At 51.2% G+C, this 51206-nt stretch overlaps 3 protein-coding genes across 6 annotated transcripts; 2 read left to right on the top strand and 1 right to left on the bottom strand.

Moving 5' to 3' along the window:
* The first annotated feature begins 10705 nt into the window (after positions 1 to 10705).
* RAB7A (RAB7A, member RAS oncogene family) lies at positions 10706 to 31077 on the top strand. Of its 4 annotated transcripts, XM_075053581.1 has the most exons (7): positions 10753 to 10853; positions 22657 to 22700; positions 26560 to 26620; positions 27724 to 27850; positions 28664 to 28882; positions 29420 to 29548; positions 29722 to 31077. In XM_075053581.1, the coding sequence occupies exons 3-7, from the start codon at positions 26568 to 26570 to the stop codon at positions 29815 to 29817; spliced, it is 624 nt and encodes a 207-aa protein (XP_074909682.1). In that variant the 5' UTR covers positions 10753 to 10853; positions 22657 to 22700; positions 26560 to 26567; the 3' UTR covers positions 29818 to 31077. The 4 variants fall into 4 exon arrangements, with proteins under 4 accessions (XP_074909681.1, XP_074909682.1, XP_074909683.1 ...); XM_075053580.1 differs by lacking the exon at positions 22657 to 22700 and having other exon boundaries at positions 10706 to 10853; XM_075053582.1 differs by lacking the exons at positions 10753 to 10853; positions 22657 to 22700 and adding an exon at positions 14427 to 14573.
* A 10564-nt stretch (positions 31078 to 41641) lies between these two features.
* H1-10 (H1.10 linker histone) lies at positions 41642 to 43353 on the top strand. The gene has a single exon (XM_075052939.1). The coding sequence runs from the start codon at positions 41917 to 41919 to the stop codon at positions 42580 to 42582; it is 666 nt and encodes a 221-aa protein (XP_074909040.1). The 5' UTR covers positions 41642 to 41916; the 3' UTR covers positions 42583 to 43353.
* A 3626-nt stretch (positions 43354 to 46979) lies between these two features.
* LOC142042680 (histone H2A type 2-B) lies at positions 46980 to 49444 on the bottom strand. Its single transcript, XM_075052850.1, has 2 exons — positions 49394 to 49444; positions 46980 to 49318 (listed from the first exon to the last, which is right to left on the bottom strand). The coding sequence occupies exon 2, from the start codon at positions 49241 to 49243 to the stop codon at positions 48863 to 48865; it is 381 nt and encodes a 126-aa protein (XP_074908951.1). The 5' UTR covers positions 49244 to 49318; positions 49394 to 49444; the 3' UTR covers positions 46980 to 48862.
* Between the last annotated feature and the right edge of the window lie 1762 nt (positions 49445 to 51206).

The following is a 51206-nucleotide window of genomic DNA, read 5'->3' on the forward strand; positions in this document are numbered from 1 at the left end:
CCTTGTGAGGAATGCCCCCCTCTGGCAGTAATGCCCCACAGAGCTGCGGGTCAGGAAGTGTCATGGAAGAGGTTACCAGACCCCTCTGCTATCCAGGCACTGGCATAACGCCCCAGCTCCTGGTGACAGTGCTGTGGAGAGAGCGTGTCACCCTCAGGGACACCGAGCAGTGGGAGGGGAACAGCCGCCGTGGAGCCGGTGCCAGCCCAGCCGTCTGCCAGGGCTGAGGGACCAGAGCGGTCTAATAGATGCCTCTGGCAGGATAAGCCATGGACAGAACTGCACCCCAGGAAAAACCCTACACTCTTCTGTTTTTACGGGGCTGATGCCAAACTCAGAGCTGTGTCATCTGTCAGAGCAATTTGTTCTCAAGGAGGAAAGGAGAAGAAGTTGTTTTCCTGAAGGAGCGAGTTGGCTGTGACCACAGGAGCACACTGAAGCCTGTAGCAGCAGGGAACAGGATTTATCCTGGTGTGATCATCATACCAGCGGGAAGCTTGCACCAGGAACATGCAGGGACCATGATATAATGTGTTGCTCTCTGAGGAGCCCAGGTCAGGGGCAGGAGATACTAAACAGGGCTGTGCATGTGTAGCAGAAGTCATCCTGGCAACACCTTAGCCTATGGATTTTAATACAAATCTAACAGTGATCCTGAAAAAAACACAGGCATGTGGTTGTCCTGATGACCAAGGAAAAACTCCATGCTTCAGATTTTATTGGTGTTTCGGTGTTTAATCCTGTCCATGTAAAATCAAGGCAGCCTTCTGGCTGCCAGTGGGAGGCAGAGGGCACTTCTCTCTGTATTCGATCCAGAGTGAGGTTTTGCAGTTCCCAGCCACGAGAGTGCAGGTACAACCTGGCTGAGTGATGGCAGTTTACTCAGCCTTGCTAAGGCCCTTGAAAAGCAGCTGGCAAAAAAAAGGTCTTCCAGTTCATTATTTTTACAACTTCATTTTTCAACTAGTCAGCACAACTCACGCCGAGCCTCTGCCAAGCAAAACACACCGTGACTCTTGCTTGGGGTTCGCCTGTGATTTCCATGGGAGTGGTGGGCCTGGAGGGGGGCTGGTTGAGGCTCGGCTCCTGCGCTTTGTTCGGCTGCCCTGGAAACGTGTCCGGCTTTTGCACAAAGACAGTGCTGACGGGGCACTGCGTGCTCAGGGGCTGCTCCTCTGGGGTTTCTTCAAGTTATTTCAGGAATCTGCAGTAGAACCCCTTACAATAGTCACCCTTCGTTAAAATAGTTTCTTCCTGGGTTTAAAAAAAAAATATCTGTTTTCATGGCCACGTTAGACCATGAGACTCAGAAAAACTAATGGAGAAAACTGTCTGTGCACAGCAATTGTGCAAAGCATTGGGAAGCACACAGGAAAACCTGCTGGAAGAAAATGGGAGAGCATCTGTGAGTCTTGCAAGGGGGCGAGACCACTGTGTGACAGGTATTGTTGAACAGGGAGGAAAAAATTGCAGCAAGGAGGACACTTCATCAGTATAAAAAGTACTTTTAACTCTGTTTTTAAAGCTTACTAGAAACATAACTGAAATAGCCGTAGACAGGCACTGGTGGGCTGCTAATGGCAGAAATCTGCTACGTGTGTGTGGTTAAAATGTAGAGCCTGAGCAAGGAATGGGTACCTTGCCCACTCAAGGTGACCTGCTTCACCTTGGGTGGGTCTGGATTTTGTTACGGGATCAGAGCACGTTTTGGGTAGAGGGAACAGTGCTGGTTTAATTGTATCAGATAATTAGGCTGTTATCGGGGCCGCCACTCAAGTACTTCCCAGTGCAGACAGGACCGGGGTCCGACACCCTAAAGTGGCCTGCCCACATCGCACCGCAGCTTGGAAATGCCTTTGGCAGATTGGTGTCTGCAAACCAGAGGAGGCGTAAGGAGGACACCGTGCAAATCTTGGTTTGAAAAGACAAATGCTGCCTTTCACAGAGAACCAGGGGGGCAGGGAAGCTGCTCTCCTTCCACGCTCCAGAGGAGGAGGGTGAGGGTCCTAGCCATGAGGCCAGGGTGATGCTGGCTCCTGGGGCAGCAGCTGAATCGCACCCTTGTGCTGCAGACGGGCTGCGTTCGGCTCCTCCTGCCAGGGCCTGCCACAGGATCACACCTCTGCAAACTGCTCATTTACCCCAGGGCCAGCGGTGGAGGCAACAGCACCCGCGTTTGGCAGGAAAATGGGGGGACAAATCCCACGAAAGAGCATCCAAGTGGAAACCCGCACGCTCCGCGGTAGGAGCACCCATGCTGCGGGCAAGGTGTGCGGGGGTCCTGGCTGGGATCTGCAGGCACTTCTGCCCCGCCTGGGCTGAGAGATGGAGCTAGTTCTTAGCTCTGGGGGGGGTGGCGAAGAGCCTTGCCTCGCCCCACCTTGCCGTGCCCCCCCCGGCCCGCAGTGTCCCCGCCTGTCCGCACGCCGCCGCCAGGGGGCGCCCAGGCGCCCCCCGAGTCGGGGGGAGCGCCGAGGGGGCGGTGCCGGCGCTGGCGCGGTAGCGTAGCCCCGCCCCTTGGAGAATAGCGTTGGCTACGCCGGGGGCGCAGGGGCTGCCCGCCGGTCGGGGGGCAATGGCCGGGCGCGGGGGGAAAGCCCTGCCCGGGGGCGGCCGGGCTGCTGCCGCCTCCCGCCTGCCGCTGCCGGCTTAACCGCCCCGTTCGCTGCAGCTCTCACCTTAGTAATGGCAGTTAATGAAAGGCAGGGCCCGGTTCCCTTCCCGCAGGGCCGTGGCAGGAGCCCCCGATGAGGTGCATCCCCTGGCTGTTCGTGATGGGCAAAGGTCACTCAGATTTGTAGGGGTAATGGAACACCTTACAGGGATCCGCTGCAGGGATCAGCAGGTTTCCCTGCATCGCCCTGGTGTCATCGCCAATCCGCCAGGCTCTGGGGTGTTCCGCGCATCTCCTGGGGTTGCTGCAGGAGGTGGCGTTTGTCCCTGGTGTCATCGCCAATCCGCCAGGCTCTGGGGTGTTCCGTGCATCTCCTGGGGTTGCTGCAGGAGGTGGCGTTTGTCCCTGGGGTGAAGGACGGGGAGTGGTGGCACACATCTCCCCCCGGTGAAAGAAAGGCTGTGCAGTAATGCAGTGCCCAGGTGCCACAGGATCACGGTGTGATGTAGTGCCCGATCTCTCGGATAAGCAGTATTGCATTTTTTCTTCTGACTGTTCAAGGTCCTGCCAATGTGGTGCCAGGACCCACCTCAGAGCAGTACCGTCCCAGGACCACGATCCTGTCCTCAGTGTCAGTGAAGCCCGGTGAGGAGTTGTGATTGGCCCCTCTCAGTACGATCACTGAGTTTCCATCTGTCCATGGAGCAACTCTTCTTTCTCAGCTTGTTTTTGGAGAGGAAAGCACTTGCTGGTGTATTTATTTTGGAAGCCCGTTGTTCACGTAGAGTTTAAACCTGGATTTTAAAGCCTCAGTTTTGCAGGATCTGCCACAGACAGTGGGAAGTTGAGGATCCTGCTAACAGCAGCAAGAGGGGGTCATTTGCAGATTGGCAGCTCTTGCTGTGCCTTCTGCTTCCTCCAGGAGCTCTGTGTTTGAGCACTGCTTGCTGTGAGATAATGCAGATTTCTCACCAGGTTACTAAATTTTGGAATCCGCTGGCAGGGACTTCCCTGGATGATGCTCTGTGAAGTGCCAGCTGGGATTTACATTTCTCCTGCAAAGGCAGCTCCTGTGCCACTGCCAGGCTGAATCAAAACCCCTGACCCAAGTCTGACTGTTCATGGACCTCGGGGGGGGGGGTGTTATGTGGTGGTTGGCAGTGGCCCCTTCCCCAGAGACGATCCCATCGTGCCCTGCCAGATGGCTGATGGTGATTCCTTCCCACCCAGGCTGTTTGATGTGTGACCCAAAAAGAGGGAGCATTAACCCTCTGTGAACAGCATTGGTCTGCAGCAGTGAATGCAATCAGTCTTTCCTGACAAGAAAAACACTGATGATTGAGGAAAAAAAGAAACTTGAGGATAAAAGATCGTTCTTTCTTATTCCTTTCTTTGCTGGCAGATCTCAGGCTCCTCACACACAGCTTTCCTACCTGCCTGCTAAGAAATGCCTGATACAGTGTTTGCATTGTTTTTCCCCAAGTCGTAGGTATTGCTCTGCAAACTGATCCACTGCAGCAGAAAGGATGGCAGGCAGTGGAGCACGTAGCCCCACACAGGTCACCCAGAAAGCAGCTAAAAGACAGCCTTAGCCTCTGCCCTGTACTCCAGCAGGCCAGCCCCAGCTCTGATGTTGGGGTGGCCCTGGTGTCTGAAGCAATTTGGTAGAGGGCAGGAGTGCAGATTGGGCAGAGCAGGTGTTCCTCAGGCTGGCGTTGTGCTGCTGTAGATGGGATAACGCATTTTTTGTAACCTGATTGCTCTCAGGACTTCACTGAAGAAGACAAACCCAGAGAGATCCTATTAATCTAAACAGTATAAAAGGCGCTGTTTTCTATTTGCCAGAAATTCAGGCAGGGATATGGAGCCAGCCCTGAGCACTAGAACAGAGTAATTGAAGCTTTAACACCCACCTATAACCATTTCAGTTTTAGGCAATTGTGCTTTGCGGGGCATACCTTCAATTTGGTGGCTCAGGGATTTGCAAACAGTGAGTCATAACTCCCTGGGGTCAAAAATGTAGCTGCTGAGGCACCAGGCATTGAAAAGTGTTGTCCAAGATAAAAGCAAAGCAAACCTCACTGCCCACACACCCTTATCCTTCAAGGCTGAGTATCTTTGTCACCCTCTTCGAAAACATGCACTCAAAATTATACAGGCTTCTCGTGGTTGCCATTGATACGGAATTTACTTCTTTTAGAGCAGACAAGAGGGGATTGCAAAAATCTGTGACTTGAAAGAATTGAGGCAGATAGATCTGAAGCTAATATGCAGCACCCTGTGCTTGCAGAGAGGTGGCTGCCGTTTGAGGAGGGAATCGTGCTGTGGGACATGTCCGTGTCCTTTCCAGGGAGGGTCCCAGAAGAGCTCCCTGGGTCTCTGCAGACAAGCCCTGGCCCTGCACATCCAGGATGGACCTGCAGATCCTGGAGAGCATGCATGCAGCAAATTTGGTTCCTACCCATGGAGCGCCGTCTTTGGGACACCTTTTGGCACTGACTCACTGCTAAGGAAGGAGCAACGTGCGAGTCACTTGTCCTATAAAGTGTCCTGCTCGCAGTGGTCACGTGGCACCAGGCTCCTGCCCCATGACACATTCTGGGTACAACAACAGCATGACATGGCCACCTTTGCCACAAAACGCCTGGCTGCAGAGCTCACGTGGCTGGTCCACCCCATCGCACAATGCCCTGTGCAGAGAGGAGCGGTGGCACGCAACCTGTGGGTCCTGCAGAGCATTCCAGGCACTGCCAGCCATTGGCCTGTCCTGCCTGTCCCCATGGCTTCAAAGCCACTAGTGTCATGAGCTGAGGGGTCTCAGGCACTCCAGACCTTCACTGTGAAGGCTTCAGAGCTTGGTAAGTAACAGCTTGTAGAACCTGCTGCTTTGATAACACGCTGCTCTAACAAAACCTTGATTCCTGAAGAAAGGCCAGTTCTCTAAAGGCCTGTGCAGTTCTGTGCTGGCTGCGTGCACCTCTCTCTGTACCTATTTTTATACCATTCCTATGGTTTAAAAAACCTTTCAGAAATGTCCATGTTTAGAAGGACCCAGATCTGACAAAGTAACTGACTCACTCTGGCCTCAGGGAAGTTACCTCACTCCCTGGATCATCTTCTCCACTTGAGTACTGAGAACAATCATATGAAATTACCCGGCATACCTCCAACGCAGCTGTAAAAAATTAATTAGCTGGTATTTAGCACCGGCTGTAAAAGTGGGAAGGTATTGGTGTTGTTGGAGAACCTCTGTAGCTGGAGAGACCAGCTGGGAGTCCTGCAGGGGACTCAGGTGATTGTCACTATTTGTGTGACAGCTCTTGGGATTACGGTCATAAATAGGATGTAGGCGTCTCTCTGCCCCCAAGCCCAAAGTCTGGACCATCAAAACACCCCTTTGCTTTGTGACACTTGAACTTTCCATGGGCTTTGGCGTCCACCAGTCCAGGCTCCAGGTAGCTACGGTGGTGCCAAATGGGTAAGCGCAAAGCTGCGTGGTGCCCATCTTACACCATGGCCAGCAGCATGTGGTTGTTTCTCCCTGCCGTTCTTGCCAGGGCCAGCATAGGCACTTGTCTAAGGGGATGTCCCCTGTGCTCAGCATGTTGTCTGTAGTCTCTGTAGGAGGCTGACTCAAAGGCAGAGCAAGGGGGAGATTTGGACCTTCACACCTCAGGGAGTGAGCTGGCATCTAAGAGAAGGTGCCAGCATTGCCACCTCCCAGTATCAAAGAGATCGCAGCTCTGCAGTAGTTTTGTGGCTCTTGCTACTGAGCAGGGGGAAGCTGTCAAATGAGTCCAAAGCCATTTCTTTTATGTGCTCATGTCTGCCGTGTCTGGTGTGAGGGTAGGTGGCAGAATCAGGCGCTGCAGCACTGCAGCTCGGCCCCCACCCACTGTGTGGGGCTCAGGCTTCAATGGCTGCATTTAGACCCTTTATCAGTGCTTTGTTTTTTTAAGATGTTCAACCTCCAGCAGCTGCATTTTATCAGTGAGTACAGACACTGGTAATCCCTTGCACTATATGCAATGTCCTCTGCACCTCAGCAGAAGCTCGGATTGGAGATCTGCCATGAGATAACATGACTGCAGTTGCTTCCTATGGTTGGTATCTGGTGATCAAGCCTTGTCCAGAGCTAGCTTTTTGCTTTCATGTGTTGCTGCTGTATGACTTAGAAATCAGCTGAGGATTGCAAAGGTGAAAGCATTAGTAGATTACCGGAGTGGTATTTGTACTGCAGGCAGGGATTAGAGAAGAGGGCAGGCAAAAGACTACCACTGTACCCTTGCCAGTGGAAACGCATACATGGTCATGCAATAGCATAAGATTTCTAATGAACAAAATGCCAGCAGAAGCAGGGTGAATCTCCTTTAGACAGGATAAATCAAAGGATGACAAAGCTCGGAGTACAAAAGGAAGATATTGTGCATTTGCTGCATTGTAGTTCCCCTTTTTTTATTTTAGTAAGTTAGATCATTATAATGATAATTTGAGGAAGCTGGTCTGGAAAGCTAAAGGTGACAAGAGGAAAGTGTTGCATAGCTAGTTGAGAGAGGACATCTTTGTGTAGGGATCTCTGGACAGTCAATTTTCACTGAGCAGTAAAGCCAGTGTGGGCTTGTGCTACATCTTTCTGGGCACAGAGGCAAAGAAAGGTCCCAGGGCTGTGGCCAGTGATGAGGAGGAGGGACTGCAGGACTCTGAAGAGCTGAAATATGCTGGACACATATCAGAGGAATGAGCAGGCTCTCCCCAAGCTTTTAATGTCACAGAAGGCCAGAGGTGGGGTAGCTGTGTGTCCACAGAAGAGGGTGAATGCACTAGGCACTGTGGGGAATATCAAGACATTCACAGCTAATGTCAAGGATTTGTAGGTACTACAGCTAAGGTGATGTCCTCCCTGGACCTCTCTGCAGGCCATTCCAAAATCAGGAACCAGCAGGTGTTTTTGTATCCCTGTTCACTCTGCCATCTTAGGGACTAAGAAGAAAAAGGGAGGCTCCCTTTTTGTCCAGGGACAAAAGCAAAGAGATGGTGTAAGACTTATCATGTTTTATTGTCTCTAATTGGATCAGGAAGATTAATAAATAGAGATTAGATGTCACAAAGGGAAGAAAATCAAAGCTGGAGACATTCTTACTCCTGGTTTAGAGGGATGAGTGCATGAAATAGGTTGAGGCTTCTGCACTGGTAAATGTCTGTCACTACAACCTTAGACATCCACTCACCTGTGTGAAGGTCCCTCAAGGATAGAGAATGGATTTCTTCAAAGCAATGTGATTGGGAACGATTGGCATTGGGTTTCAAATTGATCCATTTTAATGGGTTTTAATTGGGCTTTGATATTGTGAAAGTATCAAAGGAGGAATACAGCTTTCTTCACAGGCTACTGAAACTAAGTGTGCTGGACTGCTCGCTGCACCACGCTCTGGTTTCTCCTGGGTCACATGTTTATTCTGGTGCGGAGGTGTGCGTGTATGTGTGTGTCCCCAGGGCCAGGCAAAATGCAAGAGCCACAGCTCAATACTTCCACTGGCCACTTTCTTACCACTGTGTTTCTATTTTCATTCTGCCACTGTGAATGTAGCTCTCATCTGTGCCAAAAGACAGGTGTCCAGCCTGGATAGCAAGGACCTCTCTGCTGACATTGGTCCCGCCCAGTGACAGGATTCGTATGTTCTTCAAGGCAGGCAGGATCTTGCCTTGTCAGTCTGAGAAAATGCTGCATTCCCACAGAGGATCAGAAACTCATCACAAACAACTATTGCATGACACAGCTGTTGGTCATGCCAAGAAAGCTAGCAAGTGACACAGGAACTTGGTGTGAGGTTATCTTCTGTGTAACAAAGGTATGCAACAGATGGTGCCAGGATCGCTCTGTGGTAAAGAAGGAAGGAGGAAATTCCATCCACAGTTTTTGATTGCTTTTCATATTGCATAAAAAGAAAGAAAAAAGGAAAGTTTTAGGAAAAGAGAGCTGAGGAACATTCTGTAACTCACCATTAATGTCTGCCCATAACAGCTCAGCATGTGGGTCTCCTGTTAAAAGGAAATAGACTGGGGCAAGCCAGAGCTCTACCCCACCAGCTGCTGATGAGCCCAGGGCCCACAGTCCTGGGGCTGAGCTGAAAGGATACTTCCTTCCCCATCCAAAGAAACCATGTCTGTTTGGGAGGGTTTTCTCCATCATTTCACTAATCAGAGCTCTTCCTCTTTTGTCCAGTCGGTGTTTTAACTGGTGTCAGGTTCTTCTACAGCTCTTTGCATCTAATGTGTCACCTTAAAAGCACTAATAAACTAGATGTCACAGGCTCCCGTCTCTTGTAAGATGGATTAGTAACAGTGATACACTCCTGTAGGTGGAAGAATAAAGGTACAAAACTGGTAATGAATTGGCTGGCATCATATGAGAAGAGCCCAGCAGTCCTGGCTCCCGTTCACCTTCTCTTAGTCTGCATTTCCACAACTTAAACCAGCCCAAGGACTGGCAGCTGTGTCCTGCCTCACCCCTCCTTCCCTTGCATGAAGCCAGTTCAGTGCCCTAAGCTGGCAGAAAATATATCCGTGCTGCTTTTATTGCTAGTTATCAGCAGATTCAGTGCTAAAGCGACTCAGGGCAGGCTCAGTTGAGAGCTGGCACTGGCGTACAGGAGGGAGAGTGTGACCGTGAGTACCTGAAGCGGGCTTGGGCTCGGCTGCCCTTTGGAGCAGATGTGGTTCCTGCTGCAGGCAGCACAGGAGTTTCTCTGGGCAACAGAGATGCCAAATCAGGCTCAGGCCCCTACGCCACTGTTGTCTGATTTTTCTAAAGTAGGACACTGTAAGGACACCCCGTGTGCTCTGCGATAGATATTCCTCAGAAGGGATTCAGGCCAGGCCTGACAGGTAACTGACTTTAACAACACACTTGCTATGCTGTGCAACCACGACAGCTACCTTTACACTATTGATCTCAAACTGCTTTGTGAGCATTAATGAATCAAACCTTGCAGCATCTTTCCAAGGTGAGCATTCCTGTTTCCAGGTGACATGCAGGGAAACTGAGGAGGACAGAGGAGTCAAGCCTTTGCCTAATGATATGTGGCAGATTCACCTCAGGACAGACGGAAGAGCAAAGGTCTTCTGGCTTCCAGTTCTGAGATCTCTCTCCAAATCAGTCCCCGTCTCTTAGAGTTAAAAGCGGTCTGCTGTATACTGCTCAGAAGCTATTTTCTCTTTAATGTAGCTATAAGTAGCTTAATTCCTTTTATCTCTTTTATTAACTCTAAAAATACGTTTTTTCCTTGGTTGCTTCATTTTTGCTTTCCCGAGTTCACAGCTTAACGAAACCCACAATACTCACAGATGAACCAATACACAGAGTAGAAAACACGGATTTCTCTTGTATCACCAGGACAGCTATCCTCCCATGTATTAAGGTGCCGGAGAGTTTATATTGTCCCGTTTCACTTGCCTGCATTATTGATCTTGGAACTGGTTACTGCCTGATTAATCAACCTGAATGTATCTTCCATTGTCATATTTTACTTTCTGTTTTCCTTACAAATGCTGTTGCTACTATCTCACTCTAGATCACAGCTGCAAATAAAAAGACCCCAAAGAACAGGTTTGTGCTCTTGTGTTCCCATCCTTTACTTTTGAAAGCATAAAGCGGGAAAATTTCTCCAGCCCTCTCCTTCTCTCCTCAGACCTCCGAGGGCGGGCCGGCTGCTGTCGGCAGCGCTGCCGCGCAGACAGCAGCCGCACAGGCCCGGTGTGGTCAGTGTCTGCCGCTCTGGCGCGGTGACAGGCCGCAGAACGGGCAGGTCCCTTCCCACCCGCGCCCTCTGCGCCCGGGCGGGCGTGGCGGCCCGCGTGGTACCACGAGCAGCATCTTGGGCTCCCGATGGGCGCGCTCGGCCGGGCCCGTCTCCCCGCGTAAACTCCCGGTTCCCGGGGGAGGCCGCTGGGCCCCGAAGCCGGTGCGGGGCGCGGCTCGGCCGCGGCCTCGGCGACCCAAGATGGCGGCCGGGAGCCGGCGGTCACGTGACGCGCGCCCACCGCTCCCCTTCCCCCCTTACTCCGCCGGCTGCCGGGCGGCGTGCTGACGTCAGGGGCAGCGGGCGGGCCCCGTGACCGGAAGTTGTCGGGGGGGAGGCGGAAGTGAAAGCGGGGAGGCTGTTGGGCCCATTAAAGCCGACCGAGGCGAGCGGGGGGGGTGGCAGCGAGTCTCGGGCGGGCGCCGCGGCACACGCACCAGGTGAGGCCTTGCGGGGAGCCGGGGCCGTGCCGCTGGGGTGGGGGTCCCTGGCCTAGGGCGGGGGTGGCGGCTCCGCCCCGGCCGCAGGAGTCGCCGGGCGGGGGGCGCCGCCGCTCGGGGCCCCTCCCCGGCGTCGGGTTGGGTTGGGGTGGGGGGGCGCCGGGGCCCTCCCCGCAAGGCAGGGGCGGCGGCGGGGGTGGCGCTGCCTTCGTGCTCCCCGGGCGGGCTCCGCCACCGGGGCCTGTCTCCCTGGGGAGGGCTGGCGTTCGCCCGCCCCCGTGGCGGGGTCAGGCGGCCGGCGCTGCCGGGTGCCGAGCTCCCCGGAGCCGTGCCGGGCCCGGCCTGTGGTTTCTGCGGGAACAATAGAGCTAGGCCACGGGAGGTCTCGCCGGGAAAGGGCTCCTCCGCGCAGCGCCGCGGGAGTGGGGACCCGCAGGCCTTCCCCGAGACGCGCGTTTCTCGAGGCCTTTGTGGGAGCCTGCTCTCCTGAGAGGTTTGAAGAGGCCCGACGTGGTACCTGCCGGGGAGGAGAGCGTATTGTCTGTGACATGTGGCGGTGCTGCCGTAGCTTCCTCTCAAAGCGTGAAGAGGCTTTGGGGCAGCTGGTGGCCGAAAGTGGTCCGAGCGCTGGTGTTTGGGGAAGCGCTGGGTTGGGGTGGTGAAATGCTGCTCTGGGTGGTCGGTGGATATCGCTTTTATGATGAGCAGGCTGCCCTGGGAGCAATTAATGTGACAAAACAGGCGGCTGAACAGACTGGCAGTTATTGCGAAAGTAGCTCGCAGTGTGTGTAAAGCCTGAGTCAGTTCTAAGAAGTATTAGAGTGGATGTTGGAAGTGCTTTTGGCTGTGAGTGTATAATAAGGTAAATTAAATGATAGATACGTTATTAGTCTCTAGGTGTATATATAGACTAATAAATATGGAAATCCCTAATCATTGTGCTTAACACAACTGCACTGTCTTCCCTGTAAATAGAGGAACTGTTTTAGTAGTAAAACAGCTGTAAAAAGGCTGTCTTAATCTGAAGTATGATAGGTAACCGCAGCACTGAAATGAGTCTGTCTTAGTAACTCCAAACCCTTTGAGTCAAAGCTGGAATTCTCAGTATTATCTCCCTGAAAACTGAAAATACTTGCTGATAAGCAGAGCTGTTGTTATATGTGTGTATGAGGGGTTTTGTATGTAAACTGAGAATACATGACAGAACAAAGTCCTCCCAACTGTAAGCAAGCTGTTCTTTGACAATTGCCAATATGGAAGCTTTAAAGCTTCCAGTACTTGCTGCTGACCAGCCAGCTCTGGCCTGTGCCTAACACTCTGTGTATCCATGTGGGAATTGGGGCTGGGGGAAGTGGAGAACTCTCATTTTAGGGGAGTGGTGCGTTACCAGCTATGCCCCAGTGTTTGGTTGGCTATGACTTACATGCTTACTTGCAGCTGTACCATGTTCATGGGCTGCAGTGGTACTAGTAGTGTATGATAGAAGTTGCAGCCTTGCTCTGCTTCCAATAGAGCCGGGCTGCTGGAGTCAATGTACCCTGTTCTCTCAGGAGCTGTATTTGAGGTTAAAGTGGGTGGAGTCATTTGAATATTCCTTGTTAAATAATTGGGACTTCGTTGCTGTACTTATTCAGGAAGAACAAGTATACTTGTCTCTTTTTTTTTTTCCCCCTATCCCTCTTGTGACTTCCAACAGCTGACTGAACACATGACTTGCCCTCCATGAACTAATGAGTAGACCCACCATGCCTGGCCTGAGTCCTCAGAATCCAAAGCAGCTCTAATACTGTTACTTTCAAGTACTGCCCCCCCCTTTTTTTTTTTGTGCTATTATGTTAATACTCTACTTCTGGTGTAGAAAAGCTGTAAGATGGGGTTAATCTGATCCCTCAATAAGGAAAACTTTTAAAATCCAATAGCAGTTTCTTGCTCTTCTAACCTGCAGTGAGAAGTATAACTGATAAGATGCAAGGCAGTAGCTACTTTAAACTTTATTCTTCCCTGTGGTGTCATGCAGTGGTCCATGTCCTCAAATACCCTACTAATAGTTCAATGTGGCACACTGAGTTGTAGCTTAAAAGGCAAAAGTGCCAAGTTAAGAATTTAACTGTGTTGCAGAGGCTACATTACAGGCACCCCTGCACTCCTACCAAAGCCAGTGAATCAAACTCTACACTGAATAGCACAAACATATTACAACATTGATGAATCCTTAACTGAAAGTGGAAAATGTACAAGCTCTGCCATAGGCTCTCCTCTGAAATCATCTGGGGAAGATACCACTTTGCTTGGTTTACTACCCAAAATGAATGCCTGTGGGCAAGAGGGCTACTGGATTCAATTTCTGCAGCACCTTCTTGAAGCTCCTGTTTTAAGACCTTGTGTTGGAAGGTTATGTGAATTACCTGTTGGACCAAATCTCTGGCAAAGCTTGTCCTTGAGGAAACATGACAATTACAATCAAACCATCTGTGCAAAACTATAAATAGCTTTGTCTCTAACATGTATGGGATTTTGGTCTGACTTCTCTGTGAAAATGAGACTAGTTTATGCAGAACTTAACATTTGGCTGTAAACAAAATTGCTTGTGCTTGATTAGGGTGCATTTTTAAATGCTGCATCGTGAGATAGGTGTCTGGCAAGCCCTGGTTTGGGAATAAGTGCTGTGGAATAGGGTGCTTAGCTGTTTGCATTCTCTAAAACTGGTGGATGTGTGGGCTTGCAGATACTTACTGATAGTTGTCCCTGCTGTTATAATATAGCAATTTCTTCAGTAACTGAAGTAAATTACCATTTGATAAACAAGTACAGAACCCTCACCTTGCATGCTGCCAGTGTTCCCTAACGTCTTCTGGGCTTCTCCTTGGCTGTGACCTGAACTGCTCTTAAGCCCTTGTTACTAGGGCCTGACGGACCTAAGATTCCCATGCAGAACTGTAGAGTAATTTAAAGCTTGTTGCCATGATTAAGACCTTACCACATAAAACCTTACCTAAATGCTGAACTTGGCTGGGCACTAGCATGCTTGCATGCTGCTTGTCTGACAGCAATCCTGCATCCTTCGGAGGCTGAAGTACTTCATCCTTGCGCAGCATTGTTTTGATAATTGCAGTTTAATTGCCTGATGAGTTGGAGTTCAGTTGGCTTCCCCCTGCAGCTTCCTAAAATGATCTCTTGTAGTTGCTGTATAACAGTCTGCCTTCAGACATAGTTAAGTTGTGACAGTAGATTGTGAGGATAAAAGGGTCACTTTCTGCACTGACAATCCAAACATGAGCTGTGCCTATCAAAACTGAATTAGGTATGGATAATTAATTGAATGACAATAGTTAATGTACCATTTTCAGGTCTGCAGTTAGCTGCTCTGTTGAAGATCGTATTTCCCTTTCAGTGCGCCTTGAATAAAACTTCCAAATGAGTGCCCAAGGTCAGTGACTCCACATGTGCTGTTCAGAAATAGCAGACAGTGAAGGGATACCCCTCTATCACATGGTTGCTCTCTGGCTTCCAGCGTGCTTGTTGCTTTTGTGCGCTGTTCGCGGGGATGCAGCGCTCAAACCCGGTGTGCTGCTGCATTTTCTGCTCGGTGGAGATCTGCCGTGGTGATGTCATTGTTGCTGTTAGCGCTGTTCCTGTGAGACTGCTCCTCCTCTCTAGTGCCAGCAATGAGCGCTCTGTCCATGGGGGAAGCTGTGTCAACACTGCTGTTGCTAACTCACGGTCAGTGACTGGGAGGGAAGCAAACTTGTCAAGGCCACTGGAGTGTGTTGATTTACAGCTGATTTCAAATAGCCTTGACTTCTCTTGCTAGGGAACCTGTTCTTGAGGCCGTGGCTGTTTTCACAGGGCAGTGAAACTTCAGGAGGGAGTGCACTGCCTTTGAGATGGGATTGAAGTGTAAACTTGTGGCACAGATTCCTATTTATATAATTTAAAGGCACTTGATGTAGTGAGTGATTTGCTCTTGTCTCTCCATAACTACTTGAAATGCCAACTTAAGGTGACTAATTGTATCTAATGGTACTTGCATGAGTTTCAAGCAGAAATGCCTAAATGAAATTGAGTAGATCTTTATATTGTCAGTTAAGAAAACAGTATTTTTCTGGAGTCTGTCTTGTATCACTGCATACTGTAATTTTGGTCACTTGGCAGACAACTAGACTAGCGAAGTGGTGGACAGAAGTGAAGGCAGGCAGCTGGAGCTGCCTTCAGATGCTACCTGGCTGGAGTACCTGGATCTTGGTTGCTGGGGCTACCAGTTTATCTAATGAGTCTGTCCTGAACCCTTGATCTCTCTCCAGCTGGGAAGCAGCATCCTCTTGAAAGTAACCTGCTTGGTGCTTGTCTCCCTCAAGAGGGCTGAGTCACTTGGCTCTGTAGCTCGCTCTTCCTCTCCACTCCCAGACACAGATAATGATATCTGAAGTCCAAACTGGCACAGTGGTAACAGTGTCTCAAGCATGAGCAGTGAGATGGCTGTAACTGCGGCATGCCTAGGCTTGATTTCTGCCTCCCCCCCTCCCCCTGCCCCAAGAATATGCAGTTTACCAGCACCATGCTCTTAATTTCACCGTGCATGTCACTTCAGTGAGGCTTTTTTGGTCCTTTGTGGAGCTTCATCAAGAGGATAGCTGAGCTGGTGGAGTATTGATGCAGGATCTGTGTTAGAGGTATGAGGGTATGAAATGTCAGTCTGAAACAGAGTCTCCACAGTAGGAATTCCTTGTTAGGGACCGACTCAGCTGTCATGGCAAGCGACCTATTACACTCCCATCCTGGGACTGGTACTGAAATACTTGTCCTTCCTGCTCTGCAAACTGCATTAGCATAGTAAGAGGTACTGAGTGTGTGGGATCTGGAGTTCTGCTTGCAGATCAAGGTTTAGTTCTTAGATTGCAACCTGTCCCTAGAGGAAGCCTCCTCTCTAGAACACTCATTACTGAGAACAGGACCTCCTGGAACAGATGTACAGGAGTAAGGTTTTTGCCATTAGTGTTGGTCTTGTACTTCTCCACATCTACGTGTCTGGTGGTAGGATCTCCCATTGGTATTTGTCCTATCTCTTCTATCGAGCTCCTGTTGCTGAAGGAGAGACAATATTCAGTCTTGCATCTGAATCTCAGATGTAAGCTACAGGGTCTGTCAGGCTTCCTGAGGGCCATCATTTGACTTGAAGGCCTGAACCCTGGTCAAAGTCTCCCTTCAGTTGCTTTTTTCCTGCCCAGCCTCTAGGAACTGATGGGAAGCTAGCAGCCAGGAGTGGATAAACAAGGCTTGTTTACCACTCACAAGGTCTAAGATCTGTGCTTTGCTTACCACTGCAAAGGTTATCTAACTCCTCCAATCTGTGTTTCTAAAACTGAAAGCATGATGGGAATGTGTGAAACCTTAGGAAGCTGTAGACAAAACTAGAAATTAATCTTGAGTACTTGAAAGATCTTTACCATATCTGACAGGATTTAACAACTTTAATGTTTCTTAGTGGCCTGGCTGACTTGCAATATTTTTAATTGGTCAGCCTTATCTTTTGGACACAAAGATTAAAACACAGCTGCTCCTGGCACTGTGCTTGGTTTATAGAAAGTAATGGGGGAATTGTGTTCAGTGGGATGGCCTAATGTGAGAACTGTGCTGGGCTATTGGTATTCATATAGGGGTTACTGAAACTGTTGGTTGGCTCTGCTGGTTGGGTGGCTGTGTGCCAAAAGGCTGACAGACGTGACTGTATAAACCAGGCTGTATGCTATAGCTATGTTCCAGTTAGTATAAGATTTGTCTTGCTTGATTTGAAAGCTCTCCACCAAGGAGGCCATTCTGGTAGAGGCATGGCAACATGAAGCTATACTGGTATAGCTGAAATGCTTTGCGTAGGCAAGGCCCTTAGTCAAGACACATGGCTTGTTGCCTAGTGTCTCCCAGCAGCCAGCAATGTGCTCAACTCTCCTCCCACATCCTGAGATTGTCTCCCCCAGGGCAGAATAGGGGAAGTTGAGCTTGCTCTGATAAAGGGGGAGGGGTGTTAAAGCAAGCATGCCTGTTCTTGTAACAGCTTGATCCTTGGGGAAAATCAGCTGGGAACTACCTGAAATCCTGTAGGATTTACAGGGGATCTGCTTCCTCCTGGAAGGTAGGGGCACAGCAATACTTGTTCTTGAATGACAATGTAACTTGAGCCGCCAAAAGAAGGCTAGCTGAAGATCTTCAGACACTTGCTATCAGCCTGTTAAGGCTCTGTATATGTCTGCCCATTCCTGGGAGAAAGATATCCTGTGGTATAAGGGCTCTTCAGCTGCTGAAGGAACTGGTGGACTAAAACTTAATGACTGGAAACATCCATACCCACAAGCTTCACTGAAAGCTAGGTTTCTCACGGAGCTGTCTTCCTATAACCTGAAGACTACCACTTCAGCAGCACTGGCTTTCTGTCTGGGAATCCTGATCTTGTTACTGTGTGGCATTAGCTCTAAAAGGGCCTTCCTGCTCACAGCTGCTGTTTTCCAAATACCTGCTGTGGAGATGATGGTGATCATCCTTGGGTTCCTGAGGAGCAAAGTGATCCACCCAGGATGGCCGTCCATTGCTAGGGACACTTCCTGCACTCCCCTCCCTCCCTTTGGCTCAGGGTGTTTATCGCCTGGAAGAGTTTACATGTGCTGCTGTAATCTTGGGCTAAGCAGCAGTCTAGGCAAAGCAGTGTTCCTGTAGACATCAAGAAATGACCTCCATACCTGTCCCACTGCTCCTATGCACACTGGTGGTCTGACTAAACATGCAGAGACACATCTGCCTTGGTACTACTGTAAGCAAATGCATTTCCGTGCTTGTTTTGCTCCCACTCAAACCATGTAGTCAGATCAGCATGATATCTCCTCGAGAGAAGGTGGCTGCCGTGATATCTAAACTGGTAAAGATCAGTTTCTAAGCTTTATACCTTCCTGGATGTGGGGTTGCAGGCTAGCCCTACGTAGTCTGGACTTTCCTAGGGTGGAGTCACAATTCATGATGGCAGCTTTAGAACAAGAAACTTGTTGAGTTCCACATCTAGTATTTAACCATTGTGCAGGCATAAAACAACTCTGATCTGGAGGAATGCCAGGAGGTGTAACAAGGCTGTGAATCAGTGAGGCTTGGACTGGAGAACTTGGCTTTGAGAACTTAGGCTTTGAGCCTGACTGATCATATGCATCAGTGCCTCTCAGGAATGCAGTGCTCTCCAAATCCCAGTACTCTCAGCCCTAACTGAGCTGTAGCTGAGCTGAGACCTCAGGCAGGGCAGACCCCTTCTCATGTGCAAGTCCTGTGATTCCACTGCAGACATGGCTCCTACTAGTGGCATTGCTTCTGCCTTCCCTGTGTCATCTGGACTCTGGCAAACTGGCCATTGGTGCATCTTCTTCCAAGGAGCTCTTTGAGCCCCTGCCCATAGCAGGGATGTGTCCTAGAGCCTCCAGTTGGGGATTGAGGGTATGTCTGAGGCAAGCTAAAACCTTGTTGCCACTCCAAGAAGTGTCTTCCCCAGCACCAGCTCTGGAGCTTCCTTGATCACACCAAGAGCCTATTCTGCTCACAACTGTTTCAAAGCTTTTGCTTTCCAGCTGGGTTTCCTACATGTTTCCCCAAGCTGTATGTTGCCCCATCATTCTCTCCCTTTAGCACTGAGCTGTCTTAAGAGCATGTTACCAGGAACAGATGCAGTAGGGTATGTGTGTGGGCCTGGTGTCTATATCCATCTGGTAGCTAGCTTGCAGACCAGGTCAGTTAGCTATTAGCACCATGCCACATCAGTTTGGTTCTCACATTGAAGCAGCCAATGAACTGAACTTGAAGCCATGTTGCTGAGCTGTAGCTGGCTGCTGCTGCCTGGTTCCTGAGCTTCACTTGGTCCTAGAGCAGCTCCTCCAGCACTGGAGGCTGCAACTCCACCCTCAAAATGAGGTGGAAACTTACTGCAGGCAGCTGTAGTCTAAAAAGGCAGTTCCTCTGGGATACTGAAACATGTTTTAAGATTTTAGTTTGATCTAAGCCATGTCAGTGTGCTAGCAAGCGTCTAAAGCTCTAGGCTGTTCTTTAAGAAGGTGAAGCTTTTGGCTTAGGACTCACAGGTGGGGGTGGGAGACACTGGACAGCATACCTACACCTGATAACTTGCAATATAATGTTTTACACAAGCTATCAAAAATTAATTTGTAGCTGAGGCTCCCAGCTCCCTGAACAGAGGTAATTCCTGCCTCACAGGGCTGGCTGGGAAAGGCACCAACTGGACAGAAGCCTGCTCTTGGTGAAACTGCAGTAAGTAGCAGGCAGCCTAGCTGCTCCTCCTGAGGAGGGAACGATGAGCTGTACTTGAGCTCTTGGCTGTGTACCAGCAGGAGGGAATATGTTGGTTAGAACAGCAACATAAATGTGTGAGGAGGAAGGAGGTGGAAAGCAGTTTTGAAATGCTACTGATACAGCAGCATCTAGAGTGTACCCTTCTGTGAAACTGTCACAAGAATATCTTGCCAGCTGCTTTTGATGTGGGCTTTGCTTTAACTGACTGCTGCTCTGTGGTGCATCAGTGAGGCCTGAAAGCACCTCTAAAGCACCTCTGACTGTATGGACTGTAGGAGCCTGTTGCCCTAAAAAGCAACCTATTTACAGAGAGCAGTTCTTGCAAGTTGTCAACCCAAATGGCAAGATGTTCCTAATTTACTTTTTAGGCACAAAGCCAGCACATGTCCCCACTAGAAGTGAGGCTTTCCTAGATGAGATCTTCCAGCCAGCTGGGGAAGCTGAGCTCCTAGTAGACCTATCATGGGAGTGGAAGAGGGTACTGTCCTGCTTGTGCAGCCCTTGTCAATGCAAGACTCAACTTGCTGTTAGAACTTCATGTGCTTCTGTAGCAGTCCTCAGTGCAAGGACACTAGGTACTTGTCCACTTGTAGAGCACTCAGGTTTGGTAAGGAGAATATGCAGGCTCTGTAGCAGTCAAAAAAAAAAAAAACAACAAAAAAACCAAAGGCAGACTTATTTCTAGTTTATTCCTTAAAGGCAACTTGGCACCTCTTAAGCCGTGTTCATATGAAGGTAACAGCCCCTGATGATTGTCCTTTGGCTGGTGCTCAGCTTTTTCCCAGATGAAAGGATGCGGCTTTTGCTCTGTTCCTGGGCTGTTGTCACTTGCAGGAGAATGGAAGTGAGAGATGTTAAAGGTTGGTATCTGCAGGTCCTAGGTAGGCACACATGTTGAATTGCTCAGGCTGTCACTTGTAGCTCTGCATTAGCAGACACCTGGTTAGCAATGTCTGTGTGACCAGGTGGTTGGAACTAAGCTGTTGTTACTAAATGGTATTGGTAAAATTTGTTCAGCTCCACCTTGAGCTCCTGCTGCAACTGGAGATTGAGGCTTCATTACAAAGGGTGTCTGGACCACTTGGGTGCTCTGCAAGTGGAAACTGTGATCCTGGTCAACTAATGACAATTGCAGACTATCTGCCTTTCCTCAGGATGAGGCCTTGCATTTTCAGGGTAGCTAAACTGGAACAAATTCATGTGTCTACTACTAAACTTGGCTTGATAAATCATGGCAGGGTACAGCGTGACCATGGGGCAAGTGATATGTGCCAGTCCGGTGTGCTTGATACTGTAAGAACAGGACAAACATCCAGTGAGCATCTTATTTCAGTGGTTGAAGGTCTAAGCAGACATAACCCCCTGAGGTGCTAAACATGCTAGGGAGCTTGCTACTTCTGGGAAGAAACTGGTTCAGTCTGACTGAGCTGGTCCTGAATCATTCTTCCAGTTTGAGTTTCCTTGAAGAAATGCAGAACCATTGAAGGGGGAGAATAAAAATAACTCTTTAGTGCAGTACAGAGACTTAATGCTTTGCAGCCTCCTCCATGTGAGAGAACAGTGAGCAGAGGTGGTGTTTCTGTGTCGGAAATGCACTTATCTGCATTTTAGGACACTTTTCCTGCATTTCAGGGCAGAAAGTTCTTCCAGTGTTCAGGTGTGGCTGTCTTCTGCTCAGTCTGGTCAGTGTGGTGAGCCCACTGCAGTGTGTGGTATCCCCTAATGGAGTACAGCTCTATCCATATTGGGTTTCTCAAGGTTAGGTGTTTTTCCTAAAGGTCCTGTGATATAGTGGGGAAGTGAATGCTCTGCTTATCAGCCACAGCGCCCAGAACAGACCTACAGTGCTTCAGGTTCAAATGTGCCCTTTTGTGGAACGCCTACTTTACTCATGTGCTGCCTGCTGGGAGAGGGGAGCAGAACTAGGTATTCATAAGTCCAGCAGTGAGTTTAGCTCTGCTTGATGCTTGCTTACCTACTGCTTTGTGCCCTGTTGGCATAGTGTTAAATATCCCTGGCAAAGGACACAAGGTGAGAGGTGTAATCTGACAATTTTGCTTCAGTGTTCAGCTTATTTCTAGCAGAAGGTGCAGATGGCAGACTGGCAGATGCAAAAGCAGAGAGCTCCTGGTCAAATGTACCAGTTTTTCTAGCCTCTGCATAAACATGCTTTGGTTCTTGGTTAGGATTGTGACTTGAACTTTTTAATAGCAAAGCTCCAACAGTAAGGACTGTTCCAGCAGCTTGTCAACAGGTTCAAAACTGGTATGTGTATGCCACTGCTTAAGGAGCAGTTGTCTTCCATGGAGGTGAGATTCCCCCCCAAGGCTAGCTACCATACTAAAACTGTGCATGAGCAACTTAACAGGGTGTTCCTATCGCAAGGCCTACTTCTGTTAAAGGATAGCTAATCCAAGAGATCTGGTGGGCCAGCAATGCAAGCTCCTACTGTTCTTTGCTTTTACCAACCTAATTAATACTAAAATGCCTGCATTGTGACTTGACACGTGAACATCTCTAAGGAATCCTTAACCATCCCTTTCTGCTTTGAGTTAAAGCTGCTGTCTTAATATAGCAAGTGAAAGGACAGTTGTAATGTACTCTGAAGCAAGAAGGGAAGCCTAATTAGATTTGGCATAGGCTTTATTTGCTTTTGCATCTGAGGAGCTGTAGCACTATGGAGTGTCATAGGACAGTTTTTGACTCTTCATTTCAGATCAGCTAAGCCAGAAACACTTGCAGGTCAGATGTTAGGGGTTCTCCCTTGCTACTCCAGCAGGCCAGTGTTAGAAAGGTAATACTATGGGAGAGAGCATGCTATACCAGGCTTAATCTCATGAGGGTCAACATACTGTTAATGGCTTGTTTGCTTAAATGGATAGGCATTAAAAATTGAGTGGAAGGACTCCTCTCCAGTATTAAAGGCAGCTGTGTCATTCCTTTGGCACCAGTTAAGCCAGGAGGAGGAATGATTCTGACTGGTGTCCTGATTGACAGAAAATTCCTGATGGCTGCTGAGCAGGGCTAGCTGGGTGTGCTGGTAGGCTGTGTTCTGAGCAGTCATGCAGGTGACCTCGCTCCAAGAGACTTCACACAGTGTAAAAGAGAACTGATGTCTTGGATCAAATCTTAACAAACAGGTTTTTCTTCATGATATCTCTAAAAAAGGAAGTGTTTGTTCAGAAATGCTCCTGGGACTGGATCTGAGCCCTGTGTGAGCTCGCACACTGCCATCTTAAGGGCTTATGTGACTCTTACAGGATGCTGCTTTAGAGTAATTATACCAAATATCATAAAGCAAGACAAGCTGCATGTATAGGTGCAAAATAGTCTTAGACTTGGATACCACTGACTCACCACTATCACAGTTTTGATCTCAACTCAAGCTGAGCTTGGTCTTTGCAAGAGCATTGGGGAAACCCTTGTGCAGCCTGTATCTCAGCTTAGCTCAGTAATTTAATGTTTCTTGCAGGTGTGACTGGAGAAACTCCTCATGTGAGAGAACTGTGCCTTCAGGTATTCAAACTTGCTTTGTCTGTGAGCTAAAGCTATATTCTTTGTCTCCCTTAGATTTTTTTTTTTACTAGCAAGGTTTACCAGAAATGAGATCTATGTAGCTTAGAGCATGTATGTGGGCTCCGTTTCTGGGACAGGAGGCAGTAATCAACCTACTCGATGCCATATAATGTGAGAAACAGCCTGTGTTAACAAGGGAATAATCATAAACTGCCTCTGACTTCAGGCAAGCAAATCTTTGAGTACTGAACCTGGCCCAGGGTTGGTTAGTTGCGCCTTGTTCTACTGACACAGCAAATGGCATGCTGTAACCAGGATCAACTGAGGTATTTCTGAGCTTACTTGAACTGCAGTGTGTGGAAGCATCCTCTGCCATGAACATGTTGTATTTGCTGTTGGCTTAGTATGAACTGAAGTCACCAAAATCCTTTGCATGGTGTTAAGGAGACTGTAGTAAGGCTTTGCTTACAGGACCTTCAGAGAGCACTAGTGTCTTTCACTGCTAGTGTCTCAGCTTGTTAAAAGCACTGTGGCTGGAAGCAAACATTGAAAGAGGCATGGTGTCCTGTCCTTGGAGTAGTTTGACCCTTTGGGCTGCTTCATAAGAAAACCCCAGTTAAGATAATGGGGATGTCTTCAATCCATCTAGATTGAAGATCTTGCTAGGACCAGTCAGACCTCTGTCTAGCACAAATAGCTGCCTTAAAGCTGGAGCTGCTGTTGGAGACCTGCTTGGCCACACAGAACATGGTAAAAATAAAGGAAATAGTAAAGGTGGTGCTTCCTCTAAGACCTGGAGATGTGCCTCTCCAAAGGCAAGGTCTCCTTCTTGTACTGGGCAAAGAATAACGCTGAAGTGTTAGTCTGTTTATACCTGTAATGAGAAGATTAGTAAGAGGGCTTGGTGCATCAACTGACTGGGCTTCAGAGCAGCATTGATCAAGCCTAGTAGAACAGGGATGGGAAACTCTGGGCACTGTCCACTGCTGGCCCTTGGCAGGACTGGAGTTCCTCACTGTCTCATGGCCCAAACCAAATACCAAGCTGAGGCAGCTTTTTCTGTGCTATGGCTCATATCCGTTGCATAACCTGGGATGGAAGCTGAGTGTCTCACCTGACCGGTGTTCATGGGGCAGTAATAGCCCTTCACACTGATGGGGTAGCCTGTCAGCTATGACAAGAAGACAGTGTCAGGTCTGACTCAGACTTCCTTCCCATGTCTGCAGGTGGCTGCTCAGCTGAGCTACTTCCAAGGTAATGAGACTTGACGGAGCAGTTTCCCCTCCCTTCATAGTGGGACTTCAGGCTGTGTTGAAATTGGGTGCTAAGCACCCAGTGTGATTTAGTGTTGTAATTTAGGGCTCTGCAAATCCCTCCCTGAGCATGAGAACTAATGCCAGCTTGTCCAAAGCTGCTTCGAATACCAGGAAGCAGTAAGCTGCAGCAGCCAGTGGCAAGCAATACTGAAAACACTCAGAGGAAAATAGAAGCAGTACATGCTGGGTTCTGGCACAGTTGCTTCAGGGTGAGTTGTTTTCCTCTGTCTTGAGGAAAACAGGTGACTCTCACGATGAACCTGAACCTATAAAGATGTTTTCCATGACAGTTCAGTGTACACAGCTGTCTTTAAGCTGTTTCAAAGCTCTGCTCACTTGCTTCTTGCTCCATCTGGGCTGATTGTGCTGCAAGAGTCTCTGGCTTGGCTAGCATGTGTCACTTGTGCTATGTGCTTTGAAAACACAGGAGGTGCCGTCTGCTTGAAGGAGCTTACATGGACTGTTCTCCCCATGGCTGTAGAGGAGACAAGCTATAGAGTGTGGATCTTGGCAAGAGCAGAAGCAGTACTAAATGGTGGGGTTGTTGACAACTTTCAGCTGGCTATATCTTTGGTAGTATAGCTGGGCTGCCATTTGGATCATTGAGCAATGCAGTCCAGCATAGACAGCCTTGGAAAAGAGAGGTGCTTACACTTGGAGAAACTGTCCTGTGCAGGCTCTCTGGCATCTGTTAACACCCGACTAAGGATAGCATGAGCTCTGTGGGTGGCCTGTCGCTGCTGCTGCTCACTCAACAGCCTCTGGCTGTTATCTTCTCAACAGTGTTTCCCATCTAGATGTATCACTAGATGCATGAGGTGGGTGCAGTCCAACAAGGTGTGGCTGAAAGTGCACCACTACCTATGTCAGCCTCAGGAGGGCTTTTTCAGTGTCTGCAGCATTCACTGATGGCAAAGTCTAAAAGACTGCATGTCTTTTAACACTCAAAGCTTGAGATGATTAAGACCTTTTGCAACTGGACTCTGCATCTAGTAAGAGGCTTCTACAGCTTGGAGCATGTTACCTCCTGTAGTAGTGGGATGAAGTGGGTTGCAGTTATCTAGCAGCTGAGACTGTTGTGTATCCCAGGAAATGCATAGGACCAAGCTGCTCAGAAGATGTATATATCCATGTTGTTGTAGAAGTGAAGGCCTCCTTAGCTGTGAAAGTCAGGAATAGCTCCTGAAGAGTAGGAGTTGTGTGGCGCAATGAATGCAGTGTAGCAGGATGGGAATTTTAGGGTAACCAAGTCCCTATATAAGGGCTTAATACATGAAGCCTGTTGTCAAAGGGTCTTTGAACTCAAGTAGCACAGCTATAACTGTCTTCCGGCTCTTCTTGCTATACAGAACTTGCAGGGCTCTTCAGGGAAAGCCAAGGAGTCTCCTTGTGTTGTGGACGAGGTCAGTTCCAAACCAGGGTCTGTTATCTGATCAAGCCTGAGCACCTAAGAATGGTTTGTCCCATCCATTCCCCAGAGGTGGGGAGAAGGGCCTCATGGTAAGAAGGGCATGCTCAGCCACTAATAGCAAGACTTTGTACTTGCTCTCACTGTGCTAAAGCACATCCAGAAGTGTATTCAGGGCTGCTGCAGCTGATGTACTTCTAGCTTCTTCACCAATCTGAAGGAGACCTGGGAGCAAGTAAGAGTGTGGATCTCTGGAGTTCAAATCTCTCTCTTGCTAATTGGATGGACCATTAGTGGCCCATTCAGAGCCACCTGCCTATAAAGTGGACTGGAGTCATGGCAGGATGCAATGGAGCAAACAACTCGTCATCTGACAGAGCAATAGACTGAATGTTGTGAGATTTATTGCTGTAGTCTACTTGTCCTTCCACCAAAGGTGAGGTGGCAGTAGTTAGCTTCATAGCTCTCAGCAAAGCTGTGGAGTCTGGTAGCAGTTTGCCTTGTAATTCAGCTGTTCAGCTGGCCTGTGTTGTTGTGTTGTGACTGCTTCAACTACAGTGTATCCTTGGGACTCAACACTTTCACAAAGCACAGCTGCTAGAGAAAGCTATTGCTGAACCTGAAAGGTTCATTTTTTGTTTTATTTTTTTTCCACTGGGAAACTACTGAACAGCATACAAAAAGCTTGAGTGTGGTATTAGACACATCTTGGCTTACATCTCACTTAGTAGCATGTATAAGAATTGGTCTGTGTTGGGAGCTGATATGCTTTACTGCACTGCCTCCAGTGAGGCTAGGGGAGATGGCCTAGGTGAGTAGGCCGCAAAATGGCCTGGAAATAGGGTCCAAAATGGACTTGGTACTGTAAAGGACAAGTGCTTGGCTCATCTACCTGTTGGTATTAAGTTGCTGCTACTGGTCTGACATGGCCCTGCCTATGAAATGGACAAACACCTGGTTAGTGCTCAGGTGTAGCCTTGAATTGAAGGAGTCTGGTTTCAGGAGTGCTGGGCCCTGCCCTTTGCTGGTTCCTTTTGCTGGGAGTCAGGTTTCTCAGACTCCAAACTTGCTGCTTTCTGCCTTGAGGAATAACATGCTAATGGTGTCTGATGGGATTGTTGCTCTTCCTTTCTAGTGTAAAAGATGACTTCTAGGAAGAAAGTGTTACTGAAAGTCATCATCCTTGGAGACTCTGGGTAAGTGAAGGAGCCTTTAAGTTGCCAATCTGCACCTACCTGGAGTGGTGTTCTTGGCTAGTAGAAGCCTGGATGCACTGTAAGAAACAGCAGTGCTGGGAGGAGATATTTTACAGCCCCAAATAGTTGTGTTACCTTATAGCTTTAATAACTCTTCACTACCCTCTGTCCTGAACGTGTCCCCACAGTTTAGTATCTTGAAGTCCTGCCACAATATTAAACAGGGGAAATCTGGTGGGCAGGCCACTCCAGTAGCAGAACTGAATAGCCGAATTTCTGCAAGGAGGACATGTGGTGTTGAAATGTGCATTTCACTTAAAAAAAAAAAAAAGAAAAAAAAGAAAAAACCTGCTAGTAAGCAATCTTAGGTGACTTCTTAAAACTCTGTCTCTGTCAGACATAGTTTATACTGAGCCATCTGCTTAGCTTCTGTCTGATCTGGCTAGAGCCTGCCCCTTAGAGTGAAAGGCTTTGCTCTGTGCTGTTTAGCAAGGAGTCTGCTCAGCTGTTACAGGTTACTTGTGGTGCAGGCTGTAACCTGATTCCCATGACATAAGGCTTATTTATACCACTGTGCCCAGCAAGCTGTTGATCAGGGAGTGTTTCTCAGCCACAGAGAGGGCATGTGAGCCTCTAAGCTGGCTCTCTGGGGAAGATCTCCACTTCTGGGTGCCTAGCAGATGTGTATGTGAGCTGTTGCTAGCTGAGACTGTCTGTTCTTCCACCTCCTCCTCCTGCAGAGGCTGAAGATGACTGTTTCTGGTGGGTTTCTTTGGGGCACTTCATGTTATTCCAAAACTGCCCTCATGATCATAATGTGATACATACTCCTTACTGAGGATCAGATTACTGGTGGGGAAACAAGGTTTCTAAAGATTGTAATCCTTTGTATCCTTAGGTAGCTAATGCTCTTACTCAGCATGTTGCCTCAGCATCTGTTTCTATAAAAGCCCCTTCTTGCAGAGGTGGGTGCATTTTCCCTGGTTGAAAGGCCAGGAAGCTATGGTGGAAGGCAAAGGGCACTGGGATGTTCTGTTCAGGGTGGTTAATTCAAACACTGTTATAGAAACAGCCTACCTAGTCTTTTTTGTCTTTCTGTACAGGGTGGGAAAGACATCGCTTATGAACCAGTATGTGAACAAGAAATTCAGTAACCAGTACAAGGCCACGATAGGCGCAGACTTCCTGACAAAAGAGGTCATGGTGGATGACAGGCTAGTGACAATGCAGGTAAGGAGTGACTGCTCTCTGCTGCAAGGGGTGCCTGGCTGCCTAGGCCACACTTAAGTGGAAGTATCTGCTCCAGTGTAGTCCAGAGTGGTGCAGGGGTCAGTGTACTGGGTGTGAATCTTGTTTGCACTGAACAGGTCTTGGCCATAGGTGCTGCTGGGCTTCTCTACAAATCTGTGCATGGCCTGAACAAGGGAAGGCAAAGATCAGTTTGGGCTCAGCTAAGAGCAGCTTTGTCAGGCCCAGTTTAAAAACCAGCATTTGGTACTGTCAGTAAACTAGATCTTGTTAGAAAGATGCACTTCCCTAGTGTTCAGTAACTGGAAAGGGCTGGGAAAGGACTCCTTAGGTCAACTATTCGTGCTGCTGTGAGTCCTGTGGGTACAATGTTAACCTGCCAGTCTGCTTAAGTGTCTTGTATCTGAAGCTTCCATCTCTGTATGGTGAAACTGACTGCAAGGCAGCAAAAGCCCTGTTGCAGCCATCAGAGGAGTGTTTGGACTGTGCTGGTACCCAAGTGCACCCAAGCACTGCAGGCAGGTCACCTGCTGACCCTAATACCAAAGTCCTGCTTGCCCAGAAGAAGGATATCTCCCTTGCTGAGGCTGCACACAAAAAGAGTTAGCTATCTTTAGAAGGGTGTTTCTAGCTCTTGATACTTAGTGCCTACAGAAATTCCCAAGCCTTTAGGTGCTCCTCTCTGTCTAGCTGGGGGCTGTAGATGCCTGCTGGGGAGTTTTGAAATGAATGCCCTAATTGTGGACTGACTGTGTCAGAGTAGAGCTGGCTTATCTGCCTTGTCTTTTGCTCCAGATATGGGATACAGCAGGACAAGAACGATTTCAGTCTCTGGGAGTTGCCTTCTACAGGGGAGCAGACTGCTGTGTGCTGGTGTTTGATGTCACGGCCCCCAACACATTCAAAACCCTAGACAGCTGGAGGGACGAATTCCTCATTCAGGCCAGTCCAAGGGATCCTGAGAACTTTCCTTTTGTTGTGCTGGGAAACAAGATTGACCTAGAAAACAGACAAGTGAGTACTGGGACTTGCTAGCCTCCTCTTAAGAAATTGCTGGAGTGGGAGACCTTGAAGGAATACAGGAGGGTTATCTGAGAAACGGGAGTGGGAGGTGCCTGAGTGTGGCTCAGCTGTTGTGTGCCACTGGGGAAGAGTTTCTCCTGCCTGGAGACATCAAACCCCTGTGCACAGCATGCTCCTGCCCACTGGTGGAAGGATTGCAGCAGCTTCCTGGGTAGGTGCAAGGAGAGGAGCTGATTCTCCTCCTTCAGAATTGCTGAGAAACTCCTATGGGAGCAAGTTCCTGCTCTGCGGATGCCTGAGCAGTCTGTGCCCTCATCTTCCTCAGGCATGGTGCTCCCTGCACTGGGGCTGAGTGTAGTTGGTGGTGGGCACCAGTCTCCTGTGCTCTCTATCAAGGCTGTAGTTTTGATGAGGTCAGATCTGCTGTCTTAGCTGAGGTTGGATATGAGCAGTCTCTGGCCTTGCCCTGGAAATAAAACCCCCTTCCTGTGTAGCTGAAGGTGGTGATGCTGCTCTTTGTCTACCCAGGTCACCACAAAACGGGCGCAAGCCTGGTGCTACAGTAAAAACAACATCCCCTACTTTGAAACCAGTGCCAAGGAGGCCATTAATGTGGAACAAGCTTTCCAGACGATTGCACGAAATGCACTTAAACAGGTAGGGAGAGGGCTAGTGGTTGCCCTCTGTCAGTGCTGGTCCTGCCTGCCAAGCTCAGCTGTTGTGGGCAGCTGTGGGCTCTCCAACGGTTTTCCCCAGCCAAGAATGGCTCCTTGCATGCTAGGAGCTGTCCATAGAGCCATGGCACTAACTCCTCCCTTCTCTCCCACTAGGAAACCGAAGTGGAGCTTTACAATGAATTCCCCGAACCCATCAAACTAGACAAGAATGACCGAGTGAAGGCTTCTGCGGAGAGCTGCAGCTGCTGAGGGGAGAGGGAGGGGTTGAGCACAGTCCTTCACAAATGAATATCACACTTAGGCCTTCAAACACACAGCCCCTCTTCTGTGTTTAAAACGAAATTTAAAAAAATTTCCATCTCCAGCTGCCAAAATCCACCCATCTTCCATGAGCATCTGTGAGTCCCGTACTTCAGAGCTCGTGTCCCCACACCATCCACATCACACTTCATGGTAACAGACCTTTCTCTTAGTTTAAAATGGAAACTCTTATGTATGTTTGGAACTGAATCTAATTCCAGGTGTCCAATGGAGAGAAACTGTTTACAGGTAATCTGTGTAACAAGTTACATACATTTTTAACTGTCTCGTGTTTTCCCCTGTGAAGGCTGCAACTGGAAAGGCTGATTACCCATAGTTCATTGCAAGCTCAGCACTCAGTCCAACTAGGTTGAGTTTTGTATGTATCTCTGTTAATGCTTGTTACTTTTAACTAATCAAATCTTTTTACAGTATCCATGTATTATGTAATGCTTCTTTAGGAAAAATCTTATAGTACATGTTAATATATGCAACCAATTAAAAATGTATAAATTAGTGTAAAATTCCTGAATTACATGTTCAAGTACTGAAACACAGATTGTGTAGAAAGTGAGGAGGACACTTGTGAACTGCAGCGTGCTAGCAACACAAAGTCCAGATAGAGGCAGTATTCTGTACAGTGGAGATGAACTATGTAAGCCTTCTTGTTTTGAGGCCAAAAAGGCTTCATCTTCTGGAAAATCTGTCTGGCTTCCTTGTATCTAAATTCTCAGATTTGCATAACAGCATTGATATGCACACTGGATTATTGGATTTAAAATTAAATACAGCTATGAAATGACCTCATTTGTTCACCTCCCCTACTGCTTAACTCCTAACATCCTGGAGCGAGTGTGAGAAGAAGCCAGAGCTGAGGTGTCCCAGTGGCTCTTTGTACTGTGGAAGGAGCTCCTCTCCCATCTGGGTTGTGGTAGCTGTTTCTTGATGAATGACCTGGACTATGATCTTCCCTTTCTTCTTACTGACTGCTAATCTGGATTTTTGGTATGGAAAAACTTGGCAATCTAGTCCCTTTCCTCTCTTCCTTTCTTCCTGGTATTTGTTCTTGCGTTTGTAGCTTGCTTAAATGGAGCCCTTCTACCTGTTTTCCAGAGGTCTACATTCTAGTACGTAGGCTGAGCTCTTATGTAAAGAGACAAACATGATGCCAATAAACTTAACAAGAACAAACCTTCTTGTTTACTCCTGTTTCTGACTCTCTTTTTTTTTCCTTCACTAACATGCTTTCTTTCCTCTGTCTAGTTGCCATTTTAGCAAGCCAGTGCCTGCTAATTGAAGGATGTTTGTGCTTCCTCCTTACTATGAAGTCTGTGCCCTCCAGATGGCTTTCAGGAGTGGGTTGAGCAGGCCCTGCTTGCTTGGCTGACCCAAAACTGTAGTAGGGCAGCTATCCCTCTGCTTTTCTTGAAGCTGCTTGCAGTGGCAGGAATGCTGCTGGATCTGATCACTCTCCAATGAGCGTAGTCCTTCAGCCCTGTCCTGGGCATGTGAAAACCTTTGTGGAAGGGTGGAGGGGAGGGCAGTGCGTTAAAGCTCTTGCTACTCTCCTGTGGGAGGGGTTGGTGAGAAGAGCAGGCTGAGCCCTTCCCAGCTCACCAGTTAGGTGCTTCAGCTGGAGGGGAAGCAAGGCTGGCATAGGGTACCTTAGAGTGAGTTAAGGTGAAGCCTTTAATTTCCAGATGCTGGGCATGACCCTCTACTTGCACTCAGCAAGGCTGAGCTCACTACTCATGCCCACAGGAAGATGGAAAACAATGTGTAGAGAAATGAGGCCAGTTATTTCAAGAGCCTTCTAACAGTCTTTGTGCTCTATATCCTATTTTATGGCTCTGTCCTATCATGCTTTTCTCTCACTTGACTGGGCTTTTGCTGTCTACATCAGTTTCAAATAACTACTCTGCAATAGCAATGTGTCCTGGTGGGACCACTTTCCTGTCTGCATCTTTTTGAAAGACTCAGACCTTCTGCTCATCTCCATTTAAAGCATCACTTGGCATTTGTTTTCTGTAGACACAGTTCTAGTGTGGAAGAAGCCAAGCTGGGGGAGGGGGGAGCAGTAACTATAAAGTGATGTTTTGGGGAAAGAGGATGGTCTTAACTCTGCACCTGCCTCCTGCTGTTTTGACCTTGGGTGGTAGAGCTGAGGCTGAAAGGGCTGCTGCACGGAGCAGCTGTGGATGAGCCCTGAAGAGATCCTGTGTTTAATCTCTCTCCCATTGAATAAACTGGCAGTGACAAGGCAAAGGGAGGGTGATCCACAGGGCGTAGGACAGCTGTGGAGCTCCTTGCCACAGGATGTTATGGGTGCTAAAGGGGAGGGGAGGATTCCATTTACAACCTACAAACCAATCTTTTCACAGGTAGGAATATGATATATATGCACACAAGTGTACAAAAAACAGTGTAGGAGGCAAGCAGCTTGGGAATTAGTGCCCTGCCGTTACACTTGGGGCTGATGCTGTCACAGATGGGGACTGGTGCTCCTGCAAGAATCACTTGTCATCACTGTGGTCTGAAGAAGCCTTGGACTGGAGAAGCTGACTGGACTGATTGTGCCTGCAGGGTACAAGTGTGCTTGAAACCACTGTTCAAAACCACTCCTAGCATCAATGAGGCCTCCTGGCTTTTACTTCTTTACTGACCTTTTTGCCTGAGGAGTTGCAGGTGCAATGATGATGTGTGCAAGGGTGACTTGCTGCTGGGCAAATTGCAGATGAAACCTTGCCCTGGAAGAGGCTGAGGGGTTCAGCTGATGCACCGAGGCAGCTGAGCTCGAGGGCTGATTTTGCTCTTTGCCCAGGTCCTGGCTGGGCAGGAGGGAGAGACCCAAAGAAGGAAGCTGGCTGGTACAAGGGGAGGGGGACTGTTCCCCAGTCCACACCAAGTATAATACGCAATAGCTACAACCAGTGCCCTGAATTTGCAAAGTGGTGTGATCCTGGCCCCTGCCAGTGGGTAAAACTGTGAGGTTGTGGCAGGGCAGCCAGGTGTGGGGCTTGGCGGCTTCTCCCTGCCGAGGGCTTGGAGCCATTTGTGAAGGCAGCTGTGTTTTGTGAGACGCTGGTGCAAATATGAAAGCCGGGGAATCGCGCAACCGCATCTGTGCTGCAGGGGCTGTGTGGGGGGAGTAGCCTCAAAGAAATTAAAGACCGACCGCCGTCGCATGGAAAGCAGCCCAGAGATGCCAAGCTGCGAAGCCTGGGGCGGCAAAGCTCGGCGCGTGCCTTGGCAGCGGCACTCGGGTGGGCTTTGCGGCTGGACGTGTCCTGCATCGCTACCTGCCCTGCCCCTGCGGTGGGAGCCCTCCTGCCTGCCCAGCGCCCGCTGCCGCAGCCACCGCGGGCGGGCAGGGTGCCAGCCGTGTCCCCGCACACCTGGAGCCCCCAACGGCCGCCGCCACCAGCCCCCAGGTGTGCACAGAACCCCCGTGTGCTTGTAGGGAAATGCGTGATACAAGCACAAAGACGTGTTCAGGATCCTATAGGTACACAGAAACATGTTTAGCTAAACGTCTGTGTGTGTGTGGTTTACCATTCAAACACATTTACACAAGCGGTAATGGGTATATGTATATATTTATCAAGACGCATCTTTTGTGGGCTACAGAGCAAATGAGCAAGGAAGCACAAGAGCACAAACAAGACAGCATGGACACAGAGAGAGTGTGTGTGTGCATGTGTGTGTGTTGCGATATTCTACTTACACAGACATATCCCAAGGCTCGGAGACAGAGAGCACAAGTGAGTTTAGTTATAGGTTTCCATTTATGAGACATACGTGGTTGCAGGCCTACCAATTTACACACATGCAACATAAAGTGTTTCTTCATATACATATATATTCAGAGAAAGAAAAAATTATCGCACACACAGATATGGCTACCCTCATTTTATTTATATATTTACATCAAAACATTTCAATATGAATGTATAGATGTAGATATAGATATACACACTTACAAATATGTGTATGTCTATGTATTATCTCACCCCCATATATGGAGAGACAGGGATGATCATACACACTCAGACACATTTGAAATTATTTTATACTTATATGCTTATATTTGTATGTGTGCATGTGTGTTTTTTCTCTTTCTCTCTGTCTACACACACAGATACCGCCCCATATTTTATTTTTTTTATATTTATACACTTATGTATGGTTTATATCTATTTTTATACATATTATTTACATATATTTATATATTATTTCTATATTTCAGTGTTACATATATAAATGGGTCATATACATGCAGGTGCGTGTGTGTGTGTAGGTTAGCTATTTTTATATTTCTCTGAGAAAGGGTATGTAAACAGCGCTTTCTCTAATTATATATGTATACATGCATATATAAAGAGAATTATGTATGTGAACAATCTCTCTATAGGCATCTGTACAGGCATATCTGTAACAAGAGAGAGTATTGTGTGAGCACAGCTATCGCTTGCTCTCTACATATGTATATGCATAGAGAATATATATCAAGATATAAACATATATCTGTATATATTTATGACCCCAGAGAGCATACATGGGGGGAGGGGGGAGAGAGATAGAATGAAAGAAAATGTGTGTGCATGTGTTTGAAAAGCTCTCACTCTTTTTCTCAAGTATATAGACATATCTGAATACATACACACATGCATCAGGAGAGAATAATGTGTGTGAATGGCTCTTGCTCACTCTGTATATGTTTTTACATGAATAGCTTGCTAAGTATAGATGTATGTATTGGGGGGGCGGGTAGACAGTGTGTGTGAAAAGCCCTCTCCCTCTATATATGTTTATGTATGCACATATAGATGGAGATTAAGGGGGGGTGGGGTGTGAACAAGGCGCTCAAAGTATATATGCCTCTGTGTGTATATATATAAAGATAATTAAGTTTGTATGCATGTGAACAGTCTGTGTGTGTGTGTGTATATATATATGTATGCATATATATGTGATACACATAGCCTGAAAAGTATTGTGTGTGTGAGAAGAGTTCTCTGAACAGCTCTCAGTATATATGTAGGGAGGAGAGAGGGGAAAAGAGAGAGTGAGAGACCTGTTACCTCTCCCCCTGCCAATATCTAAGTATATATGTGTATATGTGTGTGTGTGTATAGCAAGAGAGAATTGTGTAATTGTGTGAGTGAACAGCTGTCTCTCTGTGTATATATATAAAATTATATGCATGTGTGTATATATGGGAAGAGAATTGTGAGTGATAACAGCTTTCTAAGTATATATCTATATATATATGTAGTGAGAAAAGTATGTGAGAACAGCAGTCTATATATAGAGCACATATATGTTTATATGCATATATATGTATACATATAGCAAGAGAGGAGTATTGTGTGTGAACAGCTCACTAAGTATATACATATGTATGCATACATATGGGGAGAGAATAGTGTGGTTTTGTGTAAATGGCATGTACACTAATTATATATGTATATATGGAGAGACAGTGCTATGTGTATGAACAAGCTGTGTATATATGTATCTATATATTCCTATATATAGCAAGAGAAAGTAGTGTGTGTGAGACTGGCACTTGCTCTCTCTACTTATGCATATACATACAGAGAGAGAATATATGCATATGCATACATTTATGCACCCCAGAGACGGGGGGGGGCGGAGCAGGTGGAAAGAGTGATGGAAAATGTGGTTGTGTGTATGAATCGCTCTTGCTCATTTGGTTATGTATATATGTCTAAAAATATAGATAGAGCAAGAGAGAGAATGTGTGTGAACAGCTCTCTGCATGTATGTGTCGGGGGGGGCAGAGAGAGTGCTGTGCATGCATTTGTGTGTGAACGGCCCTCTCTCCAAGTAGAGCTGTAGGTATGCAATTTCCTATAGAGGGGGTAATGTGTGGCTGTGTGTGAAAAGTGCATGCTCACTCGCTCTCTGTGTGTATATATATATGTGTGTGTGTGCATATTGAGAGATAGAAGTGTGTGTGTCTACCAGAGAGCAGAGCTCTCTTCCCCGATACCAGTGTGTATGTGTATATGCATATGTGTTTATGGACGTGTAGTAGGAGACGAGTGTTTGAACAGCTCTCTCCCCCTTTCTCTAGATAAGTATTTATGTGTTTGTATGTACATACAGGGACAGAGAACTCTGTGTGTGAACATCTCTCCCTCCCTGTATATATCCGTGCCCATGTGTATCTTGCTCAAGAGAGGTGTGTGTGTGAGAGAGAGAGAACAGGTCTGTCTTTCATTATGTACGTGTATATATGCATATTTTTTACACAGTGAGAGACTTAGGTGTGTGCTCATGTGGATGTCCGTGTGTATGTTCCCTGTTTAAAAGGGAAAAACGGAAGGCCTGGGTAACTACAGGCCAGTCAGTCTCACCTCTGTGCCCAGCAGGATCATGGAGCGGATCCTTATGGAAACCTATGCTAGGGCACATGGAGAATAAGGAGGTGACTGGTGCCAGCCAACATGGCTTCACCAAGGGCAAATTGTGCCTGACAAATTTGGTGGCCTTCTACGACAGGGTTACAGCATTGGTGGACAAGGGAAGAGCAACAGATATCATCTACCTGGATGTGTGCAAAGCATTTGACACTGTCCCGCATGACATCCTTGTCTCTAAATTGGAGACATGGATTTGACAGATGGACCACTTGGTGGATAAGGAACTGGCTGGATGGTCACACTAGAAGAGCTGTGGTCAACGGCTCGACGTCAGAGTGGAGACCAGTGATGAGTGGAGTTCCTCAGGGGTCGTTATTGGGACCGGTGCTGTTGAACATCTTTGTCAGCGACATGGACAGTGGGACTGAGCGCACCCTCAGCAAGATTGGCAACGACACCAGGCCGTGTGGTGTGGTCGATGCGCTGGAGGGAAGGGATGTCATCCAGAGGGACCTTGACAGACTTGAGAGGTGGGCCTGTGTGAACCTCATGAAGGTCAACAAGGCCAAGTGCAAGATCCTGCACGTGGGTCAGGGCAATCCCAAGCACAAATACAGGATGGGCGGAGAATGGATTGAGAGCAGCCCAGAGGAGAAGGACTCGGGGGTGCTGGCTGATGAGAAGCTCAACATGACCAGGCAATCTGTGTTTGCAGCCCAGAAAGCCAACCGTATCCTGGGCTGCATCAAAAGAAGCGTGACCAGCAGGATAAGGGAGGTGATTCTCCCTCTACTCCACTCTCATGAGACCCCACCTGGAGTGCTGCATCCAGCTCTGGGGCCCCCAGCATAAGAAGGACATGGACCTGTTGGAGCGAGTCCAGAAGAGGGCCATGAAGATGATCAGGGGGCTGGAGCACCTCCCCTGTGAAGACAGGCTGAGAGGGTTGGGGTTGTTCAGCCTGGAGAAGAGAAGGCTCTGGGAAGACCTTATAAAGGCCTTCCAGTCCCTATAGTGGCCTTCCAGTCCCTAAAGGGGGCCTACAAGAAAGGTGGAGAGGGACTTTTTACAAGGGCATGTAGTGATAGGACAAGGGTAATGGCTTTAAACTGAAAGAGGGTAGATTTAGATTAGATATAAGGAAGAAGTTCTTCACTGTGAGGGTGGTGAGGCACTGGAACAGGTTGCCCAGAGAGGTTGTGGCTGCCCCATCCCTGGCAGTGTTCAAGGCCAGGTTGGATGGGGCTTTGAGCAACCTGGTCTAGTGGAAGGTGTCCCTGCCCATGGCAGGGGGTTGGAACTAGATGATCTTTAAGGTCCCTTCCAACTCAAACCATCCTATGATTCACTCTATGATGCTATATAAGTATGTAGGCATATATGCCTAGAGATATGTATATTTATATATAACGAGAGAATTGTGCATGTGTGAACAGCTCACTCTCTCCCTAAGTACACATGTATGTATAAATATGTAGTGAGGGAATTGTGTGTTTGAGAACAGTGCGCTCTGTATATATAAACATATATACAGTATATATGCACATGTGGGTGAGTATATATGTATAGATGCATATGGGGAGGGGGGTGTTTTTGTGTGAGAACAGTGCGCTCTCTTTGTATATAGACGTGTGTGTGTGTGTGTATATATATATGAAGTGTATATAGCACAAGAGAATTTGTATGAACAGCTCTCTCCCTAAGTGTGTGTGTGTATATATATATGTATATACATGTAGTGAATTACGTGTGGGAACAGCTCTCCCCTCTGTATACACACATACGTGTGTGTGTGTGTGTGTGTGTATAGCAAGACAACAGTGTGGGAACAGCTCTCTCCTTAAGTCTGTATATGTAGTGAATTACATGTGTGAACAACTCTGTATATAGAGTATATATGCATATATGTATACATACAGCAAGAGAAAGGAGTATTGTGTGTGTGAGAACATCTCAGTATATAGATACATATGCACCATATATGGAGAGAGAACAGTGCGTGTTTGTGTAAGCAGTGCTCTAATTATATATGTATATATGCATATATAAAGAATTATGCATGAACAGTCTCTCTGTATATATATATGTAAGTATACATGTATATATGCATCTATATAGAAAGAGTATTGTGTGTGTGAGAAAAACTCTTGCTTGCTCTCTATGTATGTATATCCATACAGAGAGAAAATATATATACACACACATCTATATATGCATACATTTATGCACCCCAGAGATTATACATGTATATGGGGTGGGGAGAAAGAGAATGATAGAAAATGTGTGTGTTTAAAAGTAGCGAGAATAGCTCTCACTCTTTTTCTCAAGTATATATGAATATATATATTTATAGAGACAATAAGAGAATAACCTGTGACCAGCTCTCGCTCGCTCTGTGTATGTATGTATCTATGCATATAAGTATCTAGCGAGAGAGAATACTGTGTGTGTAGTTGTGCATAACAGCTAAGTATAGATGTATAAATGCAATTCTATATATCAAGGGGGGGTAGTGTGTGTGTTGTGAAATACCACACGCTCGCTCAGTGTGTGTGTGTGTATATGTGCATATAGAGAGAGGTTGAGAGAGAAGAGTGTGTGTGAGAAAGAACAGGTCTCTCGCCCCCATATAAGTATATATGCATACATATATGTGTGTGTGTGTAGTGAGACTATTGTTTGTGTGTTTGCACAGCATGCACTCACTCTCTCACACCCCCCAGTTCTATATATGCCTATATACATATATAGACATATATAGTGACAGAGAACCGTGTGTGCACCTTTCACTCTCTCTGTACATATGTATATATGTATATATATACCTAGATAGAAATGTGTGAGAAGTGTGTCTCTATATGTTTATAAATATGTATGCATATCTGCCTATATATGTGTGTATATATAGCAAGAGTAATTGTGTGAGAACAGCTCACTCCCAGTATACATGTATATATGCATATCCAGAGCATGTGAGAGAGGAGCATGTGTGTGTGAACAGCTCTCTTACATATGTATACAAGAGAGGTGTGTACGTGAACAAGACTTGCTCTCTGTGTCTATATAAGTATATATGCACATATAGGGAGAGAATGTGTGTGTGTGCTGGGGCTACTTTCTCCCAGTCTCTGTGTATCTCTCCCTCTCTGAGAAGCACACATACACACACAGAGCCTCCCCCCCATATATTTTATTCAAATATTTATATCCTCATATACTCATACATGTGTGTTCTGTTGCCTACCTCCTCTTTGGGGGGGAAGGGAGAGGAGCACCCACCCAGACACCCCGGGGGCTCTGCGCCTGCGGGGTTCACTCAGGGTGCGTGCCGCACGCGCTCACGGCCACGCAAATGTGCGCGAGAGCATTGCACTGCCCGGCCTCTCTCACACCCCCACCCACCCATGTATATTTGCTTTAAATATTTATAGGTTTATGTCAATATTTTAAAAATACATACCTATGTGTTTATAGGTATGCGTGCACTTACGTTTCTTTTAAATGTACATATAGCTATTACAATAAATAATATTACATATTTTATATATCTAATATACATGACACGCACACTCCCCCTACACAACCATAATATACAGCCAGCTTAGCTGGAAGTTTCCATTTGGTTACAGCATTAGATACACACACACGTTTGCACGTTCCCCACACGCACACGTATCTATCTATACATTACACATCCTAACCCCCCCTCCTTGCAGCTGGGGCGGTGGGTGCTGCGTTCCAGGGGTGGGCATGCAATGCTGCCCACCCCAGGGCCGAGGGGCTTCCGCTGGGGGGGTCCTGGGACCACGGCCCCCTCCCCGGTACACCCAGGCCCCCCTGCACCCATCCGGGCCGAAGCCCCCCTTCTGCCCCAGTGCCTCGCAGCTCCCAGAGGCCGGACACAACTCATCACAGGGGTGCCCGGCCACGGCTGCTATGTGGGGGGGGGGGGGCTGAACCCCCCTGTTATGGGGGTTGTGTCTCCCCTGGGGGGGGGCAGGGAGCGGGACAGGACACCCCGCTGCAGGACACGGCTGGGGGGGGGGGAATACACACGACCGGGCAGGATCTGGCCCCGGCAAGGGGAGCGCCCGGCGGGCGGCCCCCAGGGCCCCCCAGCACCGCGGGCAGCAGCGGCTCGTCCCCTCCGGCTGCGGCGGGGGGCCCGGGCGAGGGAAATGGCGGAAAGGAGCCGGGGGATGGGGCGAGGAGGAGGAGGAGGAGGAGGAGGAGGAGGAAGGGGAGGCGGCGGGGCTGTGCGGGCTCGGCGCGGCGTGCGTGGGCGGGGTGCGAGAGTGCGTGCGGGTGTGTACGTGTGCGTGTGCATGTGTGTGCGTGTGCAGGGGGGGTGTGCGTGTGCGGGGGGGGGGGGTGTGCACGCCTGTGCGTGTGCCCCGTGTCCCCGCACATGCCTGCGGGCCCCGGCGGCTGCCCCTCTGCCGGCTGCGGGGGGTGCCCCTGCGCACTCACAGCCCCCGATCCCCCCCTCCCCACGGCGGGGACACACGGATCCCACTCCCGGGTGCAAGGGGGGGGGAGAGGGGCTCCTCCAGGCCCGGCTCCGGGGCTTTGCAAGGGGGGGGCGTTGTGCACACCCGCCCCCCGGGAACCGCCCCCCCGGGAAGGCTCGTTCCCCCGGTGGGATTTTGGGGTGGGGGTGGGGTATTTGGGGGGGTTTATAGCACCGTTGCTGCTCCCCCCCCCCCAGCCGATGCAGAGCTGCGGCCTGCAGCGGGGCTAGGAGACACCCCCCCGCCGCGGCGTGCAGGGCCGGCAGCGATTCACACACACCCCCCCCCCGCACTGTGCCAAGCCGGGGGTCCCCCGACCGCCAGCCCACCTACACCCGCCGCGCTGCCCGCACCCTCCGCTGCGGGGCGGTGCCCACCGGGGGGGGGGGGGGGGGGGGCGGCGCGGCACCGGACACGCAGGGCTCCCCCCCCCCTCGGAGGCCCCGTCCGGGTGGCCGCGGGGCTGGGGGCCGGTGGGGGGGCCGGCCCCCGTCGCCGGGGCGGGGACCCCCGGCCTCGGCGCGGCGTCTCCGCGCTGCTGCCGGCGGCCGCGGGAGGGCGTCGCCTGTGTTAGTTCCCTCCGGAGAACCCGGGGCCAGCGCCGCCGCCGCCGCCCCCCGCCGCCCGCCGCCTCCCCCCCCCCGCGGCGGCCCCTCTTGGGCACCGGGCGGCGGCGACAGCGACGCGCGGGGGGGCCGCCGCGGGGCCCCAGCCGCCGCCGCGCCGGGCGCCCCCCTCCTCGCTCCCGCCGCCGCGCCGGGCGCGCCCCCGAAATCGCGGCGGGGGGCGGCGGGCGGCGCGCGGCGGGGGGCGGGGGGGCGGCGGCGGGCTGGGGGGCGGCGGGGCGCGGGGCGCCGGGCGGGCGGGGCGGCGCGGGGGGGCCCGGCGGCGGCGCGGGAGCCCCGCGAAAGGGCCCCAAGAAGCACAAGTTGGAGCTGGCGGCGGACCAGGCTGTTGTTGTTCTCAACGTGGTCCGCCCCGCGCCCATATAAAGGGCGGCGGCGGCGCCCGCCCCACCAGAGCGCGGCGGCGGCGGCGCGGAGCCGAGCGGAGACAGAGAGCAGCGCGCCGCGCCGGGCCTCCGCCACGCCGCGGCTCCCCCTGCCCGCCCCCGCCTCCGTCCTGCGGCCCGCGCCCCCCGCGGCACCATGTCGGTGGAGCTGGAAGAAGCCGATCTGCCCCTGACCGAGGCGGAGGAGGTGCCGCTCGCCCCGGAGAAGAAAGCGGCCGCCAAGAAGGCGAAAGGCGGCGGCGGCGGCGGCTCCTCGCTGTCGCCGTCGAAGAAGAAGAAGAACAACAAGAAGAAGAACCAGCCGGGCAAATACAGCCAGCTGGTGGTGGAGACGATCCGCAAGCTGGGCGAGCGCAATGGCTCCTCGCTGGCCAAGATCTACAACGAGGCCAAGAAGGTGGCCTGGTTCGACCAGCAGAACGGCAGGACCTACTTGAAGTACTCTATCAAGGCGCTGGTGCAGAACGACACGCTGCTCCAGGTCAAGGGCACCGGCGCCAACGGCTCCTTCAAGCTCAACAGGAAGAAGCTGGAAGGCGGCGGCGACGGGGGCGCGGGCAGCAGCGCCCACAAGTCCCACAAGAAGGCGACGGCCTCCACGTCCCGGCGGGCGGAGAAGAAGCCGGCGACCAAGAGCAAGAAGCCCGAGAAGAAATCCCACAAGAAGGGAGCCGGCGGCGCGGCGGCGAAGAAGGACAAGGGCAAAGCCAAGAAGGCCACCAAGAAGGGAGCCGCGTCCCCCGGGGGCAAGAAGGTGAAGAAGTCCGCAAAGCCCAAGGCACTCAAGAGCAGGAAGGCATGAGAGCGGGGCGCAGGGAGCCCCCCGCCGCCCCCCCCCCCCCCGGACTGAGAGCCCCGCGGCACAGACTGCTCTGAGGACGGACCCCAGGGGACCCGCTTTGTCTTTGTGTTGCTGACTCGGCTCCGCAGCCGCCGCCGTGCGCGGTGAGCGGGGCTGCGGCTGCCCCAGCCCCCCTTCCCCTTCTCCGACGCCTTATTTTTTCCATCCCTCCCCCCTTTTCTCCCCCCCCCCCGTCCCCCCCCCTACGCGGCTTCTCCCCGATCGCGCCCTTTTGTTTTCGGCCGTGCCCCTCCCCGCGTGTAGACGGTTCCCGACCCCTTCCCCCCCCGTTTCCCCGGTGCTTTACAGGGTTTTTTCCCGCCCGGTTTCCATAGCAGCCATTTTGCGGCGGCGCCCCCGCTGCCCCCCGCGCCACGTGGGCCGGCTCCCGCCGCCCGGGCCCGCTCCGCGCCCCCGCCCCGCCCCTCCCGCCGGGCGCACCGTGCCTGCTCGCAGCGATTTCGAAAAGCCACGGCGCCCCCTATTGGCTCCCGGCCCCCCCGGCGCCATGGCAACGGGCCCGTTGGGCGCCAATTGGCTACCGCGGCGTCGGGGCGCTCGTTAGGGCGGTGCTCGCGGGCGGCCGCCCGCCCCCTGGCGGGACAGCCTGGGGGTGGTGGTGGGGGGAGCTTCGGGCCGCCGGTTCAGGTCGCATCTTCAATGGCCTTTAATTTTTTTTTTTTTTAATCGGTTTTGGGTTGGTTTCGGTTATTTTGGGGGGAGGGGAGGGTGGGTTTTTTTGTTTCCGTGGTTTTTTTTTTTTTTTTTCTTTTCATTTATCGTCGTTTCCAATAAATTGTTAAAAAATGTCGAGCTGTCGTGTGCTCCCTGCAGGCACCGGGGGAGCGGGTGGGGAGGGCCGGGGGCGAGGCGGGAGGGCCCGGCCGTGCTGCGTTGGTCCCCGCGGAGGGAAGGGCGGGGGGGAGGGGGGAAGCCCCGCTGCCCGTCCAGATGTTGATGCACCAGAGCGGGCCCAGGGGGGCTGCGGCACAGCTCCCGCCTGCGCGCCCTGCCTCCCCCCGGGGAAGGGGGGGGACCTGCACCGCGCCTAGTGGGAAGGGCAGGGGGAGAGGAGTGAGGATTCCCCTGCCACAGAGGCTGGGGAGGAGAGCAGTCCCTGCGCGGCTGCAGTCGGCTGAGCTCCCTGCACAATGCGGGGGGGGGGGGGGACACGACACACACGGAATGCCGGCTGCAGTGAAGGGGTACCCATGGGGGGGGTACCCTGCAGAACAGACACCCCCCCACACCCCAGTCAGCATCCGGCTTCCCACACTGCCCGGGTTGGGGGGGGGGTATCTCCCAGGGTACACCCCCACCTCCATCCCTTTCTTCGAGCCCCAGCTGTGGGGAGCTTTTCCCGCAGGAGCTGGGGTTCCTGCTGAGCACACGCCTGCGGGCACAAGTGACAGCACCAGGAAGGCACTGGGAGCGGAGGCCCATCGCACACCCCGCAGAGCCACCCCTCGCCTCCATGGCTGTGCCTATTTATAGCTCACACCAGCGAGGTTGCATAAAGCCCTGCCAGGGATCTGGGCCATCTTGTTCTGCCTCGCTGCAGGAGCACAGGGCTCCACGCTCATCACCCACTGCACACCACAGACCCTCCGCTTCTACCGGGGTTGCAGAAGGGGAAAGGACCCCCCCCCAGTTGCTCTCCACAGGGAGGGCAGGAGGAGGTGTTGCAGCAACACTGTACCTCACAGGTCAGCTGCGGTTAAGCCCACAGCAGCGCTGCCCTTGGGCCAGTCTGGCTGTCACCCAAGCCATCAGTAACAGCCTCAGCCCAGGGTCCTGCTCAGCAGCGAGGGAGGAGAACAACAAGCAGGAGCATCACACCGGACCTGCTGCCAGCCCCTCCGAGGTGCCATGAGCACCAGAGCATCCGTGCCCCAGGGAGCACAGCACAGATCAGCCCAGCACACAAGGTCCCCATGAGGAGGGGACAGAGGGACAGAAGCCAGGGGGGTGCCTGGGGACAGCCACAACCCCAGGTGACAGCAGGGCCCTTCAGCACTCCCGGGAAAGGAGCTGCCCCCTTCCTCCAGGGCCCAGTCCCTGTGCAGCTCCTTTATCGCTGTGCCCCTGGGAGCACAAGCAGGGAGAAGGGAAACAAGTTTTACTCCCTGAAGAAAGGTCCATCAGGCAAATTCAGCAAGAAAGTCCAGCTGTGCTTCTGGAAGAGACCAGCACTGTTCTGCTTCTGGGAGGCTGCAGGCTCTCTCTGGGTTTATACTTGGGACAGGCAGCTGCCAGGTCAGGCCAGCCATCATCCCACTGCCCATGCAAGTCCCACACCAAGCTTGAGTACCTGCCAGCAACCTCAGGTACTGGGAGAGAGCTGCTGCATTCCAGCACCGACCTGCAGTTGTCTCCTTAGTCAATAGATGACACTGCAGGTTTTGAAGGGTTGGAGGGGATGCCACCACCGAGGTCTGGCTGGTCTCACAGGCAGCAGCAGCGTTACACTTCAGGCTGGAGCACACCCGGCTGCAGGCAGAGGGGTCTCCCCACTCCCCAGGAGACGTGGTCAGACCAACCGCGTCTCAGCAAGGGCACAGCTCTGCCCTCGGCATCGATGTGCAAGGCAAACTGCTCGACTGATAAAGAACATTACCTCAAAGGTAAACCACCGGTGGCATTCCTGTAGGCAGGTACTGGGCAGGTGAAGGCAGAGGGAAGGCTGCGAGCCTCCGTCAGGGTGACAGAGCGTGCAGGTCCAGCTGGAGCCCTCACCTCTCGGTCAGAGGGGCTGGCAGCATCTTACTTCACAGGTTGACTGGCAGGAGCTGTGACACCAGAGCATCCCCGAGTGAGCTCCCATGGGTGCTGCCAGCTGTGAGGGCCAGGCTCTGGAGAGAAACCCAAGGACTTCCAAGGGCCAGTGACTCCAGTCTCACCCCCCAAACACAGCCAGTCCCAGAGCTGAGGTACACAGCTGATGGAGACTCTGCTGCACATGGCAAGATGCACAGCAGCCTCCTACAGCAGACAGCTTCAGTTCCAGGTCCATTCTTACCTTGCCCAAGATAACTCATCCAAGAGGAGGTAGGGGAAGTGCCCTGCAGCCTCCCTGCCCTCTCTTCAAGGGAATCAGGCTAACAGGCACCCTTTCAGGCTTGCGTGACCTCTGGGAAGGCTCTGCTCAGCCAAGTCCTTCACATTTTATGAGCTCAACTGCTCTGATGCTATGAAGCATTCAGAAGAGCCAGGACTAGCAACACTGCTCCAAAAAGCTGCAAGACCCATCTCTGGAGCTGCAGGATTGAAGGTGACAAAGTCCATTCCAGCTTTCTAATAAAGACCATGACTTCCACTCTGTTGGTCATGACAATGTTCAGATGTTAAGTTTCAGAGGTGATAAAGGCCAAGCACTTTAGCAACGCTTGGCGAGACAGACAGGATTTCCTTTGGTCCGCTTTGCAACAGCCCAGCCTTCCCAGCCAGCAGAGGAAGTTCAGAACCCAGCTGGAGCTCTGTGCCAAGGGCACCACATGTGCCACCAGCTCCTAGTTATAGCTGCAGCCATCACCCCACCAGCCTGGGCAGAGCCACACAGCAGCTCAGGTGGTTACAGAGCTACTCAGCCCCACATGAGTTTGGACAGCAGGTCTGGTAGGGCAGAAGGCGGCATACTGCCCTATAGAGACCAGCCCAGCAGCTCCAGTCCTGACCTACACCTTCCACAGCCCAGCACAGACCTTGCCAGCACCCAACCCTGACTGCACTGGAAGTAGTCTAAGCTTCCCACAACCCTTCCTCCCACAAACCCAAGCAGAGAGCAACTCTGGCTTGCACACCAAATACCAGGACAGCAAACCAGATGTCCAACAAAGGGAGAAGGTTTCAGAGTAAGAAATAGCCCTGCATCTCCAGGCCTCCTCCCTCTGCCTCAGGATCAACTTTTCCCATCTGAACTCCAGAAGCCCATCTCTGCCTACCTGCTTGCAAGGTCACCTAGAGGGTCCTGGGCCAGCCCATTGGGTAGGGAAAGCACCTCCAGCACTTGGGGAAGGTCCTGGGTCCAGCCTCACTCCTCCTCTGCTGCTCCCAGCCCAGGGGCAGCTCAGTCTTCCTGGCGCTGGTGATGGAGCAACTGGGCGATGTGGCATTCCCATGGTGGGGAGAAATGCTGGAGAAGGGTTGTATATGCTCCCAGGGACAGGTAAAAGACTATTTGTCTGAGTGAAGGGCAAGCAGGACCACTGCCAGGCTAGACCTGGTGTTTTACTAGTCCTGCCCTGCTTGGAGAAAACCAAGCCCAGACACCAAGCTGCCACCAGAGAGCCTCCTCCTGCATACTGCTGCCAGATTCAGCAGGTTTGGTGAGGTGACAAGACACAGCACATTCAACAGCATTCAACAGGGAACCAGTTTAATCACATATTGGGTTTGCACCGTTCTTTTCAGTATCACAAGTTCTGTATTTTTCTAAGAAATACAAAGCACTCTTGGGTTGTACAGAACGCTGGTCCTGGAGAAAACAAGAGGGAGAGAACAAGACACTCGGATACAGACACGTCAACCACTGCACTGGGCAGCAGAAAGGAAACCCCTCGTCCCCACGTCACCAACGGTAACAGTCACTTTACAGGAAGAAGAGAGATCCCAGAGGGTCTGTGCCACAGCAGCAGGGCTGTGCCCTGCTGCCCCCCACCCACCCGAGGTCAGGGTACCCCAGCATAGCCGCAGGACACATCTGCACCCCCATTAGCACAACACTAATGAATACACTGCTTCCACATTCCACAACAGAGTGAAAAACCCCTTAATAAAACCAGTTCACAGGCATCCAGGTTCATCTACTCTAGATAATAAACTCAGAGCCAGGGTAAGTTACTTTATCCACAAGATTAACAGCTGATTCAATAGGTTGAACACATGCTACTTACAGCACATAAATAGAAGTTGCTCTTTTTTTTTTTTTTAACTTAAAAAACACATTATGAAGGTCTATGGTCCGATTGCCTAGACACTGCCGCATGCACACGACTATCACAGCCTCCACAGAAGCGGGCTGCTCTGGGCAGCGAGGAAAGCTGTCTCTGCATCAGCTATTCCAGGTGTCATGGGACAGCTAGCCTGCCCCCATGCTCGCACATTATCCACAGCCATTAAATAAATACAGTACTAGCTAAAAGTGGGTTTTAATACAAACTCTAGGGTTGTTTTTAAAAAGAAATATTAATCCATAGAGGGTTACAGTTAACAGATATCATCATCACTTTATTTCTCAGAACCAGAAATAGTGTTGAACAAACAAACAACAACAAAAAAAGACACAGCTTGTCATTTCCAGAAGTGCAACCAGGGTACAGGGTAGCTCTCAGTGGGACGAAGGGCTTCTGCAGCCGGGAGAGGAGGGGAGCCACGGCAGAAGATGGCAGCTCCCGCTCCCGGCGGGCGCCTGACCTTGCGACGCTCTCTGAGGGGATTTGTCACAGCAGCTTCCACCCCACCCCACTAGCTGGACCCACAGCATGTGGGACCACCAAGTCCTCCAGCACCCACCGAGACAGGGAGCTGCAGGAAGGTGACTTTGCAGGGAGGTACCCCAAAATAAGAGACCTTAAAATAAATAGGACCAGAGCTTCTTTACAGTAGGCAATGCGCTAGCTTTACCATGAACAAAACTAAGACTAACAGTCACTTCTTGCCAGCGGAGAAACTTTTCCTCCTTTTCACATTTTCCAGCCCCCTGCCCTCCTCACTGCAGTGCGGCCTGGATGGCATTGCTGGGGATGGGGGGGAGGGAGGGGGGCGCACAGCAGCAGTGAGTCCCATCCTCTCACCAGGGTGAGCAGGGCCAGCTGGGGGGGGCCCTGCACAGCCCCCAGGGCTGGCAGAGGGGAGAGGCAGCCAGGGTTGCCTGTGTCCATCCCCCCGCCAGCCAAAACAATCCTTAGCAGCTACCAGCAGCTCTGCACCATGACCCAACTATACGGTTCCGGATGCCACCACTGCCAACAGCCATGATCCAGCTGCCTCCTCCAAGAACACTTCTTCCAGAGGGAAGAGGGGCAGGGTAGGGGCACAAGTAGGGCCTGACCTCACCCATGCTCCCCCAGCACCCCACTGCAGCCCAGGCTGGGGGGCTAGTGGAGGGCTGGCAGGATGCTGTCAGGGCTCACCACCCAGCCCGGGCTGGGGGGCAGGAAAGGAAACCCCAGCCCCATTGGGACGGGAGGTGGGGCAGCGGTGAGAAGGGGGCCGGGGAGGGGCGGGGGGGGGCGGGCAGCGCTCACTTCTTGGAGCTCTGCGTCTTCTTGGGCAGCAGCACGGCCTGGATGTTGGGCAGGACGCCGCCCTGGGCGATGGTCACGCCGCCCAGCAGCTTGTTGAGCTCCTCGTCGTTGCGGATGGCGAGCTGCAGGTGCCGCGGGATGATGCGCGTCTTCTTGTTGTCACGGGCCGCGTTGCCCGCCAGCTCCAGGATCTCGGCCGAGAGGTACTCCAGCACGGCCGCCAGGTACACCGGCGCCCCGGCGCCCACCCGCTCCGCGTAGTTACCCTTCCGCAGCAGCCGGTGCACCCGGCCCACGGGGAACTGCAGCCCGGCCCGCGACGAGCGCGACTTGGCCTTGGCCCGCGCCTTGCCACCGGACTTGCCCCGGCCCGACATGGCCGGCAGGCAGCGGCCCCTCGCCGCCGCCGCCGCCGCCTCCCAAGAAGCGCCCCGCACAGACGGTCCCGGCGCCTGCAGGGAGATAAACGCCGTTACACCGCGCCGCCGGGCCAGGTCCCCGCCCGCCGCTGCCGCGCACGCCCTTACCCGCAGCCGCCGCCGCTCCGCCCTGCGCGCCGCCCGCCGCCGCACTGCCAGCGCCGCCGCCGCCGCGCCGCGGATATCCCTGCCCGCCCCGCCGCCCGCCTCTCCCCATTGGTTACCGCCGCGGCCGGCGCGGCGCTGATTGGTCGCCGCCTCGATCCCTGATTTGCATAGGGCTCGCAGCGCCCCGGCTCTGCCGTGGGGCCGGCGCCGAGGGCAGCGCCCGGCGGGGAGCGACCCGGCTCTGCCCCTTGCTCCGGGGAGGAGTAGGGGGGGTCCCGGCTCCCAAACGGCCAAACCCGGCGGCAACCAGCGCTCCCCCACACCCCGGTAGCTCCTTCCAGGCTGCGCCGGGCCCGAAGGGTTTGGCCGGAGCTCCTGTGGGTGTCCCGGCAGCGCTGCTTCTCACCGGCTGCCCCTTTTTGCCTTGTCCAAAGTCATAGCCCCCTCCCCGGGCAGCGGGATGCCTCTCCTGGGAGGATGCCAGGGCCTGCGGGCGGGGGGGATGCTCGGGGGGGGAAACCCCCCTATGGGTTCCCCCCCTCCGGGGCGATCCCCCCCTCCCGCAGCGAGCGCTGCCCTCCCTTGCCGGAGTATCGTGCACCGAAGGGGAAAGTTGCTCCCAAGCCAGCTTTTGGAGCCAGGTCATGCCGGGTTGGGCGCAGTTATCTCCTTGCCACGTAGGAGCAACCGCTGCAAACGGCCTTGGGCGAGCAGCCAGGCTCCTGTTTAAAGGTGGTGTAGTTCAGCAATAACACCTCCTCATTAAACCCTCAGCGTAGGGTTTTTTTCCAGTGCTGCTGCTGCTGGTGCTCACAGCCTGGAGGGAGATAATCTCTAACCTGTGTCTTTGCATCGCCCCTGCCTTCCCAAGGGAAGGATTATGTTCCCCAGAGCAGGGAAAGGTGAGCATCCCCCACTCGTGCTCAGCATCTTCACTCCTTCCACAGCAACTGGAGACCTGAAAAGAATTTGAGATGAGCCGGTGACCTTTGGAAAAGCCTGATCTGCAGTTAGCACCGACCATGCCAGGGCAGCTGAGCTGCTCACCCTGGAGGACTGATGGCCAGGTAGGGAGAGAAACCTCCCTTGCGGCTCCTGCAAGGACAGGCACTGAGGTGACAGCCCCAGTGCCTGAAGACCTATTTATTCTGCCAGGAGCTGCTAATGCAGTGACTCTCTTGCCTCAAGTCGCTGTGGAAGCGATAAGGAGCCAGCTAGTAACAGGCTTTCTGGCTGGAAATCCTAATCCCACCCCAGCTTCCCATAAGCCAGGAGACCTTCTGGGCTCAGCTGCCTCCGTGGCACGCGAGGGATTCAGAAACAGATTTGGCTCCGAGAGCACTCAGGTCAACCCCGGTGCCCATCCCATGGCTCCTGCCCCAGCTCCGCTATCCCTCCCCAGGGATAAGCCCCAGCTATGGCTGCCCCTGCAGCTCCCCAGGGACAGATCATTCAAGAGGAGCCCCAGAATAAATCCCAAGGGAGTATTTTCCACTGGCAAATGGAAATGGTCCAACAACATGGCTGTCCCAGTACCCTGAGAGTTCAGCAGCGGGTAGCTGGTCTGTCCCTCAGCACATGGGAGAAGAGATACAAACTCTGCCCGCGAAACAGGAGCAATGGGGCCGTGGTGGGCAAGGGGGACACAGACATGCACACAGACAAGGGCACTGCACAGTCAACCTGTTAATTCCATTTTATTTTTTCCAATAAAAATGAATTACTGCTTTCCTGCAAGGGTCCCACTATGTAAGGCTTTTCGTCTGTAACATCTGGCTCTGTTTAAAAAATCCCTGACCTCAAAAACAACTGC

This window comes from Buteo buteo, chromosome 21 (genome assembly GCF_964188355.1).
Source record: "Buteo buteo chromosome 21, bButBut1.hap1.1, whole genome shotgun sequence".
NCBI classification, from domain to species: domain Eukaryota; kingdom Metazoa; phylum Chordata; class Aves; order Accipitriformes; family Accipitridae; genus Buteo; species Buteo buteo.

Bases quoted from the DNA above. Each gene is read 5' to 3' on its own strand.
- RAB7A (XM_075053580.1), top strand. From the start codon at position 26,568: ATGACTTCTAGGAAGAAAGTGTTACTGAAAGTCATCATCCTTGGAGAC. The intron at 28,883-29,419 runs GTGAGTACTGGG...TTGTCTACCCAG, and splicing joins TTGACCTAGAAAACAGACAA to GTCACCACAAAACGGGCGCA. The intron at 29,549-29,721 runs GTAGGGAGAGGG...CTCTCCCACTAG, and splicing joins CACGAAATGCACTTAAACAG to GAAACCGAAGTGGAGCTTTA.
- H1-10 (XM_075052939.1), top strand. From the start codon at position 41,917: ATGTCGGTGGAGCTGGAAGAAGCCGATCTGCCCCTGACCGAGGCGGAG.
- LOC142042680 (XM_075052850.1), bottom strand. From the start codon at position 49,243: ATGTCGGGCCGGGGCAAGTCCGGTGGCAAGGCGCGGGCCAAGGCCAAG.